General features: G+C 38.6%; 4 protein-coding genes across 5 annotated transcripts in view; 1 reads left to right on the forward strand and 3 right to left on the reverse strand.

Moving 5' to 3' along the window:
- LOC132133625 (mixed lineage kinase domain-like protein) overlaps positions 1-4,342 on the reverse strand; it is a 9,647-nt gene extending 5,305 nt beyond the window's left edge. Inside the window, exon 1 of the mRNA XM_059546513.1 lies at positions 4,201-4,342. The gene's annotated coding sequence lies outside the window, so the exon portion shown is untranslated. The remainder of the gene's footprint in view (positions 1-4,200) is intronic.
- Positions 4,343-23,837: 19,495 nt separating this feature from the next.
- On the reverse strand, positions 23,838-31,531 carry LOC132133688 (NACHT, LRR and PYD domains-containing protein 3-like). 2 transcript variants are annotated; one of them, XM_059546603.1, is made up of 8 exons: positions 31,348-31,531; positions 30,456-30,659; positions 29,666-29,782; positions 27,642-29,465; positions 27,290-27,463; positions 25,562-25,735; positions 24,684-24,730; positions 23,838-24,597 (listed from the first exon to the last, which is right to left on the reverse strand). In XM_059546603.1, exons 2-8 carry the CDS (start codon positions 30,605-30,607, stop codon positions 24,059-24,061), a joined length of 3,027 nt encoding a protein of 1,008 aa, XP_059402586.1. In that variant the 5' UTR covers positions 30,608-30,659; positions 31,348-31,531; the 3' UTR covers positions 23,838-24,058. The 2 variants fall into 2 exon arrangements, with proteins under 2 accessions (XP_059402586.1, XP_059402588.1); XM_059546605.1 differs by lacking the exon at positions 29,666-29,782.
- Positions 31,532-41,675: 10,144 nt separating this feature from the next.
- Positions 41,676-51,650, reverse strand: LOC132133278 (NLR family CARD domain-containing protein 3-like). Its single transcript, XM_059546083.1, has 7 exons — positions 51,075-51,650; positions 50,618-50,734; positions 47,406-49,223; positions 47,056-47,229; positions 44,120-44,293; positions 43,262-43,308; positions 41,676-43,175 (listed from the first exon to the last, which is right to left on the reverse strand). Exons 1-7 carry the CDS (start codon positions 51,224-51,226, stop codon positions 42,637-42,639), a joined length of 3,021 nt encoding a protein of 1,006 aa, XP_059402066.1. The 5' UTR covers positions 51,227-51,650; the 3' UTR covers positions 41,676-42,636.
- Positions 51,651-58,731: 7,081 nt separating this feature from the next.
- On the forward strand, positions 58,732-60,520 carry LOC132133420 (uncharacterized). The gene is made up of 5 exons (XM_059546227.1): positions 58,732-58,757; positions 58,843-58,940; positions 59,046-59,193; positions 59,339-59,459; positions 60,081-60,520. Exons 1-5 carry the CDS (start codon positions 58,755-58,757, stop codon positions 60,359-60,361), a joined length of 651 nt encoding a protein of 216 aa, XP_059402210.1. The 5' UTR covers positions 58,732-58,754; the 3' UTR covers positions 60,362-60,520.
- Positions 60,521-61,825: the final 1,305 nt, after the last annotated feature.

The raw sequence follows: 61,825 nt of genomic DNA on the forward strand, positions 1-61,825 counted from the left end.
TTATGATCTTTTGATGATGTTCAAAAAATTATCTGATTCTGAAACATAAAATGCACAGTTTTTAAAACAAATACAAACCAATTTGTGAAACAAATGGAAAAAGGTAAAATAAAAAAAAATATCAATATCAATCTCATCCTTATTTAGACTGTAATTGTTTCTCATGTGGATATCTGTAAAAATAAATGTATATGGCACCTCAGTGATAAAACTCGAGTTGGTCTCTCGACATTACGTATGGGGGGATACCCTTTCCCTCCGAGATGCTGAAGCCTGATTGAATCACTCTACTGATCTGCAGTAGCCATTAATATTCAAGCAATTACCTGATTGGGAGGTTTAGCTGCTATATATGTGATGCTGGGAGGCAATTTACCTCAGAATCCTTCTCTTTTACTTAGTGATGCTGTTTTCAAGAAGTCTCTTATCACTCACCATTGAAGGTATGGTCTTCAGTGGAAGGTGCCCTGATTGCCCTCCCCTGCAGAGCGGCCCCTATTTTTAATGCAGTGCACCCTGAGTTTGTCTACGCTCCAGTAAACGAGGCCCTAAGGACTTCTGTAGCGAGCCATGTGGGCCCAGTTCCCACGTTTTCATCCACCTTCCTCCCTAAGTCAGGACCTGAAATTGGCGGGAAAATAGCCATGACACTGACAATGCTGTCTATCGTCTGGTTCCACTGATGCATGCGCACATTTGAGGTTTTGTGACAGCGGAGATGATTTGGCAACAGTGAGTTGTGGACCCTTGTGTATGGGTAGTAAAAGTATAACCTGTGGGGAAAAAGGCAATTTAAACCTTATTTTGGGGCAAAGTCATCAAACTTTTTCAGCGATTTTTATCATATTTTACTGCTGTTTCTATACATGCAGTTTTTATGTCCGGGTGATCAGTGGAAGTGCAGTTCTGACTCTCTGCCCATTCATTTAGATAGGAGCCTGGTCTTGTTAGTCTGAAATAGCTGCCCGGAGGCGTTGCCAAGATGGCGGCCGAGTGGAACGACTTGCCTAAAAGGACTTTGCTGAGGAGCAGAGGTCGTGCTATACAGACTATAAAGGACAGGGGCATGTGCCTAATATTGGATTTATGGCCGCTAAACAAAGCACTGGCGAAAAGCGCATTCAAAATGATTACAGTGAAACAGATCATTATGCAAATCCGGTTATTTACATTTGACGGTGTTGCATACCAATTCAAAGTGTTACCGATCAGGCTGGCTCTGGTCCCCTGCACGTTTAAAGATGTACATGAATGCAGCGCTTTTCCCCCCTGAGACTCAGCGGCATATAAACTGCCTGGAAATGGAAACTGTTCACTTAGCACTGAAGGAATTTCTATATGGAGAGTGGAGACTACATCCTCAAACAGTAAAGATGATCTGGAGCCTCTTTGGCAAAGCAGATCGACCTCTTCACTTCAGAGGAGGATGCCCACTGCCCATTATTGTTCTCGCTAACGAAGGCGCCCTTGGAAGGGTACATGTTGTTGAGCTACTGGCCCAAGGGGTGGAAATAAGCATTACCTCTGGTCAAAATAGTGTCACACCATCTGGCTTCTCAAGCCGGAGCTGTGGGACCTGCATGTGTGGCTTGTCAGCGTGAAGTAAACCAGCTTACTGTTGCACAGCGAGTACTGTACACGGTAATGTAATCTGAAGCCCCTTTGATGAGGTATCTATACACTTTGAGATGGAAAGTGTTTGCGAACTGGTGTGTTAGCAGACAAGAGGACCTGGTGAGTTGTGATATCCCCACTATTTTGACCTTCCTGCATACCTAGATGCAAGCAGCTCTCCGTCAATAATAAAAGTCTATGTGGCCACTATCGTAGCATCTAATGACATGTTTGAGGAAATCATCTTGCTCTCGCCTGTTGGCAGTATAAATGAGACTTATCGTTAGTGCTCAGTGTGGGGATGAGGAGCAAAACACACACAGAGAGTCCAGTACCCTGACTCACACCTTATTGATGATGTGTACTTTATACAGGCAAGCATGAGCTTGGGAAATGAATGCAATGCGCTAAATGGTTAAATGTTTTCTTTATAATGGTTTGCTATAGGAAAACATTTAATTCGAAACTTTGCACATTGTCTATATATTCTGGGTTCATCTGATTGCCTAACTGATTGTCTTACTACATTACTACTTAATGCAAACCTTGTAAAAATACATGGCGGTCAGTGGAGAAAAAACGCACGTCCTGATATTGCTGAGTTAGATGTGTTCCTAGGTCAACATATTTTGTTGACCCTGGAACAACATTTTACTCAAAAAATTTAGTCTTGACCATATCCCTACACCTAAACCTTACCTTAACCACGAGTGATCCTTAAAATCAGAGGAAATGATGGATGAATGTCACTGATGTACAAGCACCTAACAGTGATTGTAAGCGTAAACTTCACAAAATCTATAAACTTGTTCTTCAAATCTGATTGGTTAATCACAATGTTGTTCCAGGGTCAACAAAGATGTTGTTCCAGGAACATGTCTCACTTGGTAAAATCAGGTTCTGCAGAAAAAACGTAGTTTTGCCCCCCATGTGGGCGTTCCTGTAAGGGTGTGACATCCCGTGAAAACGATGAATTTGTGCCTGACATCGCCAATCAGGTGAATGCTTGAACGCCATTACTATTGTGGTACAATAGAGTGATTCTGATTCAATCAGGCTTCAGCATCTGTAAAAGTATAATATAAAATGTCTCATTCCCTCCTCTCAGGGAACCAGGTTTACATTGGTTAATATTATTTGATTTGGGAAGTCGGGAAGTCGTGGCCTAATGGTTAGAGAGTCGGACTCCCAATCGAAAGGTTGTGAGTTTGAGTCCCGGTCCGGCAGGAATTGTGGGTGGGGGGAGTGCATGTACAGTTCTCTCTCCACCTTCAATACTACGACTTAGGTGCCCTTGAGCAAGGCATCGAACCCCCAACTGCTCCCCGGGCGCCGCAGCATAAATGGCTGCCCACTGCTCCGGGTGTGTGCTCACAGTGTGTGTGTGTTCACTGCTCTGTGTGTGTGCATTTCGGATGGGTTAAATGCAGAGCACAAATTCTGAGTATGGGTCACCATACTTGGCTGAATGTCACTTCACTCACTTGATTATTTAAATCTATAAAAAAAAGACAAAACATAATTGAAATGGTTTCCTGTATTGCATTTTATCTCTCAAAATTATGGATGTCATTAAAAATGTAGAGATTAGCAGAAATATGTTAATACAGTGACTTAAATTTCATAACTGTATGTGTGTGTGTGTGTGTGTGTGTGTGTGTGTGCACGGGCATGTTTTTGTGACATATCAGGACACAACTCTGTATAATGACATGGGTATGACACAGGTATTACAAGAAGAGGGTGACTTATGAGGACATAACCCATGTCCCCATTTTTCAAAACACTTATAAATCATACAGAATGAGTTTTTTTGAGAAAGTAAAAATGCACAAAGTTTCCTGTGAGGGTTAGGGTTAAAAAGTGGAAGTGAAAGTTATGCCATCAAACCAAAGCAAGCATTTCCTCATTCCTGTTAAAACCAATGTTCTGGTTGGAACATGATTTAAAATGCTAAATAATAATAACAAAATAATAATGTTAATAATGATAATAAAATATTCTGATGAAAAACTATACCACAAATAATTGCAGAAAATTAAATATTATTGAAAACCAATTCAGTATGGCATCTTAATGCGAGACTTCCTTTTCTCTCTAGAAGAATTCCACACACTAGTCACCCAAAGTTACTTACACAATCAGCTTAATCAGAAACTATAAACCGGAAATTCATTGTGAAATCTCCTTTCATTTTGAGCTTGCTGCTGTGTTTACAACATATTATAAGCTAAAAATCATGTCTCCTTTGTAATTAAATATTTTAATGAAGTAATTGTCTTAAAAAGGTTTACTTTGACCTGGTAATCCTTCGCAAGCTCATAGAACTGCTACTACTTGCAATACTATAGTAGAACCCAACTTTTCTTACAAATACTGCAAAATACTGTCAGTTTGAAACGTCCAGTCAAATCAGACATCACAGATATTTTAAAGATGACATAATTATTGACATATAATTATAGAAAACATAATTATTACAAAAGTAAATGAATAACAGAAGTAAATTAATTATGGTTATGGCATATGACATAATTTAAAATCAAGATGCATTGTATATGTAACGACATAACTGATGGTACTTACTTCTGTTAATTTATTACTTTATCCTTTCTGAACTGGCGAAGTCTGACGCGGAAATGTGAGAACAGCATGTTTGAGTGACTGGTGGCTCCTCCTCTACATCTTCACTAGCTTTATGTGCAGCTTCCTTTTTGAAACTCGAATGAGTCAGCTCCCGTCTAAGAGCGAGATGAGAGCAGAATCTTTAAAAGGGTCATCGGATGCCCATTTTCCACAAGTTGATATGATTCCTTAGGGTCTTAATAAAAAGTCTGTAACATAGTTTGGTTGAAATTTCTCAGTGGTAGTGTAAAAAACACTTTTTTTACCTTCTCAAAAACAGTTAGCTCTGCTGACCCCGCCCCTCTCTTCCTAGCTGCTCTCTGAGGGACTGTTTACTTAAGCAGCATTCATGGTGAAACTTGCTAATTAGCACATTATAATGAAAGGTGATTCGCAAAGATTCATAAAAAAAACCTTATATTCACTTCTTCTGTAAGTGAAGCTGGATCACGCATGATTCACACGAACATATATGCTTTTAGGTAGATCTGAGGCGCATTCCCTTGAAAAACAAACATAATCCACTGTGTCTTCAGTGGCTCAGATGTCGGGAGTATATGACAACTGCTATGTTCATTATAACATCCACCAACGGAACACCTCAATAACTTGTAAAAGTGCAAGTACTGTAGCATCCAATGACCCATTTTGATTCACTCTCATGGTACTTTGATGTAATACGAAAAGGTCTCCTACTATTGGGAGATGCGAGGTTCTGTATAACCAAATACTATAGAATACCCAAGAGATGTCACTCTTATAGTTTTGAATGGGGAAAATGCAACACTTAATATGAAACAACATTTATTACATTTGTTTTCAGATTTCATTGGTGATTTCAAATATGAAATTTAGTCTTAAGCTTGGCAAACCATTTTGGAGAAGTTTCCCCATTCAAAGAGATAAGAGCTGCACTTGCATGCCCGAGAGGCATTTCAAAAATGGCCACCAAGTTACGTGACTTGCCTTAAAGGGACTTTGGTATTACATACGCTTTTTGGAGAAAGCGTAACGGATCTTGGATCACGTGTGCCTTAATAACCACAAAAAGTCAGTGACTTCTCTTATAAAAAGCATTTCTTTTTAAGTGGATTTTAATGGAGGAGAAGTTTCACTATGCTGAATAAACAGCTTTTTAGAGAAAAAGATTATAATTGGATGAATTGACAGCCTATCGGCTAATCCTCTACATGTTTTACACTATACAATACTTTTGGTTTGAACAATTTTTAGAGTTTACACACGTTTTTTAAGAGAAGTCAATGACTTTTTGTGACAGGAGGAATTCAGTTTAAGGCACTTCCCATTCATTCCTATGGTATTCGTAAATGGCGATTGAGTGTCGCATCAACAGTTTCTGAAATTCAATGATGTCAAGGCTGTAATGTGATTATGTGATAATGTGGTTATTAAGGCAAATGTGATCCAAGTTGACTGCTACACTTTCTCCAATATTAAGTAATATAGACCCTCTCATCTCCCAATAGTAACACAACCTCTGGCAACTACACTCGAATGCACGGCTGACTTGCTGTTGTGAGAGATATTTGGCTCACATCAGCATGAAATCAGAGCAAGGCAGAACAGCATGCATTTTGTATCACCAATGATCGGTTCTGCGCAGATTTCAAACCAGCCTAGTGTCTCACTCGTGGTTGGTCTACGGAAACCCAGGAAGGTCAAAAACGTGCAAATTTTAACATGGATATGTTTTTTACATGTATTTAGGCTTTGGTTTGAAAGACAACAGTGCATCGGCGCAGCGTGGCTGACACAGAAGAGCATACGCCGAATGCGTACAGCTCAGAATAGCCAAAATGACGCTACGCTGATTTGGAGAGACACAGAAGAGAGGAATTGTTGAATAATGTCATTATTTTTGTTTTCTTCATGTAAAAAAGTATTCCCGTCGCTTCATAATGTTACAGTTGAACCACTGATGGCACATGGACTATTCTGATGATGCTTTTCATACTTTCCTGGACCTTGACACTGCTATTTATTTGGCAGTCTATGGGACAGTCCTGTTTTCATCCAAAATATCTTAAATTGTGTTCCGAATACGAACAAGCTTTTACGGGCTTGGAACGACATGGGGGTGAGTGTTCAATGACAAAATTTTAATTTTGTGGTGTAGTAACCCTTTAAACACAGCATGACAGAAATGAAGACCTAATGTTCCAAACTTTAAATATAGTGTAAAGCCTCTACTTCTGCAACCAAAAAAATAGCTCTATATAAAATATTTTAACAACTAATAAGCATTTTTAAGGAAAAGATCACTAAAATATTTAGAAACAGCTGATTCCAGTCATTTAATCCAGGAATAGTCAGGTGTTGATGCTCTTTCCATTACATCAACATAGAGTAAAAAAAAGAAATCTTCGAATTGGTTTGCAGAATGACACAAAGAATCAGAGAGAGAAAAGATAATGCCTGGGAAAGGGAGAGGAATAGTTGGATCACAAAAAGGGAGATGTAAGGGAGGGTGTGTCATGAGTCAGGTTTTTCTTCCGTTTTCGCTCTCGCACGCTCTCACTCATTTACTCACACACACACCTTATTAGCTTATTATATTACTCTTTGTCTGTCCCGCTGACCTCTCTCTCTTCATGCACCTGTTTGTCATTGCAATCAGCGCTCGCGCTGATTTGCTATGACACCTGTTTCTACTTTGCCCTAAGTGTTCACCCTTTATCTGGTGTTTGCTCGGGTAGATTCTTGGTTGGATTATTGTTACATGTCATGCGTTTTGTCAGCAGTTACATCCTGTCTGTATTGAGAGGTACTCACCTATTCTTGTCTTGTCTGCCTGGAACAGTCTAGCCCCTAAGTTTTTGCTGTATTCTGCTGCTGTTGCTGCTGATTGTAGACCAATGTGGTTCTCTCACCCTGCCTGAGTTATCTACTCCTGAGCTTCGAGTCTGCTACAAGGGAGTCCTGTTCTGTTACTCATCGAGACAGGAGTCTTTCCGTTTGTTCAAGTTTCTATTTACCAGTTCTGTGTGCTGAAAAGACGGACTGCCTTTGTTATATATTTTTTCATTAAAGACTGTTATTCCTGTTATCTCTGCTTTTGGATCTTTCATTTACCAGCGTGACAGAATAATCCAACCAACATGGATCCAGCAGATGAGAGGCCTGTCCGGTCGGCGATCGAGATCCAGGGAGCTATGCTTGGCAAACATGAGCAGGAGTTGGCCGCCGCTCATCAGGCTGTTAAGAGTCTTTCAGCTCAGGTGGCTGATCTATCTGCCCGTTTACTTCACCTGCATCAGGAATCTGCCATGTCTCACAATCGTCAGCTGCCCTCTGAGCCACGAGTCAACAATCCCTCCTGTTATGCGGGTGAGCCTACGGAGTGCAGAGCTTTTCTCATCCAATGTGAAGTTGTCTTTTCCCTTCAGCCCCAGACGTATGCAGAGGATCGGGCCCGCATCGCTTATGTTCTCTCTCTCCTCACGGGACGAGCACGCGAGTGGGGTACGTCAGTTTGGGAAGCGCAATCTGCATGCTGCAGCAAGTACACTCTTTTCAAGGATGAGATGATCAAGGTCTTTGATAGATCCGTCTTCGGCAGCGAGGCATCACGTCTACTTGCTGTGCTACGTCAAGGCAGAAGATCTGTTGCAGATTTCGCGATAGAGTTCCGGACTCTGGCTACTACAAGTGAGTGGAATGATCCTGCACTAACTGCTCGCTTTCTTGAAGGGTTGAATGTAGACCTTAAGGAGGAGATCTACGCGCGGGGGTCGCCAACTCAGCTCGATCAACTTATCGACCTGGCCATCCGCCTTGACAAGTGTTTCGAGCAGAGGCGTCGAGTTCGTTCTCCACTTTTCACATCCTGTGATAACTTTCCTTCTGCTACTGCTTCTGTTCAGAACCAACCTGATGCTGTACCCATGCAGCTGGGGGCCGTACGCATCTCCCCGGAGGAAAGACAGCGGCGAATTATTAACCGTCTCTGCCTTTACTGTGGTACGGCGGGCCATTTCGCTTCATCCTGCAGTTTAAAAGCCAAAGCTCGCCAGTAGACGGAGGAGTACTGGTGAGCGCTTCTGTCATCTCCTCATCACCAAGGTCTCGAACCACTATATCCGCTGTTCTCCGTTGGGCTGGTTTTTCTGTTACCGGTCTTGCCCTCGTCGACTCGGGTGCGGAGGGCAATTTTATCGATGAGATGTGGGCTCGTGAGAACAAGATTCCCTTAGTTGATTTGACTGATGTCGCCACTGTCTTTGCCCTGGATGGCAGAGAGCTTTCTTCTGTTCGTCGTGTCACCAGTCCGGTTAGTCTCACTGTTTCCGGCAATCATCATGAGACAGTCTCATTTTATGTTTTTCAGTCTCCCTTTACCCCCATTGTTTTAGGTCATCCCTGGCTTATCCAACATAATCCTCACATTGATTGGGTTAAGGGGTCTATTCATTCATGGAGTTTAGCTTGTCATGTAAATTGTCTGGTTTCCGCTGTTTCTCCCGTGTCTTCTGTTCCTCTTTTCCAGGAGGAGCCTGATGATTTGTCTGGTGTCCCGGAGGAGTACCATGATCTGCGGGCGGTTTTCAGTCGTTCCCGGGCGGTATCCTTACCGCCTCACCGTCCGTATGACTGCTCTATCGAGCTCCTTCCTGGCACCACGCCCCCTCGCGGTAGACTGTACTCTCTTTCGGCGCCCGAACGAGAGGCTCTGGAAGGATATCTTACAGAATCTCTCGATGCGGGGATCATTACTCCTTCTTCGTCTCCCGCCGGCGCTGGGTTTTTCTTTGTAAAGAAGAAGGATGGTTCTTTGCGTCCTTGTATCGATTATCGAGGGCTGAACGACATAACAGTCAAGAACCGTTATCCTTTGCCTCTTATGTCGTCGGCTTTTGAGATCCTACAGGGCGCAAGGGTTTTTACAAAATTAGACTTGCGCAACGCCTACCATTTAGTGCGTATCAAGGAGGGAGACGAGTGGAAGACCGCGTTCAACACTCCTGTCGGTCACTTTGAGTACCGGGTTCTACCTTTCGGTTTGGTCAACGCTCCCGCTGTATTTCAAGCATTAGTAAACGATGTCTTAAGAGACATGCTTAACGTTTTCGTGTTCGTTTACTTGGATGACATCTTAATTTTTTCACCCTCTCTCCAGGTACATGTTCAACACGTTCGCCGTGTCCTGCAGCGCTTATTAGAGAATCGCCTATTCGTCAAGGCTGAGAAATGCGTTTTTCATGCCCAATCGGTTACTTTTCTCGGTTCGGTCGTTTCAGCGGAGGGGATTAGTATGGACCCTGACAAGGTTCGAGCAGTTCTTGATTGGGCTGTTCCCGATTCTCGAGTCGCACTCCAGCGATTTCTGGGGTTTGCGAATTTTTACCGGCGCTTTATTCGTAACTTTAGCCAGGTTGCCGCCCCTCTTACCGCTCTCACTTCGTCCAAGTCCAAATTTGCTTGGTCTGAGACTGCTCAGGATGCGTTTGACCGTCTTAAGATGCTTTTTACGTCTGCGCCCATCCTGATCACTCCTGATCCAGAACGTCAGTTTATTGTTGAGGTCGATGCCTCCGAAATTGGGATAGGAGCTGTCTTGTCGCAACGCTCCTCCCAGGATGACAAGGTTCATCCTTGCGCATTTTACTCCCACCGTCTTTCGCCCGCGGAGCGCAACTATGACGTGGGTAATCGAGAACTCTTGGCTATCCGTCTGGCGCTAGGTGAGTGGCGACACTGGCTTGAGGGAGCCAGTGTACCATTCATTGTTTGGACGGATCACCGCAACCTGGAGTACATTCGCTCTGCTAAACGTCTTAACGCTCGTCAGGCCCGCTGGGCATTATTTTTTGATCGCTTTGATTTTTCCATTTCATTTAGACCCGGTTCTAAGAACCTCAAGCCTGACGCCCTTTCTCGGCAGTTTGACTCATCAGAGGGTGCCTCGACCGATGAGAGGATTTTACCTCAGCACTGTGTGGTCGGGGCAGCCGTCTGGGGAGTGGAACAAGCGGTCAGGCGTGCTCTTTCTCACACTGCAAGACCGCCCCGCGCTCCTGAGGGAACTTTGTTTGTACCCGAGGCTGCTCGTTCGACGGTTCTTCGCTGGGGTCATTCTTCTAAATTAGTCGCGCATCCCGGAGTTAGAGGTACTTTAGCGGCCATCCGCCAGAGATTTTGGTGGCCTACTCGTGAGCGCGATATTCGTCGTTTTGTTGCTTCTTGTTCTATCTGCGCTCAGACTAAGTCTAGTAATAATCCTCCGGCGGGTCTTCTCAGACCTCTTCCCGTTCCTTCGCGTCCCTGGTCGCATATTGCGTTGGATTTTGTTACCGGGCTTCCCCCTTCGTCTGGCAATACGGTCATTCTCACCGTCGTGGACCGTTTTTCTAAGGCTGCGCATTTTATTCCGCTCCCTAAATTACCGTCGGCTCAGGAGACCGCACAGATTATGGTGGATCACGTTTTCAAGATCCATGGTCTTCCTTCGGACATTGTGTCTGACAGAGGTCCGCAATTTACTTCTCTGTTCTGGAGGGAGTTCTGTCGCCAGATAGGGGCTTCCCCCAGTCTGTCGTCAGGATTCCATCCACAGACCAATGGGCAAGCCGAGAGGACCAATCAGATTCTTGGTCGCATGCTGCGTAGTCTTACCTCTCAGAATCCCGCGTCTTGGTGCGAGCAGTTACCATGGGCCGAATATGCTCATAATTCTCTCCCATCGTCCGCCACTGGGTTATCCCCGTTTGAGGGTTGCCTTGGCTTCCAACCGCCTGTTTTCTCCGCCCAGGAGTCTCAGGCCTCGGTTCCGTCCGTCGAGGCTTTTATTCAGAGATGTAAGCGTACCTGGAGGAGGGTGAGATCTGCCTTATGTCAGACTAGGGAACGTACTCGTCGTGCCGCTAATCGCCGCAGGGTGAGATCTCCCAGATATTTTTGCGGTCAGAGGGTGTGGTTATCCACCCGCAATTTGCCTATTCAGGAGACGTCTCGCAAGCTCATGCCTCGTTTTATTGGACCCTTTTCTATTGTTAAGGTCATCAGTCCAGTCGCTGTAAAGCTAAGACTGTCTGGTCAGATGCGCCGTGTTCATCCGGTTTTTCACGTGTCTTGCATTAAACCCGTTATTCGTGCGCCCGCACGTCCCTCCGTTCCCCCTCCTCCTATTGACGAGGGGGCCTCCATTTACAGAGTTCGAAGGCTACTCGACGTTCGTCCCCGGGGGCGTGGTCACCAGTTTTTGGTGGACTGGGAGGGGTATGGTCCTGAGGAGAGGCGGTGGATTCCAGCCCGGGATGTCCTGGACCGCTCGCTGATTGACGACTTCTACCGGTCCCGTCAGGCTCCTTCCTCGAGCGCCTAGTGGCGCTCGTTGAGGGAGGGGTACTGTCATGAGTCAGGTTTTTCTTCCGTTTTCGCTCTCGCACGCTCTCACTCATTTACTCACACACACACCTTATTAGCTTATTATATTACTCTTTGTCTGTCCCGCTGACCTCTCTCTCTTCATGCACCTGTTTGTCATTGCAATCAGCGCTCGCGCTGATTTGCTATGACACCTGTTTCTACTTTGCCCTAAGTGTTCACCCTTTATCTGGTGTTTGCTCGGGTAGATTCTTGGTTGGATTATTGTTACATGTCATGCGTTTTGTCAGCAGTTACATCCTGTCTGTATTGAGAGGTACTCACCTATTCTTGTCTTGTCTGCCTGGAACAGTCTAGCCCCTAAGTTTTTGCTGTATTCTGCTGCTGTTGCTGCTGATTGTAGACCAATGTGGTTCTCTCACCCTGCCTGAGTTATCTACTCCTGAGCTTCGAGTCTGCTACAAGGGAGTCCTGTTCTGTTACTCATCGAGACAGGAGTCTTTCCGTTTGTTCAAGTTTCTATTTACCAGTTCTGTGTGCTGAAAAGACGGACTGCCTTTGTTATATATTTTTTCATTAAAGACTGTTATTCCTGTTATCTCTGCTTTTGGATCTTTCATTTACCAGCGTGACAGGGTGTAAGAATGTGTGCTTAACTGTACATTTTAATGTTTTCTTGTTGGTTTTTCACTTACACATGTGGATCCTATAAAATCTTATTTCTGCCCTCAAATATAAAGGGTAAATGGTAATTGTGACTTTTTTTCATCTCACAGTTCTAACATTTATTTCTTGCAATTGTGAATTTATCTCACAGTTCTGATAAAGTCTGAATTTCAAGATGTAAACTCTTAATTCCAACAATAGAAGTCCAAATTGTGAGATAAAAAGTTCACAATAACTTTTTTTTTACGTTTTTATCCTGTGATGGAAAGCTTGCATAGTAACGTGTTGTAATTTTTTTTTATATCTAGCATCACCTACCATGGAGCACCATCCATATCTAGACCCCCACCCACTGGAGAGCACTTTCAATCATGGTTCCAATAAAATTTCTGCATATAGGACCTTTTTTTTTCTATTGTAAATTCTATAAAGTAATGACTTGTTCAGTTTTAGACAGTATCTTGCCAAGAATGAACACATTCAACATTTAAAAATGTAAAATGGGTTTCAGTTGAAGGTAACTAAATAAAAAAATAATAATTTGTATGAAACATGTATGTCAAACATGTAGAAGAAAGTAATGCAGTTTTTGTAAAGCCATCAACTGTTAGTATTTTGACAGTCACTATGCTATGATTGACTTTATGTTCCTATTGGATAGAAAAGTAGTGCTAATATTTTGTCCGAATGACTTTCTTTTGAATTGTGTTTGCTGTGTTTTGATAGAGTTTGTATCAGTAGAAAAAGGTATTCAGTAGTTTGAAATGTAGACATTCTTTTGTCCAATCTGTAGTCACATTTTCAAAACACTATACACAATGAGCACAGTCTGTTGTGACCATACCTTTAACACAATTTATGTTGTTTTCACACAATATTCAGTAAATTAACAAGTTTCTAAAATGCTTAAAAAAAATTCACATAAGCTTACCCTTGTTACGGATCACTCGGAGACAGAGGAGTAACAGATGAAGTTAGTATTTATTTAAAGACACAAGCAGAGGAGCGGGAAGTGAGGAGTGGATGGGTGTTGGGATCCGTGCCGGGAAGGTAGTGACCACACACACGCACCGTTGGGGCTTTGAGGATCTTGGAGGCAATCCTTAGAGAGAAGATGGAAGAGGAGTCTTCGGAGGTTATCCTTGGAGAGAAGGTAAAGAGGAGTTAGTCCTTATAGCTCGCACACAGGAATGATCTTGTCGCGAACGTGACCGGACAATGACTGGGTGCGTGTGTGTGGCTTTTATGGTGCTGTGGTGGATGACTGGTGATGAGGATCAGGTGGTGATCGTTCAGTACTCAGGTGAGGGTGTGCGCTGTGATTGTGTGGAGGTGGAACCAGGCGTGTTTGTAACAGTACCCCCCTCCCCAGGGCCCGCTCCTGAGGGCCGGGGACCCCGACGACGTGGTCGGTGTCCTCTTCCCCTGGGAGCCGGTCGGTTGGGGTGTCTGGAGTGGAAGGTATCCAGCAAGGCGGGATCCAAGATGTCGTTGCGGGGGACCCAGGAACGTTCCTCTGGACCGTATCCTTCCCAGTCCACTAAGTATTCCAGCTGCCCACCACGCCGCCGGGAGTCCAGGATGTCCTTGACCGAGTAGGCTGCGCCGTCATCTAGGAGTAGAAAAGGGGGGGCTTCCGTCTCGCCAGGTTCTGTGGAGTGAAGAACAGAAGGATGGTGAGGTTTTAAGAGTGAGACATGGAAAGTGGGGTGAATCCGGTACTCAGGGGGAAGTTGAATTTTGTAGGTGACCGGATTGATCTACTGGGTGATTGTGAACGGGCCAATGAATCTGGGACTGAGCTTGCGGCAAGGTAGACGCAGGCGGATGTCCCGGGTAGACAGCCAGACCTTCTGACCGGGTTGATACTGGGGAGCCTCGGAACGGCGAAGGTCAGCTGCCGTCCTGCGTCTACGGAGCGCCCGTTGCAGTTGGTGATGGGCCCCGTCCGAGACCCTCTCGCTCTCCCGGAAAGAAATAGTCGACCGCGGTAACATCAGAAGGCTCTCCAGACCAGGGGAATAGAGGTGGCTGGTAGCCGAGTACACACTGGAAGGGTGTGAGTCCGGTGGTGGGTTGACGAAGGGAGTTCTGTGCGTTCTCGGCCCACCCCAGGAATTGGTTCCAGGAGTTCTGGTGGCCGTGACAGAAGGTACGGAGGAAGCGTCCGATCTCCTGGACCTTTTTTTTCGTCTGCCCGTTGGACTGTGGGTGGTAGCCGGAGGACAGGCTGATGGCCACACCTAGGAGGGAGTGAAATGCTATCCATACCCGGGAGATGAACTGGGGGCCCCGATCCGACACTATGTCCTCTGGAATGCCGAAGTACCTGAAGACATGGTTAAACATCAGTTCTGCCGTTTCCATGGCAGTGGGGAGACCCTTCAGAGGAAGAAGACGACAAGCTTTAGAAAATCTATCCACAATAATCAGAATACATGTGTTGTTGTCAGAGGGTGGAAGGTCCGTTATGAAATCCACCCCTAGGTGTGACCACGGGCGATTGGGAACGGGCAGAGGATGGAGTTTGCCAGATGGTAGATGGCGAGGACTTTTGGACATAGCGCAGCTGGTACATCCACTCACGTACCTTCTGACATCCGAGGCCATGTTGGGCCACCAGAAGCGTTCCCGTAGCAACGAGAGGGTTTCATTGACCCCCGGGTGACCAGTGCCAAGTGATGTATGGGTGGAGTGGATGAGTGGAGTGCGACGTGTCCTAGGGATGTACTGGTGTCCTGGTGGGCAACCCGGCGGGGTATTGTTAGGAGCTTCGGCTGGAGGTAGAGTCTCTGCTGACCAGGTGATAGGGGCGACTATGACCTTGTCCGGGAGGATGGGTTCGGGGTTCTCTGATCTCTCTTTGGGTGCGTAACATCTGGACAGAGCATCGGCCCTTACATTTTTTGCCCCAGGGTGGTAGGAGATGGAGAAATGGAAGCGGGTGAAGAATAGCGGCCAGCGGGCTTGTCTGGGGTTGAGTCTCTTGGCTGCTCTAAGGTATTCCAGATTTTTGTGGTCAGTGAGAACTTGAAAAGGATGTTTGGCTCCCTCCAGCCAATGTCTCCACTCCTCCAGGGCAAGCTTGATGGCAAGTAGCTCCCTATTCCCGATGTCATAATTTACCTCCGCCGGGTTGAGTTTCCTGGAGAAGAAGGCACATGGATGGAGGCGGCTGGGCATCCCCTGCTGCTGAGATAGGACCGCTCCCACTCCGGTGGTAGAGGCGTCCACTTCCACAGCGAATGGTAACTCTGGGTTTGGATGCACGAGGAGTGGGGCAGTCGTGAAGGCCAGCTTCAAGGCCTGGAAGGCTTCGGTGGCGGCAGGAGTCCATGACAGGGACTTGGGCTTCTGACGAAGGAGGTTGGTTAGAGGACTGGTGATAGTACTAAAATTCTGAATGAATCGTCTATAAAAGTTGGCGAAGCCAAGGAATTGCTGCAGTTCCTTTATAGTGGTAGGAATGGGCCAATCCCTGACAGCGCTTACCTTCCCCTCGTCCATCCGGATGCCACTGCGGTCGATGGTATATCCAAGGAACTGCACTGAGGGTTGATGGAAAGAACACTTCTCTGCTTTTAGGTAGAGCTGGTAGTCCAGTATATCAAGATGTCATCGATATAGACTAGGACGAACTGATGGAGGAAATCCCGGAGCACCTCGTGTATGAAATCCTGGAATACGGAGTGGGCGTTTACAAGCCCATACGGCATAACGCAATACTCGTAGTGACCAGTAGGGGTGATGAAGGCGGTCTTCCACTCGTCCCCCTCATGTATCCGGATGAGGTTATATGCGCTGCGGAGGTCCAACTTGGTGAACACAGTGGCACCACGGAGATGTTCTAGGGCCGCTGGGACGAGGGGAAGAGGATAACGAAACTTCTGAGTTATCTTGTTAAGGGCTCTATAATCGATACATGGCCGTAAACCTCCATCCTTCTTGGCCACGAAGAAGAAACTGGAAGCAGCAGGGGAGGTAGATGGGCGGATGTATCCTTGAGCCAGCGCCTCCCTGATGTAATCCTCTATGGCCTTCTCCTCGGGAACGGATAGGGGATAGATCCGTCCCTTAGGCACTGGTTCACCCGGCAGCAGATCTATTGCACAGTCCCACGGCCGGTGTGGAGGCAGCTTGGAGGCCCGCTTCGGGCAGAAGACACACTGAAGGGGGCGTAGCACTGGGGTATGGAGATGGGCTGATCTCGATAGGGCTTTCAATAGAGGTGGAGTAGAATGGTAGTGGTTCGGGGGGACGTTCCACTGGAACAGGACAGCCGGAGATACATGATTGAAAGCCACTTCAGGATTTCTTTGGTCTTCCAGGATATCACTGGGTTGTGCTGCTCCAACCATGGGCACCCTAGGATGACGTCAGCGGTGGAATCCTCCAGAACCAGCAGATGGATGTCCTCGTGATGAAGGAGTCCTGTCTGAAGGGAGATAGGGCCCACGCAGTGGCATACATACTTCTTGCTTAACGGCCTGCCGGTGATTGTGTGGATCTGGTAAGCGGTCGGCGTGGCCGTGGTTGGGAGCCTGAGCTGACGGCAGAAGGCGCCGGAGATGAAGTTGCCGGCTAAGGTAGTGACCACACACACGCACCGTTGGGGCTTTGAGGATCTTGGAGGCAATCCTTAGAGAGAAGATGGAAGAGGAGTCTTCGGAGGTTATCCTTGGAGAGAAGGTAAAGAGGAGTTAGTCCTTATAGTAAGCGCACAGGAATAATCTTGTCGCGAACGTGACCGACACACAATGGCTTCCAGGAGGAGCAACGACCAAACACTATCATACACAAGGGAGGATCTGCTTTTGTATCATTCGGTTGATAAGAATTTGCCTGTGGACAAAGCAAGAAGGGTGGAAAGCAAACACCGGCGGAAAAGAGCACACAGAGGGTGTTGTGCCCAATTTCGACCCCCTGTTGAATTATTACCCCACTAGTATTGGTAGGTTTAGGAGTAGGTATGGGGGAGGGGTTAGGATTAGGGGTGGGGTTAGGATTAGGCAATCAGGTAGCGACTTGAACAAGGGGGGTAATATTTCGGCAGGGGGTCGAATTTGGGCACAACACCTGGATGCAGGTCTTCTGGTGCTAACTGAAACCTGGCTTCGCCCTGAGATGCCCGGCTCGTTGATAGAGGTATAAGATTTTTCTCTTATTCAGGCAGATAGATCTGTCACCTCGGGGAAGAGCAGAGGTGGCGGAGGCATCTGCGTGTAATGACCTCTGTAGCCATATGACAGTTAAATCCATGGTATGTAATTCGGACATTGAACTTTTATGTTTAAATTTGAGACCTTTCTATCTACCCAGAGAATTTGGGAATATTTTGATTTGAGTTGTGTATGTCCTTCCGTCGGGCAAAGCAGCAAATGCAGTGAGCATCATAAGAGATTTCCAACTTCAACATACACCTGGAGCACCTGTTTTTATTTCCGGCGATTTCAATCATTGTAAAATGGAGTCACTCTCTCTGGATATGAACAGTATGTTAAAGACAATACAAGACGTAATAAGATTTTAGACAAATGCTACAGGAAAATAAAAGAAGCATACACATCCAGATCAAGGCCTCCCCTGTCAATTTCTGACCACAACACTGTGTACTTACAATTTTTACAATACTTTTTACAACAATTTTCCTAAACTCTTAACACAGTTAGCACAACATCCATCTGTGTAGGCTATACAATTAACACGTCTTGTTGCTTTGAGACAAAATGCATAGTTAACACCAATTTAAAATGCTTGAACTTTGTTTACCCACAAGCTCAACCAAGACCAAAACAATGTAATTTTACAAGCCAATTTTCGAACACTTTCACAATGTATGTCAGAACAGATAACATCATGTTCTAAGACTAACTTATAGGTTAAAGACAAAGTGAACAGCTGTTCATGTTGTGATCTGAATCACAAATATGTCCCCTGTATTTTATATTGCATAGTTAATGATAAACAGCTGATTGAAGTTTTGCAAATATATAAGCTGATTCCCATCTAGGAACATACTCAGGTGTTGAGGTTCTTTCAATTGCATAATCATACGGTATACAGTAAAAGAGGACCTATTTGGACTGATCCTGTGTGGGAAAGTGCACTCTTCTGTGTCAGCCACTCTGCGCTGTTGTCTTTCAAACCAAAGCGTAAATACACTTAAAAAAATGCATCCTTGTGGTGTGGTTGACATAGAAGCTTTTACGGGTTTGGAGCGACATGGGGGTAAGTGAATAATGACAACATTTTTATTTTGGGATGGAGTGTCCCTTTAAGTTCAGAAGGCTTAGTTTTGATTCTCACATGTCTCTTGTTTTACAGTTTTTCTCAATCGATTTGGTACATTTCTCCAAACTCAGGTAACAGCTCTCAAAACAGTTAACACAGTGATCAGTACACTTTGTAATTGTCCTAAGCAGATAGTAAATTCTCCTTCATTTCATACAAATCACAAATCAAAAGCATAATTTTCTCAAAACACTGTGCACAAAAATCCCTAATCTTATCACAGCAGTTCATACAGCCAACCAAATCTTTAATATATCAGGGAAAACATTTGTAACTTTTCCATTGTTCTTCACAAAGATCACAATCATTTTTGTTCCATTTTCAAAACACAACAAACAAAACTCTGTGAATTGTAAAATAGTCAGTTACACACCTTGTGTCTTCAATTAACGGCAAATTGTTATCTGATGAGTTAGTAATCCACTCAACACAGAAAAAGCCAATTTCCTCATTGTTCACACAGCTGCATGCATGTCTTACGTAATTACAACAACTACAAAAGGGGAAGAGAAGAAGAACAAAGAAGATGAATGAGGAGATACAGTAAGACAGAGCAGTGGAAACAGAAGAGGTTTAAGAGTGAGAGGTGGTGGCCAGGGTAGAGGGAGAAGAGGAAGAGGAGATAGAGAAAGAGGAGATAAAGAGAAAGAAGGGCTGAAGATGTAGGAGGAAGAACTGAAGATGTAGGAGGAAGAGCGAGAAGAGCTGAGGATGAAGGAAGAGGAGAGGAGATTGAAGAGATGGATAGATTGGAGGGCAATGGTATAGTGGAAAGAGAAAATATAAGAAGAGGTGGACAGGGAGGAAGAGGAGGGCAAGGAGGAAGAGGAGGCCAAGGTGTAAGAGGAGGGAGGAGAGGTAGAATACACGCGTGATTCAAATGAAACCAGAGCCACACTTATTGACCATATCATAAATCATGGTCTCTCACTGAGAGAAGATGGCCAGAGAGTTCAGCCTAATATAAACAGATCCACAGTGGCTTCAATTATCCGTACATTTCAGAGGGAAAACCGGTAAGTAACTATTCCATTCTACTTTTACAATAAGAGTCCATGTAGTCTTGTTTGACATAGGTCTAGATCTCTACAGTAAATGTTCTTGCTTATCCAAACCTTTTTCAGAATTGAAGTTAGAGAATATTCTGGTGGACGAACAAGACTTCTTTTCAGTTGAACAAGAGCATGCCATTGTTGACATGGTGGTCCAGAACAACACCCTCCGCCTCAAAGAAATTCAGCAAAGAATAACACAGGACAATCAACTGTTCCACAATATCCACCAATGCAGTCTCTCCACAATTGACCGTGTTCTAAGAAGAAATGCTATCCGAATTAAGCAAGTATACAAAGTGCCCTTTGAGAGGAACTCCGTTAGAGTGAAGGATAGGTAGAGCGATTCTAGTTTCTTCAAGTATGTGCAACCCAATTACTGCAATTGTACAGTCAACTCAAAGATATATTTTTCTGAATTAAGTATGTGTCCATAAACTATTCCATGCTACTATATGTGAAAAGATTTAGGCATATCTATGTATACTGCTGCTTCAAAGTGTGAACTCCAACTTCAGCAACAATTTCACAGTAGTATTGACTGCCATCAATGCCATTACTGTAAAACACAAATTTACTATATTTTACCTTGTGTTCTTTTTACTCTAGAGATTCTTGGAGTTGGATAGCAGTGCAACTCATTATGAGTACCTGTATACTGATTAAGCAGGCTTCAAACTTGAAACTTGAAATGTGATTGTCTATCGTGCTACAGTCAATGTCCCTGGACAACGAGGAGGCAACATCACTCTCTGTACAGCAATTTCTACAACAGGTGTTGTGGCACACAATGCTGTCTTGGGACCATACAACACAGCAAGGCTGTTTTTTTTTTTTTTTAAACCTCCTCAATTAAATCCTCTTTTCGCAGGGTGATCAGGAGCAAATGGTGTGGAATTTTGTAGTTGTTTGGGACAATGTCCAATTCCACCATTCAGCACAAGTGTGAGAGTGGTTTTAGAATCACCCACAATTCAGGATGGTATTTCTTCCACCATATTCTCTTTTCCTGAATCCAATTGAGGAATACTTCTCCTCTTGGAGATGGAAAGTACATGATCACAACCCTTACAACCAAGTAAGTCTTCTTCAATCTATGGCAGAGGCCTGTGGAGATATTGGGGCTCAAGGATGGATACAGCATTCAAGGCGTTTTTTCCCACGATGCATGACTTGTGAAAATATTTTCTGTGATGTTGATGAAATTCTCTGGCCAGATGTAATTGAGAGGCATGATCAATAAAATAATTGATTCAATGAATGTAGTACTATCACGGCGCGGTAGAGACAGCGCCGTGGAATGAACCGGGTCTGGGTCCAAATGCAGGGAAGAAACTTTTATTATTATTATTATTTTATTTATGAGGAATACCGGGTCCGGACTCATGACAAGTACAATTATCACTTTATTTTTTCTTTACCTATGTGCTTATTTTTATTATATATATATATATATATATATATATATATATATATATATATATATATATATATATATATATATATATATATATATATTGTGTGTGTGGGGTGACAACTTATTGTTATACACCTGAACTCCTCATTAAGGAACTTAATGAAAAACATGTATTTTTATTTATTTATTTGTGTATCTTCAGCTGAATTTGTTATAAAATCAACAGAGAACACACTTTTAGTTTTGATTTTAATACGGAATTTTAATGAATGCATTACTAGAATAAAATGCTGTTTCATTGTGCAGTGAATACGTAACGGTTTCGCCAGCATAAGAGTGTGTTTAGTTTACTGTGTTAACTGTTTTGAGAGCTGTTATCTGAATTTGGAGAAATGTACCAAATCGGTTGAGAAAAACTGTAGTATCAACAGCATTTCAGATGTTTTCCTAAAATCCCTTAGAAGAAATACAAGAAGACACAAATTCTTACATACATTAAGAGAATAGAGTATTAATTTGATTAATACATATCCTATATAACGAAATGTTTGAGTTCATATTGAGACATTTGAATTGGTGAACACTTTTGTAAAGCTTTTGAGATTTCTTCTAAACTTTAGAGGACACAAATAGAGTTTTCGTCTCAGCAGGAAAATCTGAGAAGCAGCAGACTCAAGCAAAAGTCTATATTTGATGTTCATGTAAGTTCATAATATCTTGTATTTCTGAAGAGAATGATTCGGTTCATGTTTTAGGTGTAATATATGATCCAAACAGAACAGACTGCATTCAGTCACTTCTGCTGTCTGGACTGTCAGAACGGCTGGTTCTAGATTTGATTTGGTTCTAAACTTTTTAATTGGTATTGTTTCGATAATTTCATCTTCATAAACAAAATATATACATTTTTATAAATTTCCGTGGATAATCATATAATAATAATCGTGGATAATAAGATATTTTGTAGAGTATCATGGGTAAGGTACAGAGCAGCTTCTGAAAATCAACATACAGTATTAAGAAAAGTGACATGAGTCATGAGATATTAGTGAGAAAACCACAAGTACAATACCCTTCAGACTCAATATAATAGTGCATTTTTGCAGAATCATGAAATAAATTAGGAATATAAATTAACTGTTTATAGACCTTTAAATAGATGATCAATGAGAAAGGTGAGATACTACATGAATACATGAATATTCACAAAGAAATATCTAGAGATTTTTTACACTTATCTTTTAAAGTAGAAAGTAAACATCTAATGTTTTGTAAGACTTTGTTTGTATAAATATTATATTTAAAATATGCTGAGCATGCACAATATCTGCATTTGTTTTATTAAAACTATATAAACAAACAAATAACATTTTATTCTGAATTCTGAATCCTGTAAGGTTTCCTTACCTGAATGAACACTAAATAAATAAATAAATAAATAAATGAAGAGATTACTCTTTCTCTTTCCAGAAGGGGGCGCTACATGTTCATCAAAGATAGAAGAGTGCTCAGGCTCTAATCCAATTCACCATAAAACTTCCAGTCTGATGCAGCCCACATAGCAATATTTTTTCTGGCCCAGCTCTGGTCTACACAAACCGTTTTCCCTCGGCCCACATACCACAAAGAATGACGGCCCTGGAGTGGCCCAGATCTGGAATAAAGACAAGGGCTACACATGGGCCATAACTGGTCAGAGTCTCAGCCAATTGTGGCCCTACACTGGGACTTAATAGGTTTTAGCACGTGTATCGATTTTCAGCCATAAGTAAACCTGAAGCCCCAAAACTGAGCCACACTTGAGCCTTAAATAGCCCAGACCCAATACAGAATATTAAATGTGATATTATTGCATTGTATTTCTTTTACAATCTCTCCCCGTGTGATTCTAAGATTAATTGTGCTGAGAATAATAATTTAATTAAGTGCAGTTTACTGAATTAATAATTTGCTTAATTTTGAAGTGATAACTTTTCATTCTGTTTTGACTTGCCATTTCAAAGATTAAATAAACCCAAAAGAAAGTTAATTAATTAATGAGCACACCGAAGGTACATGATCTGTATTGTGTTAGACTGGACTCTGTGGAAAGAAAAGGGACAAGTTGCTCATTATAAAATATACAGTAAACACAGAGATTTACATTAAACACTGCAGATTTACAGTGAACACACTGCAGGAATAGATCGTACATCTGGAGAAACCGGTTCATTCACTTTTGTCTCATATTCGAGTCTGAGAAGACAGGAGGATCTCAGTGACTCTGCAGTTCAAAATACCACACATATCAAATTAGCAAAAAAAATTAATAATAAATTATTTAATTCTGTCAGCCCAAAAGCAGGAAGTGTCTGGTGTGTTCAGAATGCAGGAGATGAAGTGATAGTAGTTAATTACATAATAGATATTTTATTGAGTCATCTTAGTTGCATCTCTTTCCATGTTTAGTTAGACATTGTCTGACTAAAGCAAATTCAACAAGTGTTGTTATACCCAACAAACTCAACATACAGTTAGGATTACAGTAAGAGAAAAATAACAAAAATGATTGAAATGACTGCAGTACATATATATAATACACGTGTAGGAAGTAATGTGGAAGAGATAAAGAAATAACTTGAATGATGTACAAGACAAATGTATCTTTGCTCTCTTAAATATGCTCTCTTATAAATCATAAATATTACTTCTGCTTCTAATTTCTGTAGTTATGTCTATAATTCAAATTTAACCATACCACAAAACCTGTCCTAACCTCACCCGTATCGCACATCAACAGCAGAAACTGTGTTTTGCAATTCAACATCAACAGAGTAAGGTTCTTTTTTTTTTTTTTTTTTTTTTTTTACATAAGTAGTAATCTAAAGTCATCTAATATAAAGTGGGACTGAAGATACAGTACATAGCAATTTTACACGTGTTTAACAACATTTGAAAGTACAATATGCATTTACTATTTCAGTTAAATTAATAAATTATATACCTCATACAACAAATATTTTCATAAACGGACATGTGACCATGATTAGGAAATACGTAGAAGTAGAAGTCAGTTGTTTGTCTGTTGTGTAATCTTACATAGTGAGAGTGAGGAATCAAAAACCTTAAATCCAGCATAGAGGGGTTCAGTGAATGAGGTGTTGAATGTGTGTAAGTGTGTGAGTGTGTGTGTGTCAGAGACACTGTAGAAGGACAGAGTGCCGGCCGGCCAGTCCAGATACACTCCTACTCTTTCAGACAAGGGTGAAGGAGCAGGAATGTTTTCGTTCTGATTGTTGTGCCAGAAAACAAATCCATCATTAAGGCAGAAAAGACACCAGGACTTGTTATTGTATCCAAACTTACCAACAGTCCCTTCTCTGCTGATTGTTTTGTAGGCGACTGCTATACGAGACCAGCCAGTCCGCTCAACCTCCCAGTAATGACGTCCAGTCAGACTCTCTCGACACAGAACCTGAGGAATATCTTTAAATCTCTCTGGATGATCAGGATACGACTGGTGCTGTTCCACATATTTCACCTCTCCGTTCTCAGACAGAATGAGTTGAGTGTTTGCTGTGTTTGGATCCAGTGTGAGATCACAGAAATCTGAACACAAGAAGAGAGGAAAAACAGTTGTATACTTTTGTTTGTTGTCAATAAAGGTGAAAGAGTGTGTCAGAGAAAGAACCTACATTTTTGTAGACCTGGTCGGATCCTGAAAGGCTCTCCATGGTCCAAACTACAATGATACACACACACACACACACACACACACACACACACACACACACACACACACACACACACACACACACACACACACACACACACACACACACACACACACACACACAACACACACTCTCTTTATCTTCATTTTTTTTCTTAACTCATTAATTGCCTTTTACAGTGAACACTTTTTTAAAATATGCAACACAACATTAAAGAAAATGGTACAAGTACAGAGTTCTGGCATGAAACTCTGATTGTTGAGTCTAATAGGTCTAATTCAATCTGACGTAATGACATCATCACATGGCGCAGCTGATTGGTACTTTCCTGTATTGGTAGCCAATGAGCTCGCTGCTCAGCATTCAAATATATGACTAGAGTTTGCTGTAAGAAGTGCAGCTTGCTTCAGAAACCTTTGACCTTCCACAGCTCCACGTGTATACCTCTGCTACGAGGTGATTCATGTAAACTGTGAGGTTGTTTCATGTATGTTATATTTGCAGCAGCAGTATTTCTTACATGCTCACAGCAACATGTTGTGGATGTATTGGCATGGCAGTAGCAAGTCTCTATACTTTCTCTGCCGCAGCAGTAGCAGCAAAAGCGTAACAGAACTATTCCGCCAAGACCAAATACATTTATATAGTCATGTACATTACCATGCCAATCCCTCTGAGAGTTGTCATGACAGAACTACATTTTTGAGATAACATAGGGATCTAAGATAGTACATGCAGAGATGAGAAGTATCAGAAAAATAAATTATGATTTTGATTGCTAAGCAATATTATGTTTCGTGCTGAAGACATCAATATTTCTTAAACTGTACCAAACATACTTGAGTATTTTTAGTGAGCAGTTTGGATCCTTCAGTTTTTCAGAAAGCAGCTGGACTCCTGCTTGTCCTGGGTGATTGTAGCTCAGATCCAGCTCTCTCAGGTGTGAGGGGTTTGAACTCAGAGCTGAAGACAGATAATGACAGCCTTCCTCTGTCACCATACAGCCAGACAACCTACAGACACACAAGGGTGAAGATCACAACATCTGTGAAGCCCTCAACTCTCAAACACCTGAGCAATCATTGTTGATCTCAGTTTAAAATCAATTATGCATGTCCTTACTGCCATTCTCATGACATCAAGGTACTGTTTATGCATTAATACACTGAAGTGACACCAGAGATCATGAAACGATAATCAGTCATGATCATTCATCACACAGACAGACACAGGAAATTCACTCTAAAGTGAGTGTGAGCCAGGAGCAGTAAAATGCAAGACAACATCTCGCAATAGGCTCTTTTAAAATAACTATTTTTTACTTGATACAGCACATTAAAAACACAACGCTTAGTGCTGAACTTTGGTCATGCTAAGGAAAATAGTTTGTACACTTATTATTATATTGGTGTAATCTGCAGACATTGCAAAAAGTTGGGCTTTCTGAGGTATTGAGTCAGACATCAAGTTTTCAGGCAAACCCCTCATACTGGCCTCACCTCCCGTGTCAGCTTGATTTCCAAGATTTAACTCAGCAGAAAGAGGGAAAGATGTTAATTTTAATGCACCACACCCTTCTTTTAATGCACCACCTCAGCTTAGGCATACATACAAATAATAACTGTACTGTGAATGAGAAGGAGAAAAAAAACTGACACAGAAGCTAGGAGAGGGGTGGTAAGTGTTAGATATCTGTCATTATTTCATTACTACTATTACTATTGTCATTTTATCATCATTATTATTATAATTACTGTCAATATTGATATTACTGTTGCCGTCATCACAAAATATTATCATCATCATCGCCATCTTTAGCATTGCTATTGTTATTACTACTATGTTATTATTAATATTATTATTATTGTTGGTGTTGTTATTAATGTTATTATATTATTGTTGATATTACTACTGCTCTCAATAAAAATATTATCATCACCATATTTAATATTACTGTTGTTACTATTATAATTAATATAAAAATTATTATTATTATTATTATTATTATTATTATTATTATTATTATTATTGATATTACTATTTCCGTCAACACAAAATATTATCATCACCATCTTTAATATTAGTATCACTAATGTTATTAATATAATTATCAATGTTATCTATTATTATTATTGATTATTTATTTCACTATTGCCATCTACACAACTTATCAGCACCATCTTTAGTATCACTATTACTGTTGCCATCATCACAAAATATAATAATAATAATAATAATAATAATAATAATAATAATTATTATTATTATTATTATTATTATACATGTTATTACTATTTAAATACTTTTTACTATTACTACTATTATTCATTTGTCATTTCTGCTTATTTTTCATTGCTGTTACATTCATTGCTGTTTTATTGTTGTTTTTGTGCTTTGTTGTTGTGTTTTGTGTTCACCCTATGTTGTATGTTTTTGCAGTCCTAATAAAAACTAAAAAAAGAAAGAGGGGAAGAGTAGTTGGCGACAACTGATAGTAAGGACATATCTGCAGCCTTGACAACATAGAGAAACTTGATAAATTACAAATGTATAATGTTCCAAAATACCTTAATATCTTCAACTGACATTTTGGACTCTTCAGCCCATTAGAGAGTAGCTTCACTCCTGAATCCTGCAGGTCATTGTTACTCAGGTCCAGCTCTCTCAGGACAGAGTTTGAGGATTGTAAAGCTGATGACACAATTTCATAGGATTGACCAGTGAGATTACAGCCAGCAAGACTGAAACAGAACAGAACACAAACTAATTAAGTAATTACTCTTATTCTTCAATTATCATTCCAATTACATCTGTTTAATTCTTGTAAAACAGATCAGAACATTATAAAAATAAGCAAAACAGAAAGTGCTATTCCATTCAAAAGAGACTCTTCATTGTGACACATGATTAAACACTCACAGAGCTTTTCTGCAGTTGATCACAGCTGGTATCAGTCTTCTTCTGCCCTCATCTGATGTGTTGTATTTCTTGAGATCCAGCTCATCTAGCACCTCCTCTGATATCTGAAGCATGTAGGCGATTGCTGAGCAGTGAGATGGAGAGAGTTTTTTTGTGTGTTTGACTGATTTCACAAACTCCTGTATTTCTGTGGACAGAGTCTGATCTTGTACTTCGAGGAGACAGAGGAACAGATTGATAGATCTTTCAGTGAAGAGTGCATGTCCATCTTTGATCTTTTCTTTAATGTACTGTGTGGTTCTCCTGATGCTCTCTGAGCTGTTCTCTGTGTGTGTCAGTAGATCCTGTAAGAGTCTTTGATTGGACTCCAGTGAGATGCCCAGCAGGAACCGCAGGAACAGATCCAGGTTTCCATTTTTACTTTCTAAGGCTTTATTTACTGCACCTTTATGCAAATTGTGCATTGAATCAAAGGTCTTCAGGGCTTCCATGGTGCTGTTTAAATAACAGTAAAACACATAGAAAGAAGCGAGAAACTCCTGAACGCTCAGATGAATGAAGCAGTAGACTTTTCTCTGATGAATCACAGATTCTTCCTTAAAGATCTCGGTACAAATCCCAGAATACACTGAGGCGTCAGTGACGACTAAGCCGCTCTCTCTCAGGTCCTCCTCATAGAACATCACATTGCCCTTCATCAGCTGCTTGAAAGCCACCTCAGCAAGTTTCACAATCACTTCTCTTTTGGTCTTTAGGAGTTTCTGTGGATCTCTCTCTTCATACTTGCTCATCTGAATCAGCAGGAAGTGGATGTACATTTCAGTAAAAGTTTGAGGGATTTCGGCTCTCAGATCATCTTTAAGGAGCTTCTCAATCACAGTGGATGAGATCCAGCAGAAGACGGGGATGTGGCACATGATGTGGAGGCTTCTTGCTCTTCTGATGTGTGTGATGATTCTGCTGGCTTGATGCTTATCACTGATTCTCTTTCTAAAATATTCCTCTTTCTGAGGGTCATTGAAACCTTGAATTTCTGTCACACCGTTGATGTATTTGGAGGGGATCTGATTGGATGCTGCTGGTCTGGAGGTGATCCAGATGAGAGCAGAGGGAAGCAGATTTCCTCTGATGAGGTTTGACATCAACACACCCACTGATGAAGACTTATTCACATCACAAACTTTCTCATCATCTGAAAACAGTGACATTCTGCTTTCATCCAGACCATCTAGAATAAACACAACTTTACACTCCTCATAAATCTTTGAGTCCAGACCTTGAATTTCAGGATGAAAGTCCAGCAGAAGTCTGTGAAGACTGTACTGATGATCTTGAATCAAGTTCAGTTCTCGAAATGGAAACACAAACATGAAATCCACATCCTGATTGGCTTCTCCCTCTGCCCAGTCTAGAATGAACTTCTGCACAGAGACAGTTTTTCCAATTCCAGCTATGCCTTTAGTAAGAACAGTCTTGATTTTGTCTTTCTCCTCATATCCTGGTTTAGATAAGGCTTTGAAGATGTTATTACAGTTTATCGCATTTTGTTGTGAGTGTTGTGTTCTGGATGATTTCTCCATCTGTAAAACCTCATGTTCTTCATTCACTCCTTCTCTCTCTCCTTCTATGATGTAGAGCTGTGTGTAGATCCTGTTCAAGAGGGTTTCATTCTCTTGTAGTTTGTTTCCCTCAAATAAGCAGCCAAACTTGTTCTTCATGCTGGTTTTGTGTTGGTCTTTGACTCTCTGAAGGACTGCTTCAGTTCTTTTCTGCTTGATGTGTGTCTGATCGTAGGATGCAATTGTATCATCTATCTCCACAATGCTGGAATTAAAATAAAGAAGAGCAAAAATGGCAATAACAGTAATTACAATGTTTGTTTAACATTTTTAGAAACATAACAGTATGGATTGTGTACTCTATGTTGTATATTTTGGGGAACATTTAGTGTTCATTAGGTTTCTTATAACATTATTGAATCAAGGTAAATTACAGTAAATCAGCAACTATATATTTATACTAACAGAGGGGAAGAGTTCACTGTTCCATCATTGAATGAAAAGGGAAACTTCATGGATCTTGTACTATTCACAGAGACATCGCTGGGTTCTGGAGATTTTGATCTTTTCTTCCTGTTGTTTCTGACAAAAGATAAACAACTTTGTATATTATACACACACACATACATGCACAGTATTATTGTGTATTAAGATACTGTATAATACACATTTCTAGTATTTGATATGTCAAACAGACAAATATTTTCTACTAAATAACTTTTCCATTTTATTAAACATTCAGGCAGTTATTAAAAGCTGAATTATTTTTGTAATTAGTTATTAAAGATATTTACATACATTTTGTAGAAAACAAGAATACAGAATTTTGTGAATTATACAAGGTACATTTGCTATATGCAAACTACATTGGCAACAAAATTTAATTTAAAATGGGCTTTTTATTTAGTATAGACAAACTTCTTGTTTAAGCCCTGCCAACACTTGGTTTTGTCTCAATACAGATAGAAATACAAATAACTATCAAACAACAGATTACAGTTTTTCACTTCACAGAAATTCCACAACCCAATAAACACAGACTGAACACGAAAACAGACGCTGGCATTGGTAACACACTGATCTGACAAAACCCGACAAATAGCGTCAGTGCTGGTCAACATCTGTTAATGTAGTGTGAAAAAGCCTATAAAAATCAAACCCACATAGTTTAGTGAGTGAGAGTTGTGCTCTGCTTTTTGAACTACAGAGATATAAGACACCCTGATATAATGTTACAAAACTGCTAATGTCATACCTGGAGTCACTGGAGGTCTCTGTTGTATCACTGATGTCAGGGGGCAGATTGTGTATGGAATTATCAGACAAAGATGCACAGCTTGATCTGGGAGAAGGAGATCTCATTTCAGTCATAGTGTCTTCATTCTCTCTTTTCTCATGGAAGCTCATTTTTGAAGCTCTGTCTTCCTGCTCCTGTGTCTCAAAAAGTATGACTGCAGACCTTTGTGGAAACACAACAATAGAAAAGATAGTTAAAAACAAAAAGTTAAATAGACATATACAAATAATTATATACAGATTAGCAGCTTTGCATGTTCATCCTTGAATTGAAGTTTTGTGTATAACGATTTTGTACTGCACAATGACAAATGTTTTGAGCTTTTACTCAAATCAACTCAATTCAGTGTGTTCTGAGACTGCACACAGACAAAGATTACTAAAAACCCCTAACTACTGATCAACTCAAACTCAAAACTAACTCAAGATCAGCATGTGTGAGGAACTTTACCATTCAGCATTTGTAGTGTGAATCCACAGAGAATATGTATTCATATTAGTACAAATAGAATTTTATATAATTTAGTAGATTTATGTGGCATATTGTCATTGTATAAGTTGTAAGTAATATTTTTCAGTGCATTTCAAACATATGAAGTTGTTTTCCATGTTTTATTATACTAAGGTTCAAAATGATTTCTCACTGTTGATTCAGATATTAATATTAATAAAGTGAAAAATTCTTCACTGATATTGTTTCCAGTCTTTTTACTGTATAGTATAATTAATACAATTGTCCTGACAGTGAAATATCTTTAGACTCACAACAACTTACAGTTACATTCACCTTTACTAATTATTTTTATGTATAATTATCTACATGGTAACATAAGAATATGTTCAGCACTTACCTCAATAAGCTGCCACTTAAGAGTCCAGGCTTAGGTTTAAACCCTCAGAATGTTATCCTTTCTTTTACTTTCATTTACTCAGCTGGTCAAGGTGACTCTTGATTTAGTCTCGTCTTGTCTTCTTCTCCCTCTAGTGGTGCAGAGCATCATCACAACCTCAGCTCAGTCTCAAAGCAGTTGTTGTTTTTAAGTGAAATCAAACAATGAAAATTAGACTCATTACAGTCAAGTCAAGTCACCTTTATTTACTGTATATAGCGCTTTATACAAAACTGACTGTATCAAATCAACCGAACAACATTAATTAGGAAAACAATGTGTCAATAATGCAAAATGACAGTTCACCAATTAATTCAGTGATGTCATCATTAAACTTAGTTCAGTTTAAATAGTATCTGTGCAATCATTTTAAATCAATGATATCACTGTAAATGAACGCGCATGTTGTTTATTTCATAAGACAAATACAAGCTTTTTTGTTGTCAGCACTAGGGATAGTGTTTAGACTCCTGTCTGCTCCTCTTCCAGGAACTCAAACTCAAACTCCTCCATCTGTATCTAGAGTCACAAGGAGGGACTATTAATTGATAATTTATTAAATATAACATCTACATAATAATAATAATAATTTATGGACTGATCTGATTTGTTTTTAACAGCAGTTTAACAGGTTTTGACAGTTGTGTTTTCCAGATCCTGTTTCAGTACATTGACTCGAGAGTTTAACTCCAAACCTAAACTCAGCAGGAAAGTGGATCTTGAGGGCCAGAGTTGAGAAACCCTGCTTTTACCATTCACTCCATTCATATGAAATTAAATTAATTGCTCAGCGGTTCCTTTTCTTAAGCTAAGAAGTCTTAGTTTTGTCTCCCGTTTTAGTATCAAAAGCATTTCAGATGTTTTCCTAAATCCATTAGAAGAAATACAAGTAGACACAAATTCTTACATACATTAAGAGAATAGAGCTGTTCAGTTTATGTGCACAGGACACATCATTTATTGCAGAAACAGTGACACTGGAGCTTTCTTTGCTGAATTCTTTTTTGTATTATTAATTTGATTGCTAATACATATCATATATAAGAAATAAGACATTTTCATTCATATTGAGGCTTTTGAATTGGTGCACACTTTGTAAAGCTGTTGAGATTTCTTCTAAACTTTAGAGGAGACTGTGAGAGTATTAGAGTTTTTGTCTCAGCAGAAAAAATCTGAGAGGCTACAGACTAAAATAAAAGTCTACATTTGGTGTTCAGGTAAACTCATTTTTGACTAAGAAACATTTGAGATGTTAAAAATATCTCATTTTCAGTCCTTATTTCTTCTGGGAGAGCAGCTGTGCTTTAGGCTGGTTTCAATGACTGAAACAGACAGAATGAGTGAAATTAAACTTAAATTAAATAGTTAAATAACTTTGTTGCTGTTGTTGTCAGTCTCCACATGACCAGGTCTATTTACCCCCCATATAGAAATGTCCAAATGTATTTCATATTATCTAACTTTATAGCTGTTGAATTAATTCTGAATGTTCTATATCGGAGCAGATATTTTGAAGAATGTTGGGATTCTATCAAAAAGAACGATGAGAACTCTCTGATCTGGAAAGTGTCTTCAGATGAATTAATATTCTTACTACTTCTCCTTATGATCAGGTGTTAACTTACTGCATTTACATCATTTATTTAATTTTTACATTAAAAGGAATAGTTCACATACAGATTTAATTCATCATTTAATAAGAAGATCATTAATTAGGTAGCAGGTAAAGCTGTTATAAATCCTGTCCAGTTTTTGATGCCAACACTAAAACATACAGAACTACCTAATATTGCTACAAGTCTGAGTGTATCATATAATAACTGCTGTTAATAATGTTCATCATCTGGTGGACTACGTCTTGTTTTAATTTTTCTGAAAATTTCTGTCATATGCACATTAACTGAGTCACCACTGATGAGCTACTACTAAATATTGTAGAATTGTAATTTTCCGTAAAGTTGCATTGCAATGATTTGTATCGTAAAAAGCGCTATACAAATAAAATTGAATTGAAATACCTGAACTGAATTAATATATGATCTGTGTCAATCAAACAGAACAGAATGCATTCAGTCACTTCTGCTGTCTGGACTGTCAGAACGGCTGGTTCTGGATTTGAGACCATGGATTTTGATTTGGTTTTTGATAACATTTTAATTGGTATTATTTTTGATAATTTCATCGTCATAAACAAAATATATACATTTTTACAGATTTCTATGTACAGGCATCATTATTTTTAGAGTATCAAGGGTAAGGTACAGAGCAGCTTCTGGTAAACAACATTTTAAGAAAAGTGAAGAGTCATGAGAGTGAGAAAAACAGTTACAGCAATGGTACATTTTTATAATGGTACAAATTAATTTATAGTTTATAAACATGCACTTTCTAAAATCCAAGTAAGTGGTAAGTGTGCACGCAAGACTGCACACTTTCTGAAATCCTGTACAGTAAGGGTTACCCGCTCCGCCTTGTTCCCTTTCATTGAGATGATTAGACATTGGTTCCTGGGCTCCACTCAGCCAGTCTGTCTTTATTTATACACTTCAAGCATCGCTTCGAGTTTAGCAGCGCTCCCCCTTACTAAGAACGGTCACCTATGAGTGCGCTACTCTCTTCCTGAATTCGGAGTTCTCCTCTCATATGAGACTGAGTTCTCTGTTTTCCCCCAGAGTGCTCCAGTATTATTACTACAGATCTGTAGTATCGTCATCCACACGATACTACACAATACCCCCCAACACGATACCCCCCCCCCCACACACACACACACAAAAATAAACAAAGTTCTGCACAAACAGTTATATTTTATTATAACAACATAAGTGGTAATTTATTAACTATTGCAATTTAAACAGCAAACACACTTTTTAAGGTGCACAATTTCCACCTCCAACATTGCCAAAGGACAATGAACACCATTCTGCACAAAATATGAGTATAAGTTATCAGAACTTAAATAAATATACACTATATTAATATGCCAAAAATATATACAATCAGATATATAAAAAGTAACAAAAGCAGAGAGCAACAATATTATCAACAAAAAATATTAAGAATATTTGGGCTTCTCCATCAGTGACACCATCTAATGACCACTGACAACTGTTCTGTGTGGCTTATATCTGGGGTGCAATCCAAAATTATTGAAAAAAACTTTGCCTGCTTGATGTCATCCACTATAGCAGATATGATTTTGCTGCTCAACAAATCAATCAGCTCATTCTGCACATGATGGCCTAGGTAGCTGTTATGACTTGCTGTTCCTCTTTCGACACGGTTAAGGTGATCTTTCATGATGGGATCAAACCTGGCCCTAAGTTCGACCTCTTTGAGGAAGTTCCCATTTGATGGTGTGAACAGTGTTTCTGTGTGAACGAGTAATTTCGAATAACCAGTGACTGCACGATAGCAGTGAGACGTGTCAGCACTGCTCTCCATCTCACCCTTTCAGCCTCCAGAAGTGCCTTCTCCTGCTTATCAATAGTTGTCCCACTTTTTAACCTCATTGACAGTTCCTTCCATGCTTTCATGCAATTGAGGTGTTCTGTACTGTTTTCATGTGATATGAGATAATTGCTTGCATGTTTCCAATTTGCCATTCCTGCACTTGTTAAATTGATGTTCCTCTTGGAAAACAATTTGCAGCAGAAGCAAAAGAGGCTGTTGTTCTTAATTGAATAAATCAGCCAACTTCTTGCCATCTTTTCACCACTTACTAATGTCTTCTTGAAATATTGTTGGTGGCAACTTCTCCCATCTCTCTCATTCATACGGAAAACAAAGCCAGGTGGCACCTTACTTGGTCCTCTGCGAACCAGCTCAGTCCGAATCCTGTCAGTCAGATGTGAGGGCCAGTTAGCAGGGTCGATTGACAGAGGCTCATCCTCACCAGTGGGGCTCAGTGGGGGTTCAGCTCCAGGCATTTCTATGAAACAGCATATTGGCATATTACTCAAAACACATAGCAGTGAAAAAACATAGTCCTACTCATAAATGAGCAGAAATATTAAAATTACATTAAATTGCAGTTGTCCAGTTGTCTTGTAGCCTACACACACACACACACACACACACACACACACACGATATGCACACCTGAAAGCTCATGCTGGGGAGAAGTAGAGGCAAAGAGGTCTTCATCCTCAATATCAGATATTTGTGGAGACATATGTGTATCGGAGGAGGTGGTTGGCTCATCCTGAAGGGTCGAGACCATTCCAGAAGAGGCCTGTGTAGCGGGGGAGGTTGTTGGCTCATCCTGACCAGTGGCAGAGGATGCTCCAAAATATTTTAGAAGTGCCCCTGAAATTGCAATTGAATTGCATTTGAAATCAAAAGACCATAGGATGATGTTTTATAAAGCTAAAACAGCCTGGGGTCAAATTGACTCAAAACATAATAGAAGGGTTACATAAACATGCTCTTACACACTAAATGTCTGTCATGACACGCTATCCTCCTAGACCCGGAAAAAAACATTTATTTATTGTAATAAATAAATATTACCCCCCCCCCCCCATGTCATCACATTGTTTAGAGCATAGAAACAAATGGTAAAAAAAATATTGAAAAATTATATTTTATTCATGTTATGCTATGGTAACTGGGACTCAATTGTTTAAAAAATAAAATGACTTTAAATTATATGTATAGGCAAAAACAATGGGATTTTATTTTTTAATCACCAAAAACTTTTTGGGTTTCAGGACATTTTTCAACCAAAATTTGTATATTAATCTAACTTTCATGGAGGAATCATTAGCTCTTTGGTTACTGCCTCAATTTCTATGCATGACACACTTTTAGTTATGACTTGTATTCTTAGGAAACTATACTTAGCATACTGTGTAGCAAATAAATAGCAAATGTTCGTCTTTAACCTACAGATTTGAAAATGCTGTTGGTTATTTACAGGGCCTAACGTTAAACCAAATGATGGAAATGATAACTGAACTTGTAACAGTTTTATTGCAAAGCACAATATTATAAATTAGATCTCGTGATTGAGTTGAAACCAAATTATTGTTGTATAAGCATAGCAAGCATCATAGCTAAAAGGCTAACAAAGAGTTATAGCCACCACCAATTAACATTAGCCCTTCATTCATGAAATGGATACTGTAATCATACAGAGAGAGAGAACATAGTTGCATACCTTTATCTTTTGCTCGTTTCTCCTCTTCTTCTTTTCTTTTCGAAATTGGGCACCTGATGGCTTTGACCTTTTCTTCTCCATCTCTGTTTATTTGGCACTCGACAATCAACAGATTTCCCATCCCCCCAACTGTCACTCACGACCAGAAGTCAAGACTAAACCAATTCACCTTGATGACCGCATAATCGTTTTGTATTACCTAGTTTCATTTGCAGGAACTATATGCCTGTATTATAACATTATGAATGAAATGTGCGTTATTTGGAAGAAAGTCGAGGTGTGTGACTGATTTTAGCCTATTATTAATTATATTAATAGTGTGGATTCCCCCCCGCCCTGTCCGTTCAATTTGAGAGACCCAGAGGTGAAATGTCGCCAGCGCCTCTCGCCTCGCCCCCTTTTACACTTCTCTCACAACACACAGCTTCTGTGCATGGTACATTTTCAGCAAGCAGGGGCGCCGGCAGCTGCAGGGAGCGCCAATTTGCCAATTCCACACACAGTGAAATGATATAAATGATGAAAAACCATTTTGCGACGCAGAGGATTTTCTTTTTTAATCTGCTCGTGTTGCCGCCCCCAATGTGTCACGAAAAAATGACGCCCCGGGCGGCTGCCCGGTTCGCCAGTGCCTAAAACCGCTACTGATCCTCGAATACCTTTCTAAACAGGGTGCTGCTTCGAGAGATCTGTTGAAACAGCTCCTTCAGAAAGCTTATGCAAGAGCAAGTGGTAGCCCCTGTGTGACAGGCAAGACTTAGTATAAAATGCAAGGCTCTTTGTCGTATCCCTTTAAAGGAATCTTTCCTAAGCCTTGAGCTCTACTCCAGGCCAAGGCCCTAACAGGGAACTTGGGTATGTAGCCTTGGCCTTTGTTTCAAGTCCCAACTTAAGTTACATTCCTGCTCTTGCTCAATTCTCACCTGTCCTATTGTTTCCTGTCTCCACTCCCATTGTTCTGACCATTAAAGGTGAAAAACCCCATTGCAATAGAAAAATAAACCTCTGAGTAGTAAAACATTTTATAATGGAGTCTAGCAAGAGATTAGAGAGATCTCCCTTGTTTCTCACACGTTTCTCTCCCATTGTCTTTTTGGATTCAAAAATGTCTCAGTTGTGTCTACTTTTATTTCTCCTAAGGATTTTTAGGAGAAACATCAGAGACACTGTAGAGACTAAAATGAGAAATACAAGAGAATCACAACTAATTCTCCTGAGGATAGAAAGAGCAACCACTGAGCAATAAAATATTCCTATGATGGAGTCTGGATAGAGATTGCAGAAATTCAACAAAGAGATATTCTATGTTTCCTCCACCACATTCTCAGTTTTGACCTTTTTTTCTCAAATATTTCTCATGTTTCATTGAAGGAATTTTAGGAGAAACATCTGAAATGCTGTTGATACTAAAATGAGAGATATTTGAGAATCTCATCTGAGTCTCAAGTGCTTAGGAAAAGCAACCACTGAGCAATACATTTTTCCTATGGGGATCCCTACACCTACTAACACCAGATAAATCTTTATTATTAAATACCCGTGAGGTGCTTTATTTCCACTTTTGGAGTATTTCCTTTATTTTTATTGAAAGGGAATGCCTTTTCAATCTGATATGTGATGGGAAAAGGAGAAAATATGTTTGGCAAAAAGGTGGATTGAACTTGAGTTGACTGAGTCAAAAGCTATAGTTCAGTATCTTATCTCCTACACCACATTTGCTGTTGAAGAACAAGTGTGTTTTTAGTTAGTTAGTCTACAGTACATAGCCTTTGCCAACAAGGTGGGCTTTTGCACTTAATGTAAATAATTATTTTATTTAGAAATATTTTATATTATACTACAGTACACACAAGTAAGAAGAAAAACACAAACAATTAAGAGGATCTTTAGCAAGTTATGTGCATTTTGGTATCATGAAGTGTAGGGAGTGGACGGCAACCCCCTAGGCCTGAAATTCTGAAACTACAGATGCACTTAAGTATTATGTAAGTTGGTCAGAAACATTGTAAAGATCAGCCAATTGCATTCAATATAACATTTCAACTATAATATATTTTCATTTTATTGTAAATAAAATGTAAATAAAAAGTAATTATTTTTCAAAGGGAACATAGACACACTCTTGGACACTTATCAGGGAGTTAAGATTATTCAAATTGTACTGAAGCGCTTCACAATGAAATGTCTCTGTGTCATGCTGCACATTCACCTCTAGATGAACACATTCTCAGTCTTTTGTGAGGTCTCTCTAAATAAATGTAGAAATGTAAATAAATGTATCAAACTCCATCTGTATCTCAGGAGGAGGGGTCATTAACTGATCATTTATTAAATATAACGTACATAATAATAATAACAATGTATGGACTGATCTGATTTGTTTTTAACAGTAGTTTAACATTTGTGTTTTCCAGATCCTGTTTCAGCACATTGACTCGAGAGTTTAGCTCCAAACCTAAACTCAGCAGGAAAGTGGATCTCATGGACCAGAGTTGAGAAACCCTGCTTTACCATTCACTCCATTCATATGAAATTAAATTAACTGCTGAGTCGTTGCTTTTCTTAAAGGGATACTCCATCCCACAATGAAAATTTTGCAATTAATCACTTATAATCACAGTCACTTCTGCTGTCTGGACTGTCAGAACGGCTGGTTCTAAATTTGATTTGGTTCTAAACTTTTTAATTGGTATTGTTTTAATAATTTCATCTTCATAAACAAAATATATAGATTTTTGTACATTTCTGTGGATAATCATAATGATATATTTGTAGAGCATCATGTGTAAGATACAGAGCAGCTTCTGAAAATCAACATACAGTATTAAGAAAAGTGACATGAGTCATGAGATATTAGTGAGAAAACCACAAGTACAATACCCTTCAGATGCACTATAATAGTGCATTTTTGCAGAATCATGAAATAAATTAGGAATTTGAAATAATTGCTTATAGAACTTTAAATAGAGGATCAATGAGAAAAGTGAGATACTACATGAATACATGAATATTCACAAAGAAAGATCTACAGATTTTTTACACTTATCTTTTAAAGTAGAAAGTAAACATCTAATGTTTTGTATAAATAATATATTTAAAATATGCTGAGCATGCACAATATCTGAATTTATGTTATTATAATTACATAATTATATAATATAATTATAAAGGTTTCCTGTCCATAAATTAAATTCAAATTCAAACATTTAAGTTTCATTCTGAATGATGGAAATTAAATAAATAATTAAATAATAAAATAAAATAATAAAAATAAATAAATAAATGAAGAGATTGCTCTTTCTCTTTTCTAGAAGGGGGCGCTACATGTTCATCAAAGATAGAAGAGTGCTCAGGCTCTAATCCAATTCACCATAAAACTTCCAGTCTGATGCAGCCCACATAGCAATATTTTTTCTGGCCCAGCTCTGGTCTACACAAACCGTTTTCCCTCGGCCCACATACTGCAAAGAATGATGGCCCTGGAGTGGCCCAGATCTGGAATAAAGACAAGGGCTACACATGGGCCATAACTGGTCAGAGTCTCAGCCAATTAATAGCCCAAAAGTGGCCCTACACTGGGCCTTAATAGGTTATAGCATTGGTATCGATTTTCAGCTATAAGTAAACCAGAAGCCCCAAAACTGAGCCACACCTGAGCCTTAAATAGCCCAGACCCAATACAGAATATTAAAATGTGATATTATTGCATTGTATTTCTTTTACAATCTCTCTCCGTGTGATTCTAAGATTAATTGTACTGAGAATAATAATTTAATTAAGTGCAGTTTAATGCAGTTTACTGAATTAATAATTTGCTTAATTTTGAAGTGATAACTTTTCATTCTGTTTTGACTTGCCATTTCAAAGATTTAATAAACCCAAATGAAAGTTCATTAATTAATGAGCACACTGAAGGTACATGATCTGTATTGTCAACACAGTCTCACTCTCTACTCGTCAAATGTCTGACGCATGGTCAAGGGATCTGGCGTCACTTTTTTGACGCACTGGGTATACCTTTGGCGTTATTTTTCAACGTGCAGGTTAGTCCGATAGACTTCTATAGAACTCAGCAGCGTTTAAATTTGACGTCTTGGGTGAGCACACTGCAACGACACTAAATAAATAAAATAAAAAAGAATAGGCTACAAAAAATTATATATGACAGAGATCGTTTTTATCTGGCCCTCCAACTTGTTTTTGAGGTTTAAAAATCCTCGCAATCTGATATCAAAGTGCTCTCTGTGCAAAGGCTTAGCGCGTTCATCAGCGGTGAGTTTAACAACACTCAACTGCAGGTGAAACAGCATTCAGCGGTGAGTTTAACAACACTCAACTGCAGGTAAAGCAGCATTCAGCAGTGAGTTTAACAACACTCAACTGCAGGTGAAACAGCATTCAGCGGTGAGTTTGACCAAAGCAACGCTCAACTGCAGGAAAAACGGCATTAAAAGGTGAGTTTAACAATGCTCCAAGGCGCGTTCAAGTAAGCAGTTTAACCGTTTTCTTACAACCCATTCTTGCTTATCGCTTATTCATAGTTTATCACTATGAAATCACGTTCAAGAAGTCTCATTCAGCACACATCGTGATACTTGCCATCAGTTTACATGTGCCACAGGTTCGGTGAGTAGATGTAAATACGCTCTTTTAATGCCTGTTATAAAATGTATTCTGTCTTCTTTATTAATCAGATTAGCGCCATATGTTTAATCGCTGTATTATATCAGTCATCCGAGGCTGTCTTTGAGTTTCATTGCGTTTAACTAAATGAACACACCTGCTAACTAGTGTGATTAAACTCTGTCGGTCACGTGACGTGCCATAGACTTTCAATATATTCATTTCAGGTTCAAAGATGTAAATTTGTAGTAAAATCATGGTAACCACGACACGTACAACAGTAACAAATTAAATTTGAAGTTAAAACCCAGCAACGGGACATTTACCATGTTTTTACCACAGTAACTGGAGTTTTACTATGGTATATTAATAATCAATGCAACAATACAATAATCATCAAACTAACTATGGTTGTACAACTGTAATGGTAGTTTTTTTATGTGCTTTTATTTGACAGATATCACAAATTTACTGTACCATGCTTTTGAAGGTACATGTCCTGTATTGTGTTAGACTGGACTCTGTGGGTAGAAAAGGGACAAGTTGCTCATTATAAAATATACAGTAAACACAGAGGTTTACATTAAACACTGCAGATTTACAGTGAACACACTGCAGGAATAGATCGTACATCTGGAGAAACCGGTTCATTCACTTTTGTCTCATATTCGAGTCTGAGAAGACAGGAGGATCTCAGTGACTCTGCAGTTCAAAATACCACACATATCAAATTAGCCACAAAATAAATAAATAATTATTTAATTATGTCAGCCCAAAAGCAGGAAGCAGCTGGTGTGTTCAGAATGCAGGAGATGAAGTGATAGTAGTTAATTATATAATAGATATTTTATTGAGTCATCTTAGTTGCATCTCTTTCCATGTTTAGTTAGACATTGTCTGACTAAAGCAAATTCAACAAGTGTTATTATACCCAACAAACTCAACATACAGTTAGGATTACAGTAAGAGAAAAATAACAAAAATGATTGAAATGACTGCAGTACATATATATAATACACGTGTATGAAGTAATGTGGAAGAGATAAAGAAATAACTTGAATGATGTACAACACAAATGTGTATTTGCTCTCTTAAATATGCTCTCTTATTAATCACAAATATCACTTCTGTTTCTAATTTCTGTAGTTACGTCTATAATTCAAATTTAACCATACCACGAAACCTTACGGGTCTTAACCTCACCCGTATCGCACATCAATAGCAGAAACAATGTTTTGCAATACAACATCAACATAATACGTTTTTTTCTTTTTTTTCATATGTAGTAGTTAAAGTCATCTAATATAAAGTGGTACTGAATATACAGTACATAGCAATTTTACATGTGTTTAACAACATTTTTCAACATGCATTTACTATTTCAGTTAAATTAATAAATTATATACCTCATACAACAAATATTTTCATAAACGGACATGTGACCATGATTAGGAAATAAGTAGAAGTCAGTTGTTTGTCTGTTGTGTAATCTTACACAGTGAGAGTGAGGAATCAAAATCCTTAAATCCAGCATAGAGGGGTTCAGTGAATGAGGCGTTGAATGTGTGTAAGTGTGTGAGTGTGTGTGTGTCAGAGACACTGTAGAAGGACAGAGTGCCGGCCGGCCAGTCCAGATACACTCCTACTCTTTCAGACAAGGGTGAAGGAGCAGGAATGTTTTCGTTCTGATTGTTGTGCCAGAAAACAAATCCATCATTAAGGCAGAGAAGACACCAGGACTTATTATTGTATCCAAACTTACCAACAGTCCCTTCTTTGCTGATTGTTTTGTAGGCGACTGCTATACGAGCCCAGCCAGTCCGCTCAACCTCCCAGTAATGGCGTCCAGTCAGACTCTCTCGACACAGAACCTGAGGAATAGCTTTAAATCTCTCTGGATGCTCAGGATACGGCTGCGGCTGTTCCACATATTTCACCTCTCCGTTCTCAGACAGAATGAGTTGAGTGTTTGCTGTGTTTGGATCCAGTGTGAGATCACAGAAATCTGAACACAAGAAGAGAGGAAAAACAGTTGTATACTTTTGTTTGTTGTCATTATATATACAAGTGTGTGTCAGAGAAAGAACCTACATTTCTGTAGACCTGGTCGGATCCTGAAAGGCTCTCCATGGTCCAAACTGCAATGACACACACACACACACACACACACACACACACACACACACACACACACACACACACACACACACACACACACACACACACACACACACACACACAATCTCTATCTTAATTTTGTTTTTCCTTTATTTATAAATTGCCTTTTACGGTTTTATTTACAGCAAAAACTTTTTGTTTAAAAATATGAAAACAACATTAAAGAATATGGTACAAGTACAGATTTCTGGCATGAAACTGATTGTGGAGTCTAATAGGTCTAATTCAATCTGACGTAATGACATCATCACATGGCACAGCTGATTGGTACTTTCCTGTGTTGGTAGCCCATGAGCTCGCTGCTCAGCATTCAAATATATGACTAGAGTTTACTGTAAGAAGTGCAGCTTGCTTCAGAAACCCTTGACCTTCCACAGCTCCACATGTATACTTCTGCTACGAGGTGATTCATGTAAACTGTGGGGTTGTTTCATGTATGTTATATTTGCAGCAGCAGTATTTCTTACATGCTCACAGCAGCATGTTGTGTATGTATTGGCATGGCAGTAGCAAGTCTCTATACTTTCTCTGCCGCAGCAGTAGCAGCAAAAGCGTAACAGAACTATTCCGCCAAGACCAAATACATTTATATTGTCATGTACATTACCATGCCAATCCCTCTGAGAGTTGTCATGACAGAACTACATTTTTGAGATAACATAGGGATTTAAGATGAGAAGTACCAGAAAAATAAATTATGATTTTGATTTCTGAGCAATATTTTGTTTCGTGCTAAAGATATCAATATTTCTTAAATTGTACCCAACATACTTGAGTATTTTTAGTGAGCCGTTTGGATCCTTCAGTTTGTCAGAAAGCAGCTGGACTCCTGCATGTCCTGGGTGATTGTAGCTCAGATCCAGCTCTCTCAGGTGTGATGGGTTTGACCTCAGAGCTGAAGACAGATAATGACAGCCTTCCTCTGTCACCATACAGCCAGACAACCTACAGACACACAAGGGTGAAGATTACAACATCTGTGAAGCCCTCAACTCTCAAACACCTGAGCAATCATTGCTGATCTCAGTTTAAAATCAATTATGCATGTCCTTACTGCCATTCTCATTACATCAAGGTACTGTTTATGCATTAATACACTGAAGTGACACCAGAGATCATGAAACGATAATCAGTCATGATCATTCATCACCCAGACAGATACAGGAAATTCACTCTAAAGTGAGTGTAAGCCAGGAGGAGTAAAATTCAACACATCTCGCAACAGGCTCTTTTAAAATAATAAGTTTTACTTGACACAGCACATTAATAACACAACGCTGAGTGAGTGCTGAGTGCTTGGCATGAACTTTGTTTATAATAATAATAATAATAATAAGGCATGAACTTTGGTCATGCTAAGGAAAATAGTTTGTACACTTATTATTATATTGGTGTAATCTGCAGACATTGCAAAAAGTTGGGCTTTCTGAGGTATTGAGTCAGACATCAAGTTTTCAGGCAAACCCCTCATACTGGCCTCAACTCATGTGTCAGCTCGATTTCAAAGATTTAACTCAGCAGAAAGAGGGAAAGATGTTCATTTTAATGCACCACATCCAACTTTTAATGCACCACCTCAGCTTAGGCATACATACAAATAATAACTGTACTGTGAATGAGAAGGAGGGAAAAAAACTGACACAGAAGCTAGGAAAGGAGTGGTAAGTGTTAGATATTATTCCATTACTACTATTACTATTGTCATTTTATCATTATTATTATTATTATTATAATTACTGTCATTATTATTGATATTACTATTGCCGTCATCACAAAATATTATCATCATCGCCATCTTTAGCATTACTATTGTTATTACTACTATGTTAATATTACTATTGTTGTTGTGTTCCTGTAGCTCAAGTGGTAGATCATTGCGTTATCAAACGTTGGGGGTTCGATTCCCGGGAATACATGATAGGTAAAAATTGATAGCCTGAATTCACTGTAAGTCGTTTTGGATAAATACATTTTATTTATTTGTTGTTATTGTTATTAATGTTATTATATCATTATTGATATTACTATTGCTGTCACTAAAAATGTTATCATCATCATATTTAAAGTGTAACTAAACCCCTGGTCAGAGCCTGACTCCACCCACTGACAATATTTGAAAAATGCTGAAAAGTGGGCAGATCACAGCGGAGATAGAGGGGACGAACCGAGGGCGGGGCTGAGCGAGAGCGGCGTGAACATGAGACCCGCAGTGACGGATTGATTGACAGCTGCTGTCAGAGACGCTAAAATGGAGAGTGACTGTAATGACGCAAGTAGCTTTGCAACAGAGCGATCATTTGAAGTAGAGGACTTTTCTCACCTACCTTCACCTGAAGTGGAGGATTTCGAGGTGACTGTTCATATCAATTCGAGCAACTGATTAAAACTGCGGTCTTAACTCCAGCACCGCGTCGCTTTTCAGCGCGAGCTGTGTGGAGAAGCCCATCTCCACCTCCATTGCGTTGGAGAAGCAATCCTGAGTAAAATGCAGTTTTCACACTCCAGCTCTAGGCGGGAACTCACGGTCTTCCAGGCCAAGTGCATGCAACCACTGGCTCCTAATTTTAAAGTCTGCTGGAAAACTATGCAGTCCAGCAGTGCTGTCACAACCAGCCACACACCTACGTACCATCCTGACCACTGTACTAAATACAGATAAATCTACGCTAACTTGAAGATCTAAATAACTATATAATTGATATGCTAAATAGATGCTATAATAGTCTATCCTGATCGTTTCAATACTTGCAATTCCAACTCCTGACTCACTACAGTGATTTTGACGGAACAAGATGGTTTTATACTTCCAAGGGCGTGGTAGCTCGTACCAAGGGGCGTGGTGAACTGGAAACTGCTTACGTCACCTGCCACCGCTTACGTCACTTGCCACCGCAACATCCAATAGGAAAAAAAAACTGCAGTAGCCACCGTTCAACCTGAGGAGGGCAGCACTCAGACGTTTTTACACCATATATTATAGAATTAAAACACTTTATACTCAAATGTCAAAAAAGTTACCTGAAACAATGAACAGCACTAATAAAGCCCCATTCTTATAGATCATTAACTAAAAAAGTTGGTTTAGGGTTTAGTTACTCTTTAATATTACTGTTGTTACTATTATAATTGATATAAAAGTTATTATTATTATTATTATTATTATTATTATTGATATTACTATTTCCGTCAACACAAAATATTATCATCACCATCTTTAGTATTAGTATCACTAATGTTATTAATATTCTTATCAATGTTATCTATTATTATTATTGATTATTTATTTGACTATTGCTATCTACACAACTTATCAGCACCATCTTTAGTATCACTATTACTGTTGCCATCATCACAAAATATAATAACAATAATAATAATAATAATAATTATAATAATTATAATAATTATTATTATTATTATACATGCTATTACTATTTAAATATGTTTTACTATTACTACTATTACTCATTTGTCATTTCTGCTTATTTTTCAGTGCTGTTACAATCATTGCTGTTTTATTGTTGTTTTTGTGCTTTGTTGTTGTGTTTTGTGTTCACCCTATATTGTATGTTTTTGCACTCCTAATAAAAATTTTAAAAAAGAAAGAGGGAAGAGTAGTTGGCGACAACTGATAGTAAGGACATTTCTGCAGCCTTGACAACATAGAGAAACTTGATAAATTACAAATGTATAATGTTCCAAAATACCTTAATATCTTCAACTGACATTTTGGACTCTTCAGCCCATTAGAGAGTAGCTTCACTCCTGAATCCTGCAGGTCATTGTTACTCAGGTCCAGCTCTCTCAGGACAGAGTTTGAGGATTGTAAAGCTGATGACACTATTTCATAGGATTGACCAGTGAGATTACAGCCAGCAAGACTGAAACAGAACAGAACACAAACTAATTAAGTAATTACTCTTATTCTTCAATTATCATTCCAATTACATCTGTTTAATTCTTGTAAAACAGATCAGAACATTATAAAAATAAGCAAAACAGAAAGTGCTATTCCATTCAGAAGAGACTCTTCATTGTGACATGATTAAACACTCACAGAGCTTTTCTGCAGTTGATCACAGCTGGTATCAGTCTTCTTCTGCCCTCATCTGATGTGTTGTATTTCTTGAGATCCAGCTCATCTAGCACCTCCTCTGATATCTGAAGCATGTAGGCGATTGCTGAGCAGTGAGATGGAGAGAGATTTTTTTCTTTGTGTTTCTCTGATTTCACAAACTCCTGAATTTCTGTGGACAGAGTCTGATCTTGTACTTCGAGGAGACAGAGGAACAGATTGATAGATCTTTCAGTGAAGAGTCCATGTTCATCTGTGATCTTCTCTTTAATGTACTGTGTGGTTCTCCTGATGCTCTCTGAGCTGTTCTCTGTGTGTGTCAGTAGATCCTGTAAGAGTCTCTGATTGGACTCCAGTGAGATGCCAAGCAGGAACCGCAGGAACAGATCCAGATGCCCATTTTTACTTTCTAAGGTTCTATCTACTGCACCTTTATGCAAATTGTGCATTGAATGAAAGGTCTTAAGGGCTTCCATGGTGCTGTTTAAATAACAGTAAAACACATAGAAAGCAGCGAGAAACTCCTGAACACTCAGATGAATGAAGCAGTAGACCTTCCTCTGATGAATCACAGATTCTTCCTTAAAGATCTCAGTACAAATACCACAAAATGCATCAGTGATGTCTAAGTTGCTCTCTCTCAGATCTTCCTCATAGAACATCACATTGCCCTTCATCAGCTGCTTGAAAGCCACCTCAGCAAGTTTCACAATCACTTCTCTTTTGGTCTTTAGGAGTTTCTCTGGATCTCTATCTTTATGCTTGCTCATCTGAATCAGCAGGAAGTGGATGTACATTTCAGTAAAAGTTTGAGGGATTTCGGCTCTCAGATCATCTTTAAGGAGCTTCTCAATCACAGTGGATGAGATCCAGCAGAAGACGGGGATGTGGCACATGATGTGGAGGCTTCTTGCTCTTCTGATGTGTGTGATGATTCTGCTGGCTTGATGCGTATCACTGATTCTCTTCCTAAAATATTCCTCCTTCTGAGAGTCATTGAAACCTTGAATTTCTGTCACACGGTTGATGTATTTGGAGGGGATCTGATTGGAAGCTGCTGGTCTGGAGGTGATCCAGATGAGAGCAGAGGGAAGCAGATTTCCTCTGATGAGGTTTGACATCAACACACCCACTGATGAAGACTTATTCACATCACAAACTTTCTCATCATCTGAAAACAGTGACATTCTGCTTTCATCCAGACCATCTAGAATAAACACTACTTTACACTCCTCATAAATCTTTGAGTCCAGATCTTGAATTTCAGGATGGAAGTCCAGCAGAAGTCTGTGAAGACTGTACTGATGATCTTGAATCAAGTTCAGTTCTCGAAATGGAAACACAAACATGAAATCTACATCCTGATTGGCTTCTCCCTCTGCCCAGTCTAGAATGAACTTCTGCACAGAGACAGTTTTTCCAATTCCAGCTATGCCTTTAGTTAGAACAGTCTTGATTTTGTCTTTCTCCTCATATCCTGGTTTAGACAAGGCTTTGAAAATGTTATTACAGTTTATTGGATTTTGTTGTGAGTGTTGTGTTCTGGATGATTTCTCCATCTGTAAAACCTCATGTTCTTCATTCACTCCTTCTCTCTCTCCTTCTATGATGTAGAGCTGTGTGTAGATCCTGTTCAAGAGGGTTTCATTCTCTTGTAGTTTGTTTCCCTCAAATAAGCAGCCAAACTTGTTCTTCATGCTGGTTTTGTGCTGGTCTTTGACTCTCTGAAGGACTGCTTCAGTTCTTTTCTGCTTGTAGGTCTGATCGTAGGATGCAATTGTATCATCTATCTCCACAATGCTGGAATCAAAATAAAGGATACCAAAAATGGAAATGACAGTAATTACAATGATCGTTTAACATTTTAAGAAACATAACAGTATGGATTGTGTACTCTATGTAGTTTTTTTTAGAACATTTAGTGTTCATTAGGTTTCTTAAAACAGTGGTTCCCAACCTTTTTCAACTCGCGGCCCACACAACCACACACATGTTTGCGCGGCCCACTGCAAAATAATTAACTGACCCCGCTATTGGTGGGTTAATATCTTAGTACTCAGAAGCTAGATTATTAACTGTATTTATTGAATGAACTAGGGCAGTGCGTTATGGACAAAAAAATATATATATATATATAAAAAAAAAAAAAACTATTCGATTTCTTTGATCAATTTTGCTATTTCAATTTTAATCACGGTTTTGACACACACAGATATGCTTCAGGATGAATTTGAAACATATTTCCAAAAGAAAACCAATTAGAGCTTTATCAAAAAGTTGTAATGTCTCTAGAACAGACATAAGTCAAAATAATCATTATAGTAGGTGTAATAAAATGTATAGACTTATGGCAAAATATATAAATAAATAAATCCTGTGTCCAGGGACTTTTTTTATTTTTTGCCATGCATTGTTCATAGAGCTCATTAATTTTAGCGGTGCCTCAGGTGTTGAAATAGATTTGTTATACATTATACAGGTTCAGACGTACTCTGTCTGCAGTGCGTGCACTTAAAACGTGTCTCCTCTCACTTAAACTGTGTCCTGTGCACTCACAACTCTCCCTATGCTCATGTGCTAGATATTAATTATTTTCGCACGTTTTTATTTCTAGCCTTTTACCGCGTGCAGTGTAAACGCTCTGGTCCGTTAACATGGGCTCGGAAAAAGGCGCATCACAGACAGTGTGTGAACCTGGGGTTATGTAGGCATATGCCCAGTCTGTTCTGTTCCCGCACTAGACGCGTTGCGTTCTGATTGAATCGGATAGCATACTGCTGGAGGTTAGGGGCGCAGAAAATCACGCTATAAAGTGATTTAGAAATCGCTCACGCTCAAATCATGATTTCATGATGATTTTGATTAATCGCACAGCCATAAAATGGACTGGAAATGAACAGAAAGTAACTCGGGCTGGCACTTCTCAGCAAAACGGGAAAGCCCTTTATGCATGTTTGAATTTGTTTTTCTGTAGCATATTTAATATTGATTTTTTGTTAGTTTATTATATATATGAAATTATGTTATTATGTTATGACTTAGACATTTTTACATATATTAATAACAATATTATTATTTATTTTAATAGTAATTGGCGGCCCACCTGCAATACCACAGGTAGAAAACCACTGTCTTATAACATTATTTAATCAAGGTAAATTACAGTAAATCAGCAACTAAATATTTATACTAACAGTGGGGAAGGGTTCACTGTTCCATCACTGAATTCAATGGGAAACTTCATGGATCTTGTACTATTCACAGAGACATCGCTGGGTTCTGGAGATTTTGATCTTTTCTTCCTGTTGTTTCTGACAAAAGATAAACAAGTTTGTATATTATACACACACACATACATGCACAGTATTATTGTTTATTAAGATACTGTATAATACACATTTCTACTATTTGATATGTCAAACAGACAAATATTTTCTACTAAATAAATTTTCCATTTTATTAAACATTCAGGCAGTTATTAAAAGCTATTTTAATTATTGATGCAATTAGTTATTAAAGATATTTACATACATTTTGTAGAAAACAAGAATAAGCAATTTTGTGAATTATACAAGCTAAATTTGCTATATTGGCATCAAAATTAAATTTAAAATGGGTTTTTATTTAGTATAGACAAACTTCTGGTATAACCTGGAGTCACTGGAGGTCTCTGTTGTATCACTGATGTCAGGGGGCAGATTGTGTATGGATTTATCAGACAAAGATGTACAGCTTGATCTGGGAGAAGGAGATCTCATTTCAGACATAGTGTCTTCATTCTCTCTTTTCTCACGGAAGCTCATTTTTGAAGCACTGCTTTCCTGCTCCCGTGTCTCAAAAAGTATAACTGCAGTCCTTTGTGGAAACACAACAATAGAAAAGATAGTTAAAAACAAAAAGTTAAATAGACATATACAAATAATTATGTACAGATTAGCAGCTTTGCATGTTCATCCTTGAGGTGAAGTTTTGTGTATAATGATTTTGTACTGCACAATGACAAATGTTTTGAGCTTTTACTCAAATCAACTCAATTCAGTGTGTTCTGAGACTGCACACAGACAAAGATTACTAAAAACCCCTAACTACTGGTCAACTCAAACTCAAAACTAACTCAAGATCAGCATGTGTGAGGAACTTTACCATTCAGCATTTGTAGTGTGAATCCACAGAGAATATGTATTCATATTAGTACAAATAGAATTTTAATAATTTAGTAGATTTATGTGGCATATTGTCATTGTATAATGAAAATGGTGCTGAGTTGTATATTTTTCAGTGCATTTCAAACATATGAAGTTGTTTTCCATGTTTTATTATACTAAGATTCATAATCATTTCTCACTGTTGATTCAGATATTAATATTAATAAAGTGAAAAAATCTACACTGATATTGTTTCCAGTCTTTTTACTGTATAGTATAATTAATACAATTGTCCTGACAGTGAAATATCTTTAGACTCACAACAACTTACAGTTACATTCACCTTTACTAATTATTTTTTGTATAATTATCTACATGGTAACATAAGAATATGTTAAGCACTTACCACAATATGCTGCCACTTAAGAGTCCAGGCTTAGGTTTAAACCCTCAGAATGTTATCCTTTCTTTTACTTTCATTTACTCAGCTGGTCAAGGTGACTCTTGATTTAGTCTCGTCTTGTCTTCTTCTCCCTCTAGTGGTGCAGAGCATCATCACAACCTCAGCTCAGTCTCAAAGCAGTTGTTGTTTTTAAGTGAAATCAAACAATGAAAATTAGACTCATTACAGTCAAGTCAAGTCACCTTTATTTACTGTATATAGTGCTTTATACAAAACTGACTGTGTCAAAGCAACTGAACAACATTATTTAGGAAAACAGTGTGTCAATAATGCAAAATGACAGTTAAAGGCAGTTCATCATTGAATTCAGTGATGTCATCAATTTAGCAATCATTTTAAATCAATGATATCACTGTAAATGAAGTGGAACTTCAGGAAAGGAACTAGCTATCATGATATGCTCATGTTGTTTGTTTCATAAGAGAAATAAGAGCTTTTTTGTTGTCAGCACTAGGGATAGTGTTTAGACTCCTGTCTGCTCCTCTTCCAGGAACTCAAACTCCTCCATCTGTATCTAGAGTCACAAGGAGAGGACTATTAATTGATAATTTATTAAATATAACATCTACATAATAATAATAATTTATGGACTAATCTGATTTGTTTTTAACAGCAGTTTCACAGGTTTGACAGTTCCCAGCAAACATTTGGACGTCTTTTGACCGTTGAAAAGACGTCCGTCCGACACGTCCCGTCATGGTTGAAAAATAGTTCCAAAATGAAAGTTGAACCGACGTCTTTGACGTCTTCTGGACGTCTTTTCTGCACGTCCCTGGATGTCTAAATGCGTCGATTTCGGGACGTCGTTGTCTTCTGGATTTTAAATGCGTTGCTGCATAGCTTAAGTGTATGTATATATAAGCCTGCATATAAAATAATCACACACCCACTGTGTAACATCGTGAAAGGCAATCAATTATGTCTTGAGGTGTAACACATCTTGACAAAAGTTCAATATCGGTCCAGTCAGACATGAATGTCCATAAAACATCTTAATCAAGTGTACATCACAAACAATAACACATTATTTGTGGACATATGCAAAAAAGAAGCATGTTCTGATTTAGCACATTTTATTGTTTTTGAACAGTTTAGCATCTGTTAACCAAACTAAAATACCAATTAAAAACACCAAATTATTATATAAAGGGGAAATTCTGTCATTTACTCACCCTCATGTTTCAAACCTGCATACCTTTCTATGTTCTGATGATATTGTTTTCACGTTTGCTTTACTGGGATCAATGACAAAAAATAATTTTCAAGATGATAAAAATCTATTTAAAAAATTAGTTTTTCAATGTAATCTTTGTATCCATTTTGGATTTCTGAAATCAGTTTACAGGCCTACCATTTTCGTCAGAAATATGATTTAATGAGGCTCATCACTGAATAAAAAGTGCTGAAATACTCAATCTTGAAGTCCATTATTATTGTCAAAAATTTATATTTTCGCAGTATTTGTTTATTAATGTTTTTATTAATTGCATTTATTTTTAAATACTTTAATCATATAAATAGTATAAGAATATTATATTTGAATGTGCCATAACCACCTTGCAGGAGCCATTGTTGTCATGTGACAAGTAAATCATAAAACATAGAAGACCCTCATCATAAAATATGTTTGAAATCATTGCTATTTATAAAATCAAAGTAGCGTAAATGATGTTAAACTATATAGAACCGACATGAATTAAAATATTACATTTCTGAGAATGCGTTCACGTGTTTTCGACTAAAATGTTAAAAGATGGTTTCTTTTTATCATGTCTTTATTAATCTTGTCATTGACTTACACAGTTGTCTTATAAACACAAAGATATTTGGAAGAATATTTGTAACCAAGCAGATCTCACAATCCATTAACTGCCATTGTAAGAAAAAAATATTATGATCGTAACATAATGGTGAGAAAATTATGACTATAAACACATTATAGTTGTTTGGCTCATTTCTTGTAACCTCCACCCCCAGCTCTTCCTGGAGCGAGCTTCAGGTGTTCTGCCATCGCTGCATCAGTCTCAGAGACTCCACCTCTTCACAGCAGCTGAGGGAGTCTACAGCTAAAAATAAATAAATAAATAAATAAAAAACCTTGTAACAAGATGAATGAATCATGATTGAAACATTAGAAAAAGGTAATCAACATGCATTAGATTTTATTTTTATTGTATAAAAGATGTTGTGTTTTAATGTGTTGCCGTTGAGAAACACTCTTAACTGGGTGTGTAACTGTGAGAAAGTGAACAGGACATTTCTGATAAGACAGGAGGGCTGTGATGTCCCCTGAACAATTAATTAAAGCGTACCAATAAAAATTACATCAATTTAAGTAACTTTTAGCCTGCTAACGTTAGCGAGTTTTAGCCATACTCAGTGAATTTCAGTTGACAACGTGGGCATCATTTCTCTCGGTTCCTTCGTGTCAAACAAGTGAAACTCAAGCACGTTAATACAAAATGTACTTACCCAACAGTAGATTTTATATAATATATATCGATACATCTCCCTCCTCGAGTATGGAGCTATTCTTGTGCCAATAAAAATGAACATATCTTTTCAAGAAACTAATGAAAATATAAATTGAAACTGAATAAAATATCTCTGAAACTGAAAAAGAATAACTTGCTGGCAAATGTATTGACTTCGTTTTTAATACACTGCATGTTTTGCTAACTATTTCTCATATTTCTTTCGCTGATCTGAACTTACAAATGCGCTTCCAGAGTTTTCATTTACGCTTCTGATTTTTTACGTTTACGCTTCTGAAGTTTTCGTTCGCAATTCTGACACAGACCTACCGTGTGGGCGGGCTTAACAGCGGTTTGCTCTCATTGGCTAGTGAGATTTAGATTGACGGCTCCTTGAACCGGAAAGAGAGACTTCAGCGGCGCGAATTTTGGGTTCTGTGTGACAGTCTAACGACAGTTGAGTAAAACATTATATTAAAGCACATCAACAATATTTATAAAACCGAGATGAGTAATCAGGAGCGCCACGGAGCGTCATCAACATCCTCAACCGCAGGGCATTCGAGGCAGCCCGAGGTAAGTTTAATATCAAATCAATAGACAAATCTAAAAACAAGTTTTTTCTGCTCTCTTTCCAAGTTAGATGCGTGCTATGTCTTTATGTCTAGTAGATCGATCTTGACGTGTTTATTCTTATTATTCACATGACTGCAGTGCAATTTTTGTAGTTTGAGTACTTTGATTGCTACCCCCAACATTTTTATTATACCCCAACATATGTGATGCATTCAAGGATGTTACATGATGTAATTTAAGCAAAGATCTCAGACTGATCTTTATTCTGCAGCAAGGCTCAAATGTCAGCTATACATAACATCATAGAGGTGCTCAACCAGTCGCTGGGTAAAACCAGCACGAGGCAGAGTCAGAATCAGGGGCAGCGCCAGACTGTGGACCAAGAGATGGCCAGGTTTCAGTTTGCAGTCATGACTGAGAACAATGACAGTTACTATTTGCAATGCAGTTTTGTTTACATGTAGCCTATGCATTTATCAGATACTTTTATCCAAAGCAACTTACATAAGCCTACATAGAGTAGCATAAGCAATCTGTCACAGAATGTATATATTTGTTCTACTGTACTTATTTTGAGTTACTAACTTTTGATTTAATCATCTCTTGAAGGTCTTTCCCAGGATTTTTTAAGCGGGGGTCCAAAAGGCGTTTACCCAGCTGTAGTAAACCAGCCAAGTTCATAAAAGCTTGGAAACCATTTGTGTTTTCAGCGTTCCTTTTAAATAAAAATGTAGAAATGACCCCTTCATCAGCAGAGGAGCTGCAACACATGCAGGCTGGACTGGGGAAATGACGTCTGTCAATGACTGATGATTTGACTCATTCAGAGGTAATGCATAAAATATCGATTCATAGGTGATTCATAGAATAACTTTATTTGTAATAATAATTTGTTGTAATTGTGGATTATAGGTAGGTACTATTATAGGTAGTATAGGTAGGTACTATTATAGGTAAATAGTACTATATAGGTACTATTTGGACACCACTACATGTTCTAAGTGCAAGTTACAGAGATTCAGAGAATCACACAATGCAATGTTTTCAGCAATTAAACATAATAATTCAAAGTGAATACCTGAGAATGAACAGCGAAATAATTAAATATTACAAAAATGCTGATCATTTACTTTTACATACTTTTTTTTGTTAAAAAACAAACAAACAAAAAACACATTACTCCTCTCACACTTTTGCTATTTGGACAAAAACAAAATCTTATTTTGCATTTGACTATCAAAAAGTCTGGTTAAGAATGCTACGAGGGAGTAAATACATGTTTTTAACCTCCAGTATCATCAAAATGCCTTTATTATTGTATGTATTATATAGTATGATTATCAGGCTAATTCATTTGATTAATTTATTTCTTTTACAGTTCATTTTCTGTTTGTGAGGGTATATAAATTTTTTTTCCATAAAGCAGTTTGTAAGACTTTTAAAGGTTGATATATATTGATGATGATGTATATGTATATGTATGTATATGTTATTTTTATTCAGGTGGACAGGGAATCTTGTTTGAATCTTGTTCCCCCAGAGTCTGAAGGATACAGTGGCAGTATCATCAGATCTGCAACTTGAGGGGGGAAAACTATGCTGTATATTGTACCATTACAGGATGAGTTCGATCTTTCTCCTCTTCCCTCTGATGCACAGGAATTTTTGCTAATGCCAAAAGCAGAGTGCAAGAAATGTTTTAAAATGATGCCACTTCAAATTCTTGCCTTGCATGTCAGGGAATGCAATACTCTGGAATATGAGACACTCTCAGATTTGGAAACCAGAGGTAAAATCTGTTTGTTGTTTTTTTAGGTTACCTTTTAAGTACCTTATGTAGGCTGCACAACGATACCCTCATGTTACGACTCGATACATATCACAATACGATATTATTGCGATACTCCAAAACGTATGGTAAAAGGTTAATAATAAATTAACTGTTGATTAAAATGCTTAATTTGGTATTACATTGTGTGTGAATGAATATCTTGGACTTGGTGCTAGAAACCCAATGAACAGGACAAAAGTGACACCAGAATAAAAGTATTCATGATTCTGCATCTGAAAATACAGAATTAAATTAAACAAATATGCTTGCACTCTTTCACTGACTAACTATACACAATACATATTGTCACTATCCACGATACATATTGTTGCATTTTTGTATTGTGATACCCCTATTGCATATGGAAATGTTTTTTACATAAATATATTTTTTTTGTCTATAACCAGGTAACTAATTCACCACCAGCCTTCGAGGAAAAAAGGTAATTTACTTCTGGCATGGGATAACATCCTTCTGACTGCTTTTAGTATTTTACATAATTACTTGCTTTTTAGTCGACAGATGCAAAGTGTCCTGTGTGCATGAAAACGTTTCCTCTTCTGGAATTGGAGTTCCATGCAAGTTTTTGTGGTGACTTGGAAAGGTAATGCAGTCTAATTTTATGATGCGTGATGTATATTTTGACATTTCTTGTTGAATCAAAAGCATGTTTATATGGAAAATTAGACTTTAATGGAAATTAGCTACATATAAATGCACTGAATTAAATATTTTTACTTCACATAAACAGTATTATATTTTCACAGTTGCTTTTCTTTCTAGTTCAGAGTCCCTTCAGACAAGGAGCCCTGATATAATGAAGCCACAAAATGAAGAGATGTCATGGTACTTTCATTTAAAAAAGTAACATTAATATTGTTAAGTAATAATTTACTTGTAAAATTTATAACTTATGTATCATGCTGTCTAAACCATCCCGTGCTGAATATTTAAAAGATTTAACAGTTAAATATAAAAACAATTTACATTGAGGAGGATGTCCTACGATGGCTAGCTGCTCAAGTTGACACCTCCAAGGATTTCAGCATTTGTGTGTCCAGAATTAACCTTGTGGAACGAGGTCTGTTACTTTGGAGGCGACAAAAGATCAGCTCCCCGGTCAACACTTTAAAGATTACTTTCTTAGGAGAGGCTGGAGTTGACACAGGTGCTCTACGAAAAAATGTCCTGACAGGTTAGAAGTTTTTTATTTTTTTACTTTGTAACATATCTTAAACACTACACCAAAAAACATTTGATTTCTTGTTAATTTGTTATGGTTAGATATATATATTTTTTGTATATGTATATATAGAACTGATTGGTGGCATAGAGACCACTCTTCGGAGGAGAGGATGGCAAAGGCAAAATGCCAAAATATTCATTGAATGATCTTGACAATGGCCTGTTTCTGTAAGTGTTTCCCCTCAAAGCAATAGATCACCCAAAAATTAATGTTGTCATTTATTCACACTCTTGCCATTCCAAACTTAAGTGTGCTTTTTTTCTGTGAAAAAAAAAAAAAAAAAAAAAAGAAAATCTCAGCTGTTGTTGTCTGTACATTTCTGGATCTAAATAGGAAACATTTGTTTTAGGCTGAACAATCCTTTCAAAAGCAAATGTAATTTAAACAGGTAAATTTCAAATATACACTAACTGGTAAATTGTAAAATTCTACTGTGTTTCTTGTTTACTTGTCATTGCAACAGAGTTGCTGGGGAGGTCTTTGCTGTTAGCCTTGCACAGGGTGGCCCAGCTCCAAGATTTCTTCAGGACTGGTGTTATGATTTTCTGTTGAGTGGAACCCTTGAAAACGATGCTGAGTTTTCACCACTGATTAAAATGGTATCAGAAAACAAATGATCTTAGTTTCTTTCTATTTCATGTATTTTTTTGAAGTGTACACTTAAAGATTTTCCCCTACTTATAGATCGAGGAGGCCTCAGACTTGTCATCTTACAGTGAACAGATTGTCAACTGTGGCTACACGGGGCCTATAAATGAGGACAACAAGCAGAATATAACAAGGTTTTACTCTGCAATATTTTTCAAATGAATTTATTTTATGTATCTTCCACAGAACATATAATGTTTAAACATTAACACTGAAATTTTTGTTTTATTTCTTTAAAGAGCGATTGTAATGCATGCTGCTGCTCGGAGAACACTCATCTTTCAGCAGCTCCGTGAAGGTTTACAGCTTTACCGTTTAATTGACACTTTGGAAAAGAACAGGGAAGTGTGCCGCAGCCTCTTTGTTGTGCAAGGTGGTAATGATAAGGTGAAGTGATAGGATTTCAAAAACGTACCAGTTCTATTTTGCATAGCTCTTTTAAAAGATGTTACAGCAGTAATCCTTAAATTATTGTTTCTTTGTATTGCATGATGCTGTTTATATAATGTTTGTCATTTTTGTTGTGTTTCAGGTGGACTCTCATTACATTGTATCCCATCTTGCTCCACAAATGAGTGAGAGTGACACTCTAAAACATACCAAAGAGGTCCAAATACTGAATCACTTCCAGGATTTTCTTTTGGAGCTCGAAGGTAAGTTTGTATTAATTTCAGGTGTTAATGCAGGTGTTTATTATATTTCTACACTGGTAAAACATTATTAGTCAAAATATGGCTGATAACTGATTGATCAGATCATTACTCCAGTCTTCTGTGTCACATCACTCTTTAGAAATCATTCTAATATGCAGATTTGATGCTTAAGAAACATTTCAGATTATTATTGTTGGAAATAGTTAACATAGCTTAACATTATTGTGGAAGTAGTTATGCTTTTTCATAATTCTTTGAAGAATAGAGAGATCATTTATTAATGCATTTATTACATAGAAATCTTTTAAAACATTATAAATGCCTCCTTGCGTCAATTTAAAACATCCTTAATGAATACAATTATTCATTTGTCTTTTTTTAATCTTACCAAAAATGTTTCAATGGTATCATTGTTTCCACACAAATGCAGCATTCAACATTGATAAGTTATTGATCATCATATTAGAATGATTTGTGAAGGATCATGTGACACCAAAGACTGAAGTAATGATGCTGAACATTCTGCTTTGATCACAGAAATAAATTACAAATGGTACAATTTACAAAATGTTGTGATGTTATAAATGGTTATTAAAAACATTGTATATTTTACTGCCCTAGATGGAGATGCTCAGGATGAGGCAGCACTCTCTGTCCCACAGGTGATGCAGTGGCTGACTGGTCAAGCGCATAGGCACCTGCTTCTGTCGGAGAGAGAGGCCTTTAAAATTACTGTTCAGTTTGACCACACTTGTATGCAACGACTGCCAAGCCACACACTTTGCTATCCAATCATCAGTGCATGCACCCAAACCATTACTTTTCCCACTGCACATCTGTCAAATAGTAATGAATTTAAAGAAATAATGAAAATAGCAGTGCAACACGGAGGTTGCTTTTAGAGGGTGTAGATTTTAAAATGAACTCCAAATGTCCACATAGAAATTCTCTCTCAATAGTTTTAATTTAATCTTTAAAATTCAAAGATACAATGTGCAACGTGTTAATAACTTTACATGCTTCTGAATGGTTACATGTTTTACAGCATTGTATAAAATTAAACGTTTTATTGGCAATTAACTGATTTTCTTTAATTAAAATTCTGACAGAACTGCATGTGTACTTGTGAGTGTTTTACTTAAACATTTAAATATTAAATAGAGCACAATCTTTTGATGATAGCAAGTGTCTGGACATAGAGCTCCCTGTCATTCAAAGGTGATGTCAAGGGATTAATCAATCCACGCAGAACGGCAAGTTTTTGGTCAGAAAAAGGGCAATGGATCTCTGGCACCACCACACCATCCTCTGGGTCAGTATCAGCAGTTTCCTCTGCTCCACCACCTGAAAAAATAAACCATTGTTATTTTACAATGTTAACTGCTTTTAATTATAAAAACTTAAGGCTGACCTAAATTATTTAGTTTGATAAACTGGTAAATTATCTTATCCCAAAGAAGCTATATTTAAGTAAATTAATACTTCACCCAGAATCAAAAATCCTGACAGTTATTTGCCTAAATGTATTTTAGGCCCTATTTATACCAGGCATTGAAATGAGTCACGATTGCAGGGGTTCTCAACTCTGGTCCTCAAGATCTACTTTCCTGCAGAGTTTAGCTCTAACCTTAATCAAATACACAAGGTTGTGGCTAAACTCTGCAGGAAAGTAGATCTTGAGGACCAGAGTTGAGAACCCTCTATATAAATAAAAACGTGAAAATTATAAAAACATTTATAACATTTACATTACAATTTACAATACATTTATCTTTGATAGCTCTAAAATTAAATCGGGTCTTCAATTGAATACTTTTACATTAGTCAAATGAAGAGTAAAGAACTGAAAAACTAAGCAGTCGAGTCGCTTCATTAAATTAAGGTTAAACCACTGGAGTCACATGTATTAATTAAATGACACATGATGTCCGGGGCTTGAAAGTGGTAGTTATGTGTAGCTGTCAATAGAGGGACAGAAATATCTCAGATTTCATTAAAAAGATCATTTGTGTTCTGAAGATGGATGAAAGTTACGGGTATGAAACGACATGAGCATTGATATTTTCAATTGAAATACCTTTTAAGGTTGAGCAAATGAAAACAGAATTAGCATGTGATGCAACTTTTAATGATTTGATTTGTACCTTTGATTATGCACACTTTTTCCAGAAATGAAACTGCCTCGGCCCGTTCCTCGTACTGAAAACATGCAACGAGCGATGTCCACATTTTCAACTCCCTGGTCACCAGGTACTCTGGAAAAGATTTAGACAACATGCATGCATGGTGTTATTGATTTACAAACTTTTTTACAAGTTCCTGTAATTGGTTGTTTATTGTCAAGCACACAGATGATTTTAGCCCTG

This window comes from Carassius carassius, chromosome 50 (genome assembly GCF_963082965.1).
Source record: "Carassius carassius chromosome 50, fCarCar2.1, whole genome shotgun sequence".
NCBI classification, from domain to species: Eukaryota; Metazoa; Chordata; class Actinopteri; order Cypriniformes; family Cyprinidae; genus Carassius; species Carassius carassius.

Coding starts and splice junctions, on each gene's coding strand:
- LOC132133688 (XM_059546603.1), bottom strand. CDS start 30,607: ATGAGCTTCCATGAGAAAAGAGAGAATGAAGACACTATGACTGAAATG. Junction 29,783..30,455: donor GAGACCTCCAGTGACTCCAG/GTATGACATTAG, acceptor ATCTTTTGTCAG/AAACAACAGGAAGAAAAGAT. Junction 27,464..27,641: donor ATCAACTGCAGAAAAGCTCT/GTGAGTGTTTAA, acceptor GTTCTGTTTCAG/TCTTGCTGGCTGTAATCTCA.
- LOC132133278 (XM_059546083.1), bottom strand. CDS start 51,226: ATGAGCTTCCGTGAGAAAAGAGAGAATGAAGACACTATGTCTGAAATG. Junction 50,735..51,074: donor GAGACCTCCAGTGACTCCAG/GTTATACCAGAA, acceptor ATCTTTTGTCAG/AAACAACAGGAAGAAAAGAT. Junction 47,230..47,405: donor ATCAACTGCAGAAAAGCTCT/GTGAGTGTTTAA, acceptor GTTCTGTTTCAG/TCTTGCTGGCTGTAATCTCA.
- LOC132133420 (XM_059546227.1), top strand. Junction 58,941..59,045: donor AACAAGCAGAATATAACAAG/GTTTTACTCTGC, acceptor ATTTCTTTAAAG/AGCGATTGTAATGCATGCTG. Junction 59,194..59,338: donor TGCAAGGTGGTAATGATAAG/GTGAAGTGATAG, acceptor GTTGTGTTTCAG/GTGGACTCTCATTACATTGT.